The following is a 72,089-nucleotide window of genomic DNA, read 5'->3' on the forward strand; positions in this document are numbered from 1 at the left end:
AGAGGGCTGAAAATAGCCCGAAAACCGTCTCCAGCCGAGGGCTAGGTCAGAGGGCTCGTGGGCCCCACAGAATCTGAAAGGGCCAAAGGGCTGGCCATAAGCAGCTAGCCAGCCCGTCCGGGCTGGGCCAGAGGGCTGAGTTTTCCTGTCGATTATAGCTGACAGGAATGTATTTATATATTTAATATAAATGTATTCATGTCGGTTATAATCGACATGAATGCTTAAACAAAAATTTGAATCCAACGGCTAATCAATAAAAATCCAAACCAAAGAAACCTTTGTTTTGTCCTTTGATCAAAATAAGCATAAACGAAAGTTTGAAAGAATAAAAATATTTCTATTTATAGCTAGCTGACTAGCCGTTGTATTCAATTTTTTTTTTTTATTTGAGCCAATTTTTTTTTTTTTAAATTCTTAAAATTCAATTTTTTTTTCTTATAAATACCTAAACCATCCATTAAATTTAAGTTATAATGTTTTTGGTTTTTTGGGCCAATTACCGTTGTAGTTTTTAAAGTTAAATAATAAATTATGTTTGGCCCTCGGTTGAAGACGATTTTTTGTAACTAGGCTAAAACAAGCCATTTGGCCCTCGGTTGGAGACGGAGGTAAATATGACCATGTACTGTTCATTAAAATATTAATATCTTGGAGGGCCAGAGGGCTAAAACGAGCTCTCTGGCTAGCCCTTTGTTGGAGATGGCCTAACTGACCTAGACAAAGGGTCATATGGCTAAAAATAGCCCGTTTTGACACGAAAACCATTTCTAAAACCGAGGGCTAGGTCAAAGGGCTCGTGGGCCCCACCTGGCCAAAAATGGGAGAACTGGCCAAAGGGTTGGCCAAGAGCAGTCAGCCCACTAGCCTTAGCCATCTCGCCAGCCTTATAGCCAGCCTAAACACATGCTGACGTAAGGTTACTGCTTGACTTCCTTTTTTTTTTTTTTTGACGAAATTTAAAAAAAAAGTAGAATTTTTTTATTTTATTTTTTATTTTATAAATACCTAAGCCAATTCTACCCCATTTCTCACATCTTTTTCACCATTCTATACTATCTTACCTCATTTTATTTCAATTATTCACCAATTTTTCACATCCTTTTCATTCTATAAAGATAAGAAATCCGAAGGCTTATTAATTTAGCAACAAGTGACACTTTAAATATGTCCAAAAACCTTATTTTAATATGGTAGTTCAATTCAATTAACCATATAATTCAATTAAATTAATAAATTATGTTTGGCCTATGACCCTTTGGCCCCTTCGGTTGGAGAAGATTTTTTGTCAAAGGGCTATGTTTGCCCTATGGCTCTTTGGCCCCCTCGGTTGGAGATGATATAAAATATGGTCTAATACTGTTCATTAAAATACAATTTCTTACAAGGCTATAAGGCTAAACATGGCCTTTTGGCCCTCTTTCAGTTGGAGATGACCTGAGTCTTCCCGGCTCCTAGAAAAAGTGGATAACCGTGGCTTACCACCAGTTGTCCCCCCTCTTTTTGTTTTTTTTTTTTAAAAAAAACATTATTTTAAGGTATATTGAATAGCGAAATGAAAAAAAATTACGGTCACATTAGAGACAAAAGATAGATTACTTTAGAAGAGAAATTGTTCATTCCAATCTTTCTATTTGATCCTAAAAATTATAAAGCTTACATGACTGTGTAACTATCAACTAACTATGTCCTTCTTGTGAATGTGGGCGTACCAACTCGCAATTGAGCTCGGTGGTGGTGGTTTCGAATGCACAGCTGACTTCTGCGCTGAAGTGATTACGTCGAGGAAGGAACATGTCTCAGCATTAGGTTCTAGAACCTGAAGACAATGCTACTAGATGATTGCAAACTTCACTAATTGGTTCGGCTTTCATGGTGTCGAACGTGGAATAACTGAGGAACACCTCACTTCACTGAAGCTGATGAGATAACCTCTTGAGGCTGAAGAATAGAGAATTCTCCATCTGCCGAGACTTGGATATATAACCAACTAACCAGTTGCAGTATTGTTCACTAATCCGAATTGAAGGTGCTCCTAAATCGATTAGTTCTACGACTCCAATGTTGTTAACTTATCTGAACTGAAGGTATCGTTGTTGTGAAAATAGTGTTGTTCACTCGTCCAAACTCAAGATATGTTGACAAGAAGGTTAGGATAGTTAGTGCTTTTCTTAAAAATGTGATAAGGGTTGTTGAGCAAGGGTTTTCTCGGAGAGCGTTTTGAGTTGTTTGTTAAGTTGAAGGGGCTTCTTTCGTTGCAAAACCTTCTTTATTTATAAATAAATAGATAAAGCCCATGCGATAAATAGGCTTGCCAAGGCAGAGTATTGATAGGACTATACCCGACATCTTCTTAAATATTCCCCTTATCCTTTAGTGACCAGATTTCACCTCCAACCAGCCTCGACTTTTTTACTTCAATAGGGATTTTGAATTTGATCTCATTATGAGACTTATTCAACTTTATCCAATTACTTAGGCATTCTGATCATTGAGATAATTTATATTTATCCAAGGTTTTATCTCCTGGCAATTTCACGACTCGGTCAATCCATCTAACTAATCTCTTCAAAAGTCTTTTCTTCATGAGAACTTGGTCGCAACGACCCTATTCAGGGGCTGAAAGTCCATTGACCTGGAGAATATCCATTGAGTCAAGATTCACTATTCTTTGGTCGGCCCCTCCTTGGCCCAAATTGTCAATTTAGGCCCAAATACCTTCTCATGCCTAATCCTCTTCTAAATTCATTCAAAATGAAAATTTTACAATCACCTATAGGCCTCGTTTGTTATCAATTCAATTCAATCCTCAAACCAGGCCAAAAGGTAAGCAAAAACAAAATATTTTCTTCGCTTTCTTGGAACATTAGAGCCAAAATTTAATATGTTGAGTCATTTATAGATTATAACACACCTAAAGCCAATAATTTACTTTAGAAAAAAATAAAATAAAATTGGTTATGCACACTCTTTTCCACATATTGCATACATCATTTTAAAATTTGATTCTCTTTTGATTTGTTTGATTTAATAATTAAAAAAGAAAAGTGAATGAAGTGAAAAAAGACGTGCATAAATCATGTCCCACATCTTTAAACCCACCTAAGCACATATAAAATTAGCCAATCACTTTTATAGACGAAAAAAGTGCAATTCTACTTGTATTCCAAGTCACCAACTAGGCCAAAATTATCAAATTCTCTAAATTCTACAGCCCCAAAAGTTAATCAGAAGACCCATTTTCACTAGTGTTGCATACACAACAACAATAGGAAAAATTTACATGAAATAAGGACCAAGGGTGACCATGTCCAAACTTAACGCACCCTGCGACATGTTATAAATTTCACATGTCGAGTGGCACGATTGGTTTTGGACATCGCCAACTTGATGCCCCTATTTCATGTAAATCCTTTAACAGATCAAAATAGTAACAAATTATCTTGGATTTTCGTATTAGGTAAAGGTGATAAACAAATGTCACCACAAAGGCCACACTTTGTGCAAAACTAGAAAGACATAATGTTGTGATGCAACAGAATTTAATGAAACAGAACAGCTGCTCCATCTTCTGCTTAAAAGACCATTTATCCTATTTAGTCGAATAACGTTCGAAGCCGATCTATGCATGTAACACGAGAGTATATATCCCCTCTAAGAGTCCAGTAACTCACAATAACATCACAAGATACATAAAATACACGAACATCACGCAAATCGGCAGTACAATCAGGTCAGTACATGGCATTCTTCACCAACATCAGTTGAAAGATAAAATCCGTCACTCTTCCAAGCTATAATGCTTGTTCACAGCTTCAATGACATCCCAAGTGACCTTCATTCCTTTAGGGAACACAACAAAATCACCGGCCCCGATTGTGAACGATCCTTCTTTCCCATCAACTTCAACGTTCACTTTTCCCTCCAGCAGATACATGGTCTCTGTGGCACTGAATGACCACGGAAATTTGCTTGGACCACAACTCCACCTGTTCAACACCCAATGAACATACATATAAGATGCACAAAAATTAAACATGAAATGTGCAGGTATCAGATCTTATTTCTTTTCTGTCACAATGAACATAAAGTCCCGAGGTTCCACACTATTCTTCAAAAGAATGATTATTAAGCGGTTTTATTCAACAAAAGCTCAATATACCAGTCTAACTAAAACTAACAGTCGAATGAGAAAGCTTGTAAGTTGTCCTACAAATCTAGAACAATAGCAAGGACGCAATAAAAAAAGGTGTCATCCCGATGATAGCAAAATTCACATACTTGCGGCCAGATTTTTGGCACTATGTAGCTTCCTAGAAAAATTCAATATCATCCTATATTTTCTTTATTAATCTATGAACTTGTCGAGCATTGTCCATTACTTTAAGGAAGGATCTATAACCTCGATGTTATATATACCATACTTCTTCTCCACAATAACACAAAATTGAAGCATTAAGGATATCACAGTGACAGTGAGAAGGGGGTGTTCATTAAGGTCTGTGCTCAGTTATATCTCTTTACCTGCTAACGTTGACTTCATTACCTGTGATATCTCTTTCATCTATGAACTTGTCTTAATAGAACTTCATTTACAACAGGGAGGCAAAGTGTTCCCCAGAAGGACAAGATGAGGCCTAAAGAGAAAAACTGAATGAAGAAACAAACAGACCAACCATAGCTAAAACCGACAAGGACCGCTGGCAGAGGTGATTGAAGGAGGATGGGGGTTACATACCGTACGTCCACTGTAGCCAGCCGCTAAATGACAGGAGGGCATGGGAGCCCAATAGTCGATAACTTTAAGAAAGGAACTATCTGTTTCCTGGATGTAATATACCATGCTTCTTCTCCCATGACACAATTCCAATCCAGAGTATACTCCTATCCACCGATTTAATAAATAACTATTCGAAACGAAATAATCCTTCAAATAACACAAAATTGAAGCATCAACGAGATCGCATGGACCGCATGATTTTTAATCTATTTCAGTCCTAATCTCCATGCTTCTTATCAAATCGAATAATTTCGCAGGGTGGCAGGTTTCAAATATAACATTAAACTTTTTTCCCCAAGCTTCCAGCACTCATCTCTTGATCCAATCATATTCAAAGCCTACTTGTGACCCATGGCTTTACAAATTTTCAAGTTGGGTAAAAAATATTTTAGGGCTTTACCAACATTACGAAAAGGGATGCCAAATTAAAACATCAAAAAGTTGAAATCTTTCATCCAAACAATGAACTAGCAGTAACATAGAGAAACATAAAGGGGAAAAAAATCCTACCAAGTCTCTGAAATGGTCTGATTTCTCTAATCCATCCTCAAAAACCATAAAAAATTTCTCACAGTGAACCGAAACAAACGCATCACCCAATTTTCTCACTGGATCATATAAACACACAAATTATTTCTTTTTTCCAGCGCATATATTTTTGAAGCTTAAACACTTGGAAGGTAAAAGATAAGACAATGGAAGATGAAGAATTACGTACTTGGGCCAAGTCGCGACTCCTAGCTCAGTGAGCTTGGACTGAGTAGGATTCTTTTCAACTGTTACACCAAATTCGTTGGCGGCCATGGGAGATCCTTCTTCAGACCCAGATGGACTGATTGCTTTTGGTCTGGATTGTGTAAAATTGACGGAGAGATACAGAGAAACTGCAACTGCAAGTATTAGAGGAAGTATTATTAGCGACTGCTTTGATTTCAATTCAAACATCGACTCCCCAATCGGCATTTGCCTCTATTAATTAATTAAACAAAGTTTTGATCAAGTGCTGAGCGCATGTCTAATATAGTAATAAAACATATAGCGAAATTGCGGAAATACCCGTTGATTATTGGGGATATGCGCACTTTACGGGCACGGCACGAGTATGGGGTACTTCTGCCATTTTCTATTTTGGGGTGGGTTTTTATCACAAATGATTTTTGAAATTTACTCTTACCTTTCTGATATTGAAAATTAATTAATGTAGTTTTTGAAAATAGGTATCGCAAATCAATGTGATCATTTCGTCGCAATTCTGTTAAAAATTCCGTTTAAGTAGTCATGTGACACATAAATAGATCTCACAAGATTTACGAGTTTTTATCGCAAATAATCCTTGAAATTGACTCACACCATCAAGATAGTCCCAGAAATTGACCCACACTATCAAAATGGTCCCTAAAATTGATAATCAATGAATGTAGTCCTTGAAAATAGGTGTTGCAAATCAATATGATCATTCCATCACAATTCTGTAAAAAAAAATTGTTATGTTCTAATGTGGGTTTAATAATTAATTATTAGGGATATGCGCATTTGTCGGGCACGAATATGGGCCTACTATTGCCATTTTCTATTTTATTTTGGATTTTTATCATAAATGATTCATGAAATTTACCTTCATTCTCTTGAAATTGAAAATCAATTAATGTAGTCCATGAAAATAGGTGTCGCAAATCAATATCGTCATTTCGTCATAATTTTGTTAAGTACTGATGTGACACATAAATATGTCTCACAAGATTTACGGGTTTTTATCACAAATGGTCATTGAAATTGACTCACACCATCAGATGGTCCCTGAAATTGATCCACACTATCAAAGGTAAGGGTGTTGATTAAGGTCGTGAGGATGTTGATCCCCTAAATGTTAACGATGATGTCCCAGCAGTCGTTGTCAATCAGTCAAGCTGCCATCAAAGGTGATCTCGATCTAGGTTCAATTCGATGAAGGGTGTTGAAGTGTGTCTTGAGATTATTTTTAAGAATAGGCACTGAAGGAGGTAAAAGAATGTGAACTGAGATCAGAGGTGATTGCAGGACTAGATTTTTGGGTTCACAACTTTTTATTAACTTTTAAATTATTAAACCTATTTGTAATTTTTTGTAAAATTTAATTAGACTTGTGTGATCCATTTATGTGTCACATCAGCACATAACATAATTTTTGATAGAATTGTGATTGAATGACTACATTGATTTGGGACATTTACTTGTTGGACTACATTGATCGATTTTTAATATAATTGACCATTTTGATGTTGTAGGTCAATTTCAGGGACCATTTTGATGTTGCTGGTCAATTTCAATGATCATTTGTTGGAAAAAAGGACTTATGAGACTCATTTATGTGCCACATCAGCACTTAACAAATTTTTTAATATAATTGTGACGAAAGGACCACATTGATTTGTGACACCTATTTTTAGGGACTACATTGATTGATTTTCAATTTTAGAGACCATCTTGATGGTGAGAGTCAATTTCAGGGACCATTTATGATAAAAACCCTTTCGTTTTTCATTTGTCTTTTCTTTTTGCCTCCACTTTTCAATATTTCCACATAAAGCAAGTTTATATTACTATAAAACATTGAGCTTTTTTTATTATTTACAAACGTTTGACAACGTTAGTGGGTTAAATTGTTTGTAATTAAGAGAAGGGATCGATGGAGATTGAACCCACAAATGTGTGCATATGCGTGATTACTTTTTGCCAATGTAGTAAGACGTCATCAGCATATAAAACACTAAATTTGAATCACCCTAATGTGCACAAGTCAATTTGATACATCACCTATATACTTAGTAAAATCATCTATTAACAGTTATATGTTGTACTGACATCCAACAATTATATATGACTGTCAATAAATAATTGTATCGAGTACAAGAATGTATATCAACTAGTCCCCTTAGTCTTCTATCATATTGGCAAGATAGTATTCTCTAATTAGGATACCTCAAGTTATTGGCAACCTCTAAACCAAGAATCTCCCTTATGCAAACACCTCGAGAGGAAAACATGTCATGTAAATCATAATCTTAGAACGAAGGTACCTTTGACGGCCATAGAATATCACACTCAACACTAATGAGAATCTTACCCATGAAGAATGACAACAGTCCACAACAATCAAGCCCCCAAGGCCCAATGAGAGCTAGTGGCTCTGAGAAATGTGTTTGTGAAGTTCAAACCTTTGCTCATTTTCACTAGACCAACCCCTTAGAATTAAAAGTGATCTAGTTCTAAAACATAGATTAAAGTGATACTTTTGTATATTCATAGGACATTTTAGTAGTTAAGTCTTAAAATAAATTGGCACAAGGTTAAATCTTAAGAAAAATGCTACGCTTTTCCCATATTTGTACCATCATTTATATCATCTCTCAAATAGAAATGGAACCCACATGAGTCGGTGAGCCATATCTCTATTAGAGCGATGATACAAATGATGGTACAAATAAGTGGTAAGTGTTACTCAAATCTTAGAACCTTAGACCATCTCCAATGGACATAGTTAAAGGTCCAAAAGCCCAATAATGACTTGATTTGCCCAAAAACTTATTTTCAACCGATAGCTGGACTATAATTCTATGTAGCCCTTTTAGCCTTTTTTTTGGGGCACAACTTCTCAGTTGCAATAATTGATTCAAATTCAACGGCTAAATTTGAAAACATTCAAAAGTAGTTTAATTAAATTAACCAATAAATTTAAAGTATAAACTTAAAACTAATACATTATGGAGGGTCTGGGTTTAGTTGAAGATGATATATCAGTATGATCTGATACTTTTTTTTCAAAAATAATTTTTTATAAGATTATAATTTTAAATGAAATTATATTTAACCCATTCGATTAAAGATGAACTTCTGTCCAAGGGGTCCATCCAAATTCCGAACACTCCATCAAGACAACCGAACTTAGCCCAACAAGATACGCACAGTGCACCAAAAGCTTAACATAAACCCGGCCGCAGACGAATATCCCCCATTAGGGTTTTTAAGATTAGGTTTTGTCACTACTTATATTTCTCTGTGCCGCATTGTATAGGGTTTACAGTCGCCACAACATTCACCACCAAATTTTCTCTCCAACTGTCCTTGCTCCTAAACAGCAAGCTCTAAACCCTAAAACTCCCGTAAGCAATCTCGGATTCATGGATTCGAATAATCAGTGAAGGGTTTCGTGGTTGCTTTTCAAAGTCGGTGGAATTTTGTAGGGTATTGAATCGGCCTTTTCGGACCTGCAGAAATGGCAACCGCGAACCCTTTCGATCTCTTGGGCGATGACGACAACGAGGACCCAAGTCAACTTCTCGCTGCTCAGCAGCAGAAGCTGCCGGCGGCGCAGCCCAAGAAGCCCCAGCAGGCCCAGCCTGCTCAGCCTGCTAAGCTTCCTTCCAAGCCACTCCCCCCTGCACAATCTGGTCTGTTTTCTATTCATTTCTGTGCTTCCCAAGTTCTTTCCTGGGTTTTGTTTGCAGAAAACAATGTTGGGTTTGCTTGGAAATGGTAATTAAAGCTTTGGTTTTTATTCTATTTGTTATCTTATCCTTACTTGTTAGATTCCATTGACAAAATGCTTTCTTTATTTGTTATGTATTTTTTTGCTGAAGTTGAAAGTGGTTGTTTTGATAAGTTAATGGTAAATGGGGGATTCTTCATTGATGTTGTACATATCTGATGAGATGTGGAGTAAGTTTTCTCTGTGTGTGACAGTGGATGTTCATAGAGTTTGGTTTTTTAGGGTAATTAACAAAAGATTATTGGGTTTTTATTGTGGTAGATTCATGTCCAAATTGATTATTATCTTATTAAGAGGTACAGTCAGGGGATGCTAGTTAATGGAAAGTATTTTATTTGTATGTACACTGAGAAGGAAAACCCTTATTCTTATACTGTATGTGGCACAAAATTTAAATTTTTTTTGTTGAATTTATGTTGTTTTATTGAATTTATGTTGTTTTAGCAGAGTTATCATTAATCTTTTCATTACACATTAGTAATGAAGATTTTCTGCTCAATAACATGTGGTTTTGGTCAAGGTGCTCAAAATTTTTTTACGGTCTTCTTTTGCATCACATATGGAAGTACATTATACGTTTTATATTTTACGTATTTTGCATATCACATGACTGTTAAAACTTGTGCAGTGAGGGAGGGAAAGTATGAAGGTGGCCGTGGTGGTGGTGGTGGTGGTGGACGTGGGTTCAGTCGTGGCCGTGGTGGAGTTGGTGGTGGATTTAATAGAGATCCAATCAGCAATGAGAACACCAATGGTTTTTCTGGTGGCTACAGACCATCTGAAGAGGGAGATGGGAAAGCTTCTGAAAGACGCGGGGGCTATGGTGCGCCTCGTGGTTCCTTCCGTGGTGGGCGTCGTGGTGGTTACAACAATGGGGAGGATGGTGAGGGAGAACGCCCTCGGAGGGTATTTGATCGTCGCAGTGGTACAGGACGTGGGTTAGTATTCTTCAATCTGTTCTTTTTATATTTAACTTACTACATGTGTATCTTTACGCATTGTTTTGTGATTGATTATATTTGTAATATCAGGAGTGATTTCAAACGTGAAGGGTCTGGTCGGGGGAATTGGGGAACTCCCTCTGATGACATTGCTCCGTATGTATTTATGTTTTGATTCCTAGATGAGTTTCAAATTATAACTTGAGGAAACAAATTGTTTCATCTTTTTTCTGTTATATGCCTTACTTACATCACTATTTTGCTGTATTTAGGGAGACTGAGGAGCCTGGAACTGAAACTGAGAAGAATGTTAGCGCTGAGAAGCAGTCGGGAGAGAATGAGGCTGCTGATGCCAATAAGGAGGATGCTGTTAATGAGACAGAAGAGAAGGAGCCTGAGGAGAAGGTATACTTTTTAACATTGTTGATCTTACTTTTCTGGATACCATATACATAACGGCTGCAATTGGATTTTCTGGTCATATCCTTGTATTGAACTATTACATTATTCTGCATTGTAATAGGAAATGACTCTGGAAGAGTATCAGAAGGTGCTTGAAGAGAAGAGGAAGGCTCTGCTTGCATTGAAGACCGAGGAAAGAAAGGTTGATGTGGACAAAGACTTGAAGGCCATGCAGCTGCTTTCAAACAAGAAGGAAAATGATGAAATATTTATCAAGCTGGTAAGTTCCGGATACTTTAGATATTACTCTTTCATTCAATATGGCTATTATATTTACTTTGCTATTGTTTGCCAGGGTTCGGAGAAGGATAAGCGCAAAGAAGCTGCTGAGAAAGAAGAGAGAGCCAAGAAGGTTACCTTTTCTTTCTATATCTGATTGGACTTTCTATCTTTTTCTGTGGGTTTGTTATTTTTCTTAATGATTATTGCATTCATTGCTAATGGTGACTGAATTAAAAGTTTCGGGTATAGGACTAGGACATATTAGGTCTCCTATACCCGAAACTATATGTTCGTAATCACCATTGGTTATCAACTTGGGTACATCAGTTTATTGACTGTGGTCCATATTTGTTTGCAGTCTGTTAGCATTAATGAGTTTCTGAAGCCTGCTGAAGGCGAGAGGTACTATGGTGGTCGTGGTCGAGGCCGTGGCCGTGGGCCAAGAGGTGGATACAGTGGAGGACCTGGAGGTTACTCAAGCAATGCGGCAGCACCCTCCATTGGCGATCCCGGCCAGTTCCCATCCCTCGGCGGGAAATGAGGCTCCCGCTTCTTCCAGCTCTATGCTTTGAAGGCATTGGGGGGTTTATGTGATGCCATCAGAATGGCAAACCACCCCACAGGAGAATATTAAGAACTATTTCGATTATCTATGTGCTTTTTTGAGTGTAAATTTTTATGTCTTGGGACAGACCAGTCGTCATGCATCAGTTTTGAGTTGGAATAGGTTAAGAACCGAGTGTTTTTCCGAATCTACTCTTTTGCTTTACTTAATTAGTTATTAATCTTTCTTGCTTCGAAGGGTTGTGCTAATTAGTGTCTGTTTTCCAAAACCTCACTGATGTTAGCGGCTTGTTTAATCTAAAGGCTGTTTAGTCTGGTGAGGTGAAACCTTACATGAACCGGGTTATGAGAGGAGATGCGTATAACCGATCCGCAACCGGTAGAAATCTTAAAACTCCGTGTGTTAAAGTTTATTTTACTTTGTCAATCCCAAGTCTGGATAAAGAGGAGGGGAAGAGCATCAGGTAGTAGACAACTGACACTCTTATCTTACATCGAATCTTTATGATAATGAATCTTAAACGAAATTGAACTAAGGCTAGGTCATCACCCGTAAGTGGTGTGCTGTGTGGCTCGAGTACAGTGATAAGTGAGTAAGGGTCCCTGTATCTCCATTGGTGCCTGTATGCAGAGTGATAAGTGAGTAAAGGTCCCTGTATCTCCATTGGTGCTTGTATGCGGTGTTAAATGACTAAGGGGGCCATAGAAACTTCTTTTTGAACGACTCCACTCAAAGTTGTTTGGAAGCATTTGCTCCCATCAACTTTACATAGGACATGCAAAAGAAGTACTTTGACCTTATTAGACGGGTGAGGGTGAAGAAGCTAGGACATGAGGGTAGAGTTCAAGAGAGTAGAAAGCGTTTAGGAACGTGGAATATAGGAACCTTAACGGAAAATTTATGGAAGTAGTGGAAGTTATGGTGAGAAGGATAAGTATTATGTGGATACAAGAAACTAAGTGGGTTGGTCTTAAGGCAAAGGATCTCGAAAACTCAGGTTTTAAACTTTGGTATTCAGGCATAAATAGAACGAGAAATGGTGTTGACATCATCGTGGACAAGACCCTGACACAAGATGTTGTAGAATTATGGCAATCAAGATTGTAATAGGACAAGAACTCATCAATGTGATTAGTGCATACATACCTCAAATAGGGTTGGATATGAGTCTGAAGGAGAAATTTTGGGAAGACCTTGGAGACTTGGTGCAAGGAATCGCTCAGACGGAGAAGGTATTTATAGGAGGAGATTTAAATGGACATGTGGGTAAGGAGACAGACAACTATGGAGCTTTTCATGGTGGCCATGGTTTTCAGGAGAGCAATGAGGATGGGGAAGCCATCTTGGATTTTGCAATGGCATACAATCTCTTCTTAGCCAACACATTCTTTAAGAAGAGAGAAGAACATGTGATCACTACAAGAATGGGTATCCAAAAGCACAAATAGATTTTCTTCTAATGAGGAAGGGGGATCGTATAACTTGTAAGGATTGCAAAGTTATACTGGGAAAGAGCTTGGCTAATCAACATCGCTTGTTGGTGATGTATGTACATATCAAAAGAGAGAAAAAAAGAACAAGACCTTGAAGTGCCCAAGAACTAGATAGTGGAATCTAAAAGGAGAAAAACAATCCCTCTTCAAAGAGAAAGTAATCACCCAATGTGTTTGGGATAGAGAGGGTGAAGCTAGCCAAATATGGGATTCTATGGCTAGTTGTATCCGAAAAGTATCAAAAGGGGTATTAAAAGAGTCCAAGGGCTTTGTTCCACACCAAAAGGAATCTTGCTGGTGGAAGGACGATGCACAAACAAAGGTTAAGGTTAAGAATGAATGTTGTAAAGCCTTATACAAGGATAGGAACGATGAAAATGTATAGAATAGTGAAGAAGGAGATGAAGAAAGCTGTGAGAGAAGCTAAGCTAGCGGCTTTTGATGATATGTATAAACAACTAGATACCAAAGAAAAAGAGTTGGATATCTATAAACTAGATAGAGCAAGGGAAAAAAAGACAATGGACCTAAACCAAGTGAGGTGCATCAAGGATGAGAATGGAAAGGTTCTTGCTACAAAGAATGCAGTCAAAGATAGATGGAGAGGTTATTTTCATAATGTTTTCAATGAAGGACATGAAATGAGTACTTCTTTCAGGGAGTTGAGTAACTTAGAAAAATGTAGAAACTACTCATTTTACCGTCGAATTTGGAAGGAAGAAGTGGTTGTAGCTTTGAGAAAGATGAAGCATAGAAAAGCAGTGGGCCCAAATGATATACCGATCGAAGTGTGGAAGAGACGGGTATAGCATGGCTCACATACCTTTTCAATAGGATTTTGAAAACGAATAAGATGCCAAATGAGTGGCGAAAAAGCATTTTGGTGCCTATCTACAAAAATAAGGGCGATGTACAAAATTACATGAACTATATGGGTATTAAGTTAATGAGTCATACAATGAAGCTCTGGTAAAGAGTAATTGAGCATAGACTGAGGCAAGAGTCATAGGTCTCGGACAACCAATTCAGGTTCATGCCAGGGCGCTCAATTATGGAGACTATCTATCTTTTACGAAGATCGATGGAAAGATATAGAGATATGAAAAAAGATTTGCACATGGTCTTTACAAATTTGGAAAAAGCGTATGATAAGGTCCCAAGAGACATTCTTTGGAGGATTTTAGAGAAGAAATGAGTACGAGTAACATATATCCAAACTATAAAAGATATGTATGATGGAGTAAGGACTGCTGTAAGAACTCATGAAGGACAAATGAAAGCTTCCCCATAACTATAGGGTTACATCAAGGTTCATGTTTAAGTTCTTACCTTTTTGCATTAGTTGGATGAGTTAACGGGACATATTCAAGATGATATTCCTTGGTATATACTTTTTGTAAACGATATAGTGTTGATAGATGAAACTCAGGAATGAGTAAATGCGAAGCTTAACCTTTGAAGAGAAGTGTTGGAATCTAAAAGTCTTCGCCTAAGTCGGTTAAAGACAGAGTATATAGAGTGCAAGTTCATTGCAAACAGAGGCTCAAATGAGTTAGGGGTGATGATTGGAGATCAGGAAATACCAAAAAGCTACCGTTTTCGCTACCTTGGATCTATCTTGCAAAAGAACGGAGAGTTGGATGGAGATCTTAACCATAGAATACAAGCTGGATGGATGAAGTGGAAGAGTGCATCCGACGTGGTTGTATGACTGTCGTATGCCACTGAAGCTCAAGGGAAAATTTTATAAGACGGTAATACGACCATCAATGCTTTATGGCAGGGAATGTTGGGCGGTGAAGCATTAACACATACATAAAATAGGTGTTGTGGAGATGAGAATGCTTCGTTGGATGTGCGGGCACACGAGAAATGATAAGATTAGGAATGAAGATATCCGAGATAAAGTAGGAGTAGCCGAAATTGAAGAAAAGATGAGAGAAAATCGGTTACGGTAGTTTGGACATGTGAAATGAAGGCTTACTGACGCTCCAATTAGAACATGTGTTTATGAGACAGAGGTTCAGGGCCGAAAGGGGTAGATGAAGACCTATGAAGATTTTGGAAGAGACTCTAAGAAAAGACTCAGAGTACTTGGACTTAACAGAAGACGTGGGACAGAACCGAGCGCAATGATGTTCTAGGATTCATACAGCTGACCCTACTTAGCAGGAAAAGGCTTTGTTGTTGTTGTACACTGATTTGAGTCTTCTATCTTAAATGGCAGGGCTGGTTTTAGCTGGAAATGAGCACTTATTTTTAGAAAATCTACCTTTAATCTGGTAAGTTTCCTATCAACTGATTGATGAATGTTTAACTAAGAGGCCGTTTGATAATTATTTTGTTTTAGCTTTTTGTTTTACTTTCATTCTGCATTAAATAAAGGCTTATTAGTTGATTTGTCCTAAAACTGCCATTTAGTATCATTATACTCCCTAAAACTTCCATTGTCGTCTCATTTAGTTTTAGTTCACCCCCAATATCGTCCATTCCGTCAAATAGGCGTTAAATTAAAGGTTAGTATGGACATCCAATATTGAAACATAGACGAACGATTTGCGGGAATATAATAATACTTTTGTTTTTGGTTTTGGACTAGGCAAGTCATGGGTTAGGAGAGAAGCAAATAATAGGTTGTGTTTCAAAATCTAATTCAAGTCACTCATTGAATCCTGCTACGGCTACAACTCAAACCAATTGACACAAAAAGAAACAATTCACCAAAGAAACGGATGGTGGTTTGAATTAGAGTTGTAAAAAAGAAAATTGAGATTGTTCTAGCGGGCAAGTTGGAGACCAAAAATTATGTCAAAAATATAATGTCCATACTATCCTTTGATTCAATTCTATTCGACGGAATGGACAAAAGTGGGATGAACTAAATGAGACGACAATGGCTGTTGCAGGGATAGTGATAAAAACCAATTTTTGGGGGGTAAATTAAGCTATAAATAAGAGATGGAGTGTTTCATTGTCAACCACAAATCCGTTGTAGTCTAGTTGGTCAGGATATTCGGCTCTCACCCGAAAGACCCGGGTTCAAGTCCCGGCAACGGAAAGTCTTTTTACCATTTTTATTTTTGAATCTTCTTCTCCCGAAGTCTGAAGCATCACTGCATCTGCATCAACTCTCGGGATTTCACTCTTACGAGAGAGAACAAGAAATTCAACATCCTGCGCATGCGAAAATGCAGACTCTTGTTCGTATAATATTATGTTGGTTTGTTATTTGCACAATTTTGACGTTGATTCTGCTTTGGAGTTCTTTCATAAGATGCCTGTTAAGGACACGGCATCTTGGAATACTGTGATATCGGGGTTCTCAAAACGGTAAGATGAGGGAAGCTCGGGATTTGTTTTTGGTGATGCCAGAGAAGAATAGTGTCTCGTGGAGTGCAATGATTTCGGGGTATGTGAAATGTGGGGATTTGCCGAGAAATTGTTTAGGGAGATGCCAGTGAAAAACTCAGTATCTTAATTGGAATGCTGTGACATCGGGTTATGTTGAAAATCGAGCTGAAGAGGGTTGGAAGGTTTTTAGGTCAACGATCGGATATGGGGTTAGGCCAAACCCGTCAAGTTTGAGTAGTGTTCTGCTAGGTTGTAGTAACCTGTCTGCATTGCAACTGCGGGGACCTCTTTGGTTTGCATGTATTGTAAGTGTGGGAATTTGGAGGATGCTTGGAAGTTGTTTGTTGAGATGGAGGGGAAGGATATTGTTACTTGGAATGCAATGATTGCTGGTTATGCTCAGCACGGAGCAGGTCACAAACCTCTCGATTTGTTTGATCAGACGACGAATGAGGGAACAACGCTAGATTGGAATTGGCTAATGTTTGTTGCTGTGTTAATGGTTTGCAACCATGCAGGATTAGTAGATCTTGGGGTTCAGTATTTTGATTCAATGGGAAAGGATTATGTTCAAGCGAAGCCAGACCACTATACGTGTATGGTAGACCTTCTTGGTCGAGCAGGTAGGCTAGTTGAAGCTGGGGATCTGGTTAAGAAAATGCCATTTGAACCACATTCTGCTCGATCTTGATCCAACAAGCGCAGCTGATTATGTTCAACTTGCTAATGTTTATGCGGCAACAAACAGATGGGAACATGTTGCGAAGGTCAGGCAATCGATGAAAGAAAATCGGGTAGTGAAGACACCTGGGTATAGTTGGATTGAGGTGCAGAGTGCAGTGCATGAGTTCAGATCAGGTGGTAGGGCACGCCCAGAATTGTTATCTATACGCGAAAGACTGTTGGAGCTGGATCGGAAAATGAAGGTAGAAGGGTATGTTCCGGATCTTGAATTTGCATTACATGATATTGGGGAAGAGCACAAACAGCAGCTTCTGTTATGGCACAGCGAAAAACTAGCAATTGAAAAAAGGGAAATCATAGCTAGAGATACCACAAGGTTTCATCATTTCAAAAATGGGGTTTGTTCTTGCGGAGATTACTGGTGCATATGCAAAAGCACAGTAGCTCCAGTAGAAGTTTTTTTTTTTTTCCAGCAGCAGTCCATTCGACCGGCGATACTTGGAGTGCAAGCAAAGCGGTACTCCCATGGAAGTTGCAATTCATTACAAGACTTTTGCTCAATCAAATACTACACATACTTCTCGCATAACGCCACACGTCTAAAGTCTAACGTAATGTACGGACTTGCAACCTCTGCCCGGAGTCCTTTCCGACCCCGATGCCATAGATGACACCTTCTGAGCTTACACCGCCGTTTGAAGAGAAGCCTGTGAGACTCCCACAAGTTTTGGCAGGGATATTCTGAGAACTTGCAGACTCCATGCTAACCTTTGTACTCCTAGAGTGGAATAGCCGAAGTAAATTAACAAGATTATTCTCCCTTCGTTCTCCCTTTGTTTAATGAGGAAAGCGTTTGAAAGTTTTCCGGACTACTGAAGAGAGATGCCACTAGACCACAAATTAATTTGCATTCGATCCCACTAAAACAAGAACTAGTTAGTGTTTGGTCGTACATGAAAAGGAAAGATGTTTGGATCGTTTTAGTTGGCAGTGGTGAACGATTTATGTTGCTCATATTGGAAAAGAAAATCATGCATCTGACAAGTACTAGGGGAACAGAACAAGGCAAATACTGCTATTCACCAATATTCCTAATTTTGTAGAGTTTTCGAAAACAAATACATTGAAAAGAATGGAAGCTTTAACAGAGTGCTGACAACTGACAACAAAAGAAAATCACGACGGACAATCATTCTTCATATCAAATCGTTAAGATGTTTTACATGCCACCAAGAACACAGGATAATCATCATTCCCCCCACCCCACCAAATATTTCCCCCCCCTCTAAGATGAGCAGCAACCAGACTTTTGGTTCACAGGCTGTCCCCTAATCTGCACTGTTGGAGGCCTGGCGTTGTTCATTGGTTGGCTTGCCATCCTGCAGGTAAAATGTTTTAGAACAACGCAATCATAACTATAGCAGACTCAAAATTATAAGAAGAGGTGTTCCTGCCGAGCTATACACAGACGACAAATAAAACACGCGTAGAAGTACCTGTTCTTGATCTCAGCAGCCATAGCCATGAAGGCCTGCTCAACATTGGTGGAATTCTTCGCACTTGTTTCCATGAAAGGGATTCCAATTTCATCTGCAAATGCCTAGAGAAAGGAAACAGAATATAACATTATTGTACTTCGCATCTCTCAGACATGGGTAAAAGAACAATATACCATAAGTAAAACTTAAAACCTTTATGACAATATTTACCTTGGCTGTCTCATAGGACACAACTTTATTTGCTGTGAGATCGCACTTGTTTCCAACTAGAAGCTTGTTGACATTTTCACTTGCATATCGGTCGATTTCATTCAGCCACTGCTTAACATTATTGAAGCTCTCTTGGTCTGTGACATCATAAACCACCTGCGAAAAACCCAACACCTTAAGCCCATTGTCCATCTAACACTAGGCACACAGGGAAAATAACCAAAGAAGAGGGAACAACACACTTACAATGATACCATGAGCCCCACGGTAGTAGCTGCTAGTGATTGTCCTAAAACGTTCTTGACCAGCAGTATCCCACTGCATGCCGCAAAAGAACAAGCAATTAGCCATTGCAGATGGCAAAAGTAAGATGAGACAATGTTTACGTAACTTGTTGAAAAAACTAGATTCTCATTTGAACTTATCCAGAACAATTACCGACTTCGTCAAGATAAATAACTTAAACGGAACAAATCTCAATCTGTGCCATACACTACAATAACACAACAAAGACTTACAATTTGAAGTTTGATGGTCTTCCCATCCTGCTCGACAGTGCGAATTTTCTAAACGACACAACAAATAACACAGAGATTAGCGAGAGTTGAATCAAAGGAATCAGTAGTGTAAAACTGAAGAAATGCTTACAAAGTCAACTCCAATTGTGCTGATGTAGCTATCCAAGTACGAATCATCCTGGTTTGCGAAAACGAAATACATGAATCAGAAATCACAAATCTCAATCACCGTAAAACCAATCGCAACGACGGAAAGAAAATTAGGAAATTCGATGACTAATAGACTACAACTTACAGCAAACCGCAGAAGTAGACATGACTTGCCGACACCGGAATCTCCAATCAGCAAAAGCTTAAACAAATAATCACTGCGCACAATTCAAAACTCAATTTACTCCTCACAATCCCTAAACTGTATAAAACAATCAAAATTATGAAGAACAGCAACTCGATCCAACCACTTTGGTTATTCTTTCAAATTACGATCCCTAAAATTTCACATAATTTACGAATTTAACAGGAGAGTTCAACGGATCTGACCGTCAGTTGTCTGGATCTACACTCCGAAACCCTTAATTCGAACGAAAAATATCAACTATGCAGATTAAATTTCAGAAAATTAAATTAAACCAAATTTTCCAATAGAACTGCGGTTCTAAAACCATCGCATATAGGATCAAATTCGATCGGCAGCAAATAAATCAAACAAAAAATTAAAAAAAATTAGAAGAATCGTCGGATTGAACTCACTATTCGGGATTCATGGCTCGGAATTCGAACGAGTCGGGAGAAATTGGGGAGAAATTCTAATCCAGGCGAGCAGTTGCCGCTATGTGTGATATCTTCGCCGGAGAGACGGAGGGAGAAGGGAAGTGGAAGAGGAAGACGAAGATTGGGGAAGAAGGAGAAACCGAAGAGGGAGGGAATGAAAGCAGAGAAGAGAGGAGATGGTGATGGTGCTGTTTGGGTGAGTATCGTGTTTGTATTGTATTACAAAGGGCACCCTTTAATGTCGGAATTTTTCTGTATCGTGCCTGTGACGTAGAAACAGGGACCTGATTCCGCCACGTGTACTCTCGTTTATGAGTGAATTTACCAAAATGGTGCATGTGAGTAATGAAACTCTTTCACGCGAGATTTGAATTTAATATTGGTCAAAGAAATAACATTAAATTTATAGTTAATTGATAAAATTGTATGTTTGAATAACATCACGATTTAGTAAGTGGTTGAGCGATTTAGTTAGTGGCTGAGAGTTGAGAATAAGATAAACGGGAAAAGACTTTTTAGACCTACTCCAATTATTAAAGTAAAATTCAAATTTTAGATTCTAAATTATTCTAACTTATTTCAACCCTTAAGCTAAATATAAGTTAAAATTCAAAACTCATTTATGAGACAATTTTAGCCCAGGATTCCCCCTGGGTTAGTGGGGCTGACCCACCATATATGTATATATTTTTTGGTTTTATATTTATAACTTAATCGAATCTAACGGTTAAGATCTAATTTGATCAAATCTAACGGTAAAAACAAAAAATATCTAACGGTTCAAATTTAAATCCAACGGCTAAAGTAATTAAAAAATAATTATTTTATGTGCTTCATATTCTTTCATAGTGTTCCACGAATTTCATGATGTCGGTTTAGTGATTTTTCAATATTTATCAGAATCTTAAATATTTTTAATGTTTATAAAATTAAACTATGATAGTCTACATAATTTTTTTTTAAAGTTACTCTAAGAAAGAAAGTATTCTAAATTCATTCTTTAATAATTTCGGGCTAAATATTTAACCCATAAATGTTGGAGGAGAAAAACTGTTTCTGGGTTAAAACCTACATTTTCCGAGCAAAAAATTTTAGGTTTTAACCCAAGGGTTGGAGATGGTCTTAGCGTTGATCTTGTGTTTCTCTTTCTCTGTTATGAGAATATTTTTGCTCACCACCTTCAAATATGATGATGTGCATCATTTTATTTATTTTCATTTGATGAGTTTGAATTTCAAAATCTATGTAGAGATTATACACAAATCTTAAAATTTAAACTAATTCATTAATAATAAGAATGGTGTTAGCATTACCACCCCTTAAGAGTGATAAGAAAAAAATGCACGCCTTGTTTTTTTTTTTTTTTTTTTGAAAACTAAATGCACTCCTTTACCACGGGTAGATACCATCATCAAAGCGCAATTTTTGTCTAGGTAGCAACTCCGACCTTCCTTCCCTTCTGTTTACGAGCCTCGTGACAAATATCCTTCCCCAGTTGGTTTTCTAACTCCAACTTTATTTAGGTTGCTATGACAGTTTTATTATGATTAGGGAAGGATGGAAGTAGGGACTAAGGTGGTCCCAACATTTAGAGTTTGGAAAATAAATATATAAAGGTCTTCTGAGATTCTCCGAATGTTTGGTATGAGTCATTTTTGTGCCTACTAAATGTTTGATGTAATGTATATTAAGCATGTCTCGATAGGTTGATCCGACAACACTCGATAATTCTTGCTATATCACTAATTAGCTTGTTTCGGCATATGCCATTATCTGTTGACATGTGGGCAACATGATTTGACTATAGACTACAAGCCCGCCAAAAGTTTTTTTTTTCACGCTTCATGCTATGTTTTTATATCTAAAAAATAAACATCGGGACCCCTTTAAATTCAAATTCTAAATATGGTAGTATTATTTATCCCGATGGCGATATAATATACCCATCGTCAAATCTCCTTGTGGCAACAATTCTTTATGAGTTTTCTATGCGAAATTGTTGTCTCTCTTTTAAAATGTGAAATATATATATATATATATATATATATATATAAATTATTTAACAAGAGGAATCTCCATTTTTCTAAAAAAGTAGGAACACCCTCTTGACTGTTGGATTTGATTTTAATGAAATTGTGTGGTTGAGATTGTATCTTAATTACATAATTTCATTAAAGCCAATCCAATGGTCAAAAGGGTGGGCCTATTTTTTTAGAAAAATATGGATCCTTCTTGTTTAAGGGCCTATATATATATATTAGGACGTGTGTGTCTAGGGGAAATTAGTATGGTGTTAATTTTGTTTTACAAATATGTCGTTTTTATGAGGTGATTAGAGGGATACCTTATTGTCTCTACATGCTGCTGGTGCACCTTCACGTATTTGTATTTTCCTTGTGCTAAAGGCGAATTATCAACGCAATTGACAAAAGAAAAGAAGAGTATTCAAATTTTCGTTGTTGATTATAAACGTATTATTTTTTAAATATAAAAATTCATAAGGACCGATTCATGTTAACTTACACGTATTGAAATTCAACACTTGCATTGTGTTGAAGTGCAATTTCACATATGGGGCCCAAGTTAAAAAAAAATAAACTAGTTGATGGCTTCATTAAAGCACTGTAATTTTTTTGGAAATTGAAAAGATTTATATGTCAATCATCCTAAACATTATCGTGTAATTCATTAGAACAAGCGTTAAAAATCGAAGTTATGCAATATTAGGCTGGATCAACTCGTGGTTACAAAAGTTAAGAGTTTGAATATCATAAATATATGTGCCGTTCTTATTAGTTCAGGCTCAAGTTAAAAAGTTTTTTGTGGCGATCGCGTCAAGCTGCATTGTTGTCCTTTTTCATTGGATAATTTTTTTTCTCTTTCTTTGCATTTGCACCACTTCCTAGTCATCCTACTTTTTTTTCGATGAAATCCGAGCATTCCTCCTTAAATTTTAGTCGAATAGGAATTTTGATTCATAAGATAAAAATTTGTGAGTATTAATTTGTAAACTTGTCAAAATATGAAGCAATAGTTATTTTGGATACCGTTATTAAAATTTCTATCCCATTTTTTCCTCCTTAAACTATTTCTTTCGAACAGAAAAAATCATTGCTTCACATTATGACATGTTCATTGACTAGCATTCACAGATTTTTAAAATAAAAAACACGAATGCTCCATTTTTCTCTACTATTTTAATGAAGGCTACACAGTAGTGGGTTGAAAGTCTTAATCATTTTATTTAGTGTCCTAACTTCAAATAAAAAGAAAGTTGTTGCCTGGAAGAGAAGAGGAGACCAAGAGAAAATTTGCCTCTCGATATGACTGAGAAGAAGGTGTCGAGGCTAGAGATGGGGTACAAGCAATATACGTGGCCTTGGAGCGAGATAGATGACGATTCTCAGATTAACAGCTTATGTGTGTAACGATCGTTTATGAAGTCAATTCTATTTTGGACTTGGATCCACAATCTATGTCTAGTCCATAATACAACTACATCGCATCAAATAACGGGTTGAGTTTATGTCCATTTTAATTGTACATATATAATCTTGTCTAGAAAGCTATGAAATGTGCACATGAAATAATCAAAGAACAATATTTGGCTGCTGAAAATTCAATAGCCACTTTTGTTTTTATCCAATTAGATTTGTATACGTGTCTAAATAATTGAAATTATAAAGACAAGCTAGTCCTAGATATGCGTTCAAATCTAATTAAGTAAAAGCAGGAATGACTGTTGAAAATTCAACAGCCAAGTATTGTTTATAATTAAATACAAGAAAAAAAGAAATTAGGAGCAATAAGGGGTGTTCGAGTCATTTTGCGTTGGAAACAAAAGTGAGGTTCACACTGTGTGAACGTGCTATTGAGGTTTCATATGAAAAAAGCCAGTTGTTTACTTTATATAATATTGTTGAGTGCTGAGAGCCTGAAACAGTTGGTTTCTTGGTTGCTTCACAAAATTGATAAAAAAAAAGGAGGACAAAAATATAGAGTGCAGGGAAGACAAACCACAAATCTTAATTCCCAAGGACTAAATACGCTTAAAAGCATTTGGAGAAGCTTCCATACAAGTGAATGCGTGTATGTTGTGTGTTCATGTTTACATTACCCTCAACCAAAAGGAAAGACATAACGTGATGATGTTGTTACACTAACATGTAATATTAAATGTGACTTAGTATTATAATTTGTTAATATTTTTTTTTATTTGTACATGAGACGAAAAGTGTTTACGACACAAATATATTGTTGTATAGAACAAAAAGTAAATATTGATCTAATATTATGGGTTAAACTTGGATGGGATGAATACAAATCTATCCAAGTCTAATTTAACTTTTAACCTAATTGAGCATATTCTTTTTATATTTTTATTACAAGCAATATTCTTATTCTAGGCTACATTAAGGAGATAGGGGGACGGTTTGAAACTGGAACACAACAAGTTCAAGAGAAAATCCACCAAAACCCAACTCGCCATCAACTCAAGCATTTGATGGGTTGAGACCTTGGCCAAGCCAACCTAACTAGAATTCTAGGCAACTTAACCCTTCTGATAACGGTTGGCAGAAAAAGTTAACATTGTTTTCGAGTTTAAAAAGCGCTTGCATTTTCCTTACAAATTTTGAAACGGACCCCAATTAATGATTACATGGTAATGAGTAGATATCATCGTGTAATTATATGTGATCATGGGTATACATAAATATATCATGGCCAATGATCTATTGTATATGTTGGGTTAGGATTATATTGACCCTCTAACTCGTCCAAATTACATCCTTAGTTGTTATAATGTGATTGTTCTAATTCAACGTCTTATTTATTAAAAATGCTATAATATGACGATAAATTTCACCTAAAAATGTTATAACATGATGATAAATTTCATCCTAATTCAACGTCTTATTTATGAAAATTTAACAACTATTTTTCACCACAACAAATGAAATTTGAGTCGTTAAGTAATTTAATGAGTAATTTAATGAATAAATTGTAGTAATGGTTCTTTAACTTTAATGCAATTAGAGTAATGGTCTCTCAACTAAAAATTTATTACCATTGGTCCATCAACTTATCAAAACGTGTAGCTATAGTCCCTCAACTAAAAATTCATTACCCTTGGTCTCTCAACTTTAATCCAATTGGAGAAATGGTCCCTCAATTTTAACCTAATTGTACCAATGGTCATTCCAACATAACTCGTTTTGACAAAATTCTGACGAAGTTGACGAAAAGGAGCATAGCTACACATTTTGATATTGTGGGACCAATGGTTATGAATTTTTGGTTGAGTGACTATTGTTCCAATTTGATTAAAGTTAATGAACCATTACTATAATTTACTCTAATTTTATTGGGTAGTTCTGTTTTTAAGATTCAAGAAAGCCGTCTTCATTGTTGACCGAACCTGACTCCATCTTTACATCCCAATCACAAGGAAAGATTCAAAGTCGAAGATGCAGAGATCCAAAAGTGCTTCCAGAGTCTCCCCAGAGGACTTGCTTCTGGCCTCCTCCCCCCAATCTTCAACCTTCAAACCAACCACAAACGACGACTCAGATCACCACCAGCACGAGCATCTGCATCTCCCCACCTACGATCCCCGCTCTCATGTGGCAAAGAGAGAACTGCGTCGTGTCAGGTCCGCAGAGAACGCCATCCACTTGATACCTGTCCTGCTAGTCCTCTGCGCCATCATCCTCTGGTTCTTTTCCAATCGAGGTACAATATACAATCTGCCCACTTTGCCACTTGGCCCCATATATTGGTGACATCCTGTCTGCTTTTTTTCCTTCATTTATTCGAGTGCCAGTGTACTCTAAATTAATCTAAACTACGAGAGAGTTAAACTCGTAGAACGGAAGCACACTGCTCTAGTCAACTTAGCTAAGCCGAGTATTGAGTTTTGCTTTCGAATGCCGTGACATCAAAGGGAAGAATTAGCTGATTAGAAAGGACATGGATTAACTCTTTCTTAGTTCTAGGCGAAGTTTACAACTTTAGAATGGTCAAATGCCTTTGCTTGAACTGATTGTTTGGGTCCAAAAATTAATCTCTGCCTTTGCAATTTGAGAGAGTTAGAAACTGCAGTTTTGGATTTGATTGAAGCTAATTCGATTCCTTGGATCATATGATGTTTCTTGATGCATAATTTTGAACTTTCCCAAAAAGCGGAACAACTTGTGAAGGCTTCTTGTGTTGGTCATATCTTTGAAATATTAGTTCAAGGCTTGTCTTTGGGTAACATTTCTTGTTGTCTTTTCGCTTTGGTTTCATCGCAGCTTCTATTGCGAGTGAAGTGGACCGAACATATGCGTAGATATCCAAGTGATTTACTTTGTTTTTGTTGTCCAGAATGAAAGATACCAAGATTGAAGAGAAGATCGTTTGGAGGAGCAGCTTTCCATTAAACATGGAGGAGTTGAAGCTGAAGAAACGGTTTATGAATCACTTTCGGGGGCTCTCTTATTCGAGAAAAAGCTCTTCTCAGCAATTTAATGTGTATGTGAGATAACACCGGCATCGTTTGCTTTGGTTAGATGCCTTGATTGAAACATACATAAGTATATCAGAAAGGTGTTCATAAGCGGTATAATGTCATGTACAATTAGTATTGTGAGATCCTGTCAAAGAAAAATTTCTCACTCATGCTTGACTGATTTTGAACTTATTCCGGAGTTTGTAGAGGCTCACAGTCGAAATTCGTCTGCTCCAACAATGGTCCTAACCTAAGAAGTTGGGGAAGATGACATTGTTTCGAAACACACAACAGGGTCATCCCACTGCAAGAGTGACCCTACAAGATTTGCGCATGCAGCCAGCGGAAAGATGCGAAGCCATCTATCGCTTCCATACAAGCTGAGACCGGCTTCTACGGATGCTGGTCCTGACTTGATTGCACCCGCAAGCTTTCTTGCCAGAACTACTGCATCTTCCAAAGCACAAGCACCTTGGCCCAGATTCGGAGTTATTGGATGCCATGCATCTCCCACCAGCACAATTCTTCCTGCTGAAGCCTGGGGGCTGATGCTGTGCCACAGCCACGGTTTACATCTTTGGTTCAAATGGCTGCCCATCGGGATAAGATGCAAGACCACGAAAGGCACAATGGCTTTCATACTTAGCCTCAGGGAATCCCATCCACTTAGCCGTAGGAGATCGGCAGAAGATATTGAAAAATATTTGTGGTTTCAGTTTCACCCTTCATCAATCTGCTATGCAAAAAGCGATATATAACCTGGAAAAGACGTTTAAAACATTGTAAAAAGTGGTTATCATATCTGAAAGCACTTTTAGTCGTTCTAAAGCATTATCGGATGTGCAAGTTTAATAGGAAATTGAGGGAGTAGATTAAGGAAACCTTTTGAGATTTTTGATGTTGTCTGATTCTGATTAAAATTAGACTACCGACACGGAGCCACTCGAATGTATCAACGTTATATTAACATATGTTGACATATAGCAACATCCGCTAAATATGGACACTTCCACCGATGCTGACGACGACGAACAAGTTCTGGAAGTTCAAATTCTTTGCATTTCCTTCGATTTTTAAGAAAAAAACAAAGCATCGTGATCTCTGGTGAAGTATTTGATTCTGAAAGTTATCATTGAATTTTTGTGTTCTGGAGTAATGGGTTCGTTGGATTTGCGTGTATCTCACACAAAATCAAAGAGATTAATACATGAAGTTTGAGGAAGATATTAATGTCGACTTGCAAAGAAATCTCCAAATATTAGATGACTGAAGAGGACAACAAATCATAATGTTTTCAGAATTGGAAAAAAAAAAAAAAAAAAAAAAATTGATCTGTGGAGAGGAACCCACCACTAAGGTAGTATGAACCCGCCAATTTTCAAGTACGAAGGAAGTGAGGTCAAGTTATTAAGTGTCAAGGGATTGATAAAAATGCTCTTCATGAACGTTGCAAAAATGTCTGAGAGAGATTGGCAAAAGATTTTTCTCAGAATTTGCAAATCCATCTCACATTTAATAATACTCACATGCCGTACCTTGCTTCCGCAATTAATGCTGAATATGGCTATGCTTATGACCAACAAACACCTATATTATCCTTAACTTATTTCTTAACACTTATACAATATAACATGTGTAATGTTTTATCATAAAACGCCTTGTCGTTGCATATGGAACGATTCATCATAAGTTGACTTGAAATTATGATCTTTCATTTGCTTTTGGTAATAAACAGGGAATTATACCAAACGAGGTGAGTCCTAGTGATCCCCATCATCTCATCAAATAGGTGCAAGAATGACCGTTGGACTTAGACGCTATGAAATGTAGGTGCGGGAACGACCGTCGGACTTAGAGGTAAGAAAAAGTAAATTAATTAATCGTAATCCAAGTAAATGGGTATGATTATTTGAATTCTATATACATTGGGATGTGCCCTTGGCCCCTTGGTGTTGTATATAGTATTTTACAAGTAAGAATACCCGCACTTCGCTGCGGGTTTTACAAACGTTGAAGTTGATAAATGATTAGCTGGAAACATTGAGAATAGTGTTGTTCATTACTTAAATAGTAGAATATGTACATGGCATATTTGTATCTACTCCATAGTAAGAACCTAAGTACAACCAAAAAGACCTATACTCAATTTCACGGTTGAGTTTAAAATCCTAACACAGCAGTAGCAAAGAAAATGGACTGAAAACAAAAATTAACGGCCAAAAAAGTGTAGGCATTCCCCAGTAATCAGACTTGAAATTATAGGAAGACAAATAAAATTGGAAATGAAATTACTTCAAAAGATTAGACAATCCGCAAATTGCTACCACTCGATAATTTTGCAGAAGAAACAATTCTGTGTCAGTTATCTACACTAACCCAAACCCAAACCCACTTCTTCAATTCCTTCTTATTTGTTTATCCTAAACAAAAGGAACCTTATGATGTTTAAACCTTAATTATCAATTATATAAAGTACTTCGGAAATACATAAACAACAAAATTCCACTAACGAACTAAACAAATGGCTCTTCAATACATTGTTACATAATCACAACTTACCTTCCAAATTGGACAAAATGCAATAAGCAAGAATTGCAATATTCTGAGACTTCTTCGGGTAAAGCACACACCTAATTCAGAAAATTTCCAATAAAATTGGACCATGCAATAAGCAATAATTGAATATCAATACTTACCTTCCAAAAACGCTTCACATACTTCATCAATGGTAACATTAAGTCCCCTCAACAAAATTGACAAAAAAGAAAAAAAAAAAGAAAAAGATTGTTAATGTAAATCTTGACATTTAGTAAAGATGAACGAAGGGAAGTGTAGTTATTGAGGAGGGAGCAATGTTCTTAATTGCTAAAAAAAATCGAATACTTTCTCCAAATGTGTTTAATAAGATACGTTAAAAACAAACATATATTGATCTATGAATATAAGTGTACCATCAATGAAAATAAATTTTCAATTGCTCATGAATAATTAAAACCGACATACGTTAAGAGCAACGTATGAGAAGTAAGTAGACTTATTGAATTGCTCATCTCCCTAGTAACTCTTCTACCACAATTCTTAGCATGCAAGTATGAATAAAGGCTGACAGAAATATACACCTTCTGCTGTAGCATCCCACATCGTCCAGCGGAGTGAATCCTATAAGCCTTATATGTATATTCCCATCTCTACCTAGCACGAGGCCTTTTGGGAGCTCACTGGCTTCGGGTTCTGTATAAACTCCGAAGTTAAGCGAGTTCATGCGAGAGCAATCTCATGATAGGTGATCCCCTGGGAAGTTCTCGTGTGAGTTCTCAGAAACAAAACCGTGAGGGCGTGGTCAGGGCCTAAAGTGGACAATATCGTGCTACGGTGGAGTCGAGCCCAGGATGTGGTGGGGGCCCGGGCCGGGATGTGACAATTTGGTATTAGAGCCAATCCCTGACCGGAAGTGTGCCGACGAGGACGTCGGACCCCTAAGGGGGTGGATTGTAACATCCCACATCGCCTAAAGGAGTGGATCCTGTAAGTCTTATATGTATATTCCCATCTTTACCTAGCATGAGGCATTTTGGGAGCTCACTGGTTTCGGGTTCCGTAAGAACTCCAAATTTAAGTGAGTTCGCGTGAGAGCAATTCCAAGATGGGTGACCCCTTGAAAAGTTCTCGTATGAGTTCATAGAAACAAAACCGTGAGGGCGTGGTCGGGGTCCAAAGCGGATAATATTGTGCTACGGTGGAGTCGAGCCTGGGATGTGGTGGGGGTCCGGGCCGGGATGTGACATCTGCCGAATTGTAAACTGGGAGAAACATTAAGCATAAATATAGGAAAAGATTTATAAGATCTTCGAAAATTGTAGAGAAATGAGTACGTATGCATGTATAGCATATTTTCTTGAAATGGTTGAAAAACCATTTCAATCAAAATAGAAAGTTATATGCAATTTCTAACACCCCAGCCACCATTATCACTTTTATCCCAAATGTTCACATAGTGTTTCTTTCTTTCTTTCTATTTCGTTTAATTTGCTCTAAGGGAACTTCTATATCTTTGTGCAGTTATAAATCTATAGTTCCCATATCTTGCTCGCTTCATTTGTGTGTGTTTATGTCATCGAACAATCATCTGAATAAGTGAAATTTTCATGTCTACATTAATTTTCTGGACTTACATACTCCTACAATAGGCTTATCATGTCTAAAGAGTTATGTGAGATCCATTTATTTTAATTTCCAACCAACCATTTTCCTAAGAATGCTGTGTTATTTCCCCATTTTGCTGGAGTCTTGAAGAACCAAACTTGCTTTAATCCTACATTTATAATTTGTAATGTTTGCATAACTTAAAAACGCATATTCATATCTAAATTCACACAATGACAAAGCAACAAAATAGTAAAAAGATAGAGGACAAAGACCAATTACATACCTTTGTTTGTTTTGATCATTAGGCATCCAATATTTATTCAACCATGTTATAAACTGGATCACACTTACAAATAAGTAAATTCCTAGCATGTTGCTCCCTAAGCAACACCAAGTCCATCAGTTTGCACAAATCCTCCTGCAGAAAACACAACACAATTGAACCATTACGTATGATAAATTAGTAAGGATTTAAAGTAGAGAAGTAAGGACTATTCCCTACCTGTGCACTCGAAAGAGATTTTTTGTTAATCACCTGCAACAGAACTAAACACCATCAAATTCCAAAATAAGTACAGAATAACAGAGCTAAAACTTATTTAAAAGAACTGCCCACCAACAAAATCATATGAAATATTGAAACTATGATATTTGCAAACCTAATGGATAAACACAATCACACAAACAACACAACATTGAGCAATTTCCTAACCAAATAACGCAAATAGCTTAATCCCCAACTTTTGCTATGTAATATATTCTACATGAACCTATCTTTTGTTCCTTATTGAGATAACTCTGTCATCTAAAAAATCACGTTCTTTATCAAATTCAACAACTGGGTAATTAACATAGATTGAAAAAACGAACTCACATAGAGATGGAAATCATTCAGAAGCTGCGCAAAGTAGTCATCTGTAAGATCAAAGCTGTCCTGCACAGGAAATAACAAAACTGAAAAAAATCAAACTTTAAATTACAAGTACATTAAGCAATGACAATAACTAAAGGTTCAAAACTTGACCTAAAGGATCAAAATTCGAAATGGGAAATGAATGCTCACAGCTAATTCTTGGAGTAAAGATTGAAAAATGGGACCGTTGGGTTGGAAGGATTTGGGGGAATCTGATTCTGCAAGGGAGGGTTTTGGGGAAATTGGAGAGTTTTAGGGAAGAAGAAGAAGAAGAAGAAGAAGACGAAGAAGAAATAGAACCAGAGTTGGGTTGATGTACGGATAGGAAAGAGAGCTGAGGCGTGGGAGGGTAGCGGTGGTTGAAACTTGAAAGGTGGACGAAGCGGTGAGCGACGGAAAAAGGTGGAGGAAGCTGGGAGTCCCACGTGTCATAGAATTCATCCCAATTTGACAGCAAGACAAAGGGCCAAACTTCGAATACCATAAAATAATCGGGTGTAAAATCAAAAATCAACTGTAATCAAAGAGCTTGACCTGAAATCCAATGCCAAGTCTTCAATTGCAATGAAACAAAGGGTTTATTAGCCATTTGGAAGCTCTTTAATTGCAATGAAACAAAGTCCAAATGCTTCCTTAAAAACACATATAAGTGCTTCTTGAAGCATCTGACACTAAAAGACCACAAATTGACAGATGCTATCCACTATCGAATCTTTTACTTATTTATGCAGACGAAACTCTCTTCTGGCTTGGTGCTTGAAATTCAACATAACAATTAACAATTAACAATTAACACCCTAGAGCAATGAAATGTATCTCATTCTCTAGAAGTTACGCTGGCAAATGCTAGCCTCTTCTTTCTGACGTCATTTTTTACTGTAAACAAAATTAAGTCGGCGACGACTCACGCGTCACTATATTCTTCTCATAGCAAAGCAAAACCGGCAATGTTGAAATAACAAAAAAAGAACCAGGGGCAAAAATGGAATAACACTGTGCTTATGAATAGTGTTTCAATTCATTTTCTCTTTTAGTGTCTATATAATTTAGAAGTAAATGTCCACAGAAAAATACATAATTTATTTGCCGCCTTTAATCTTTACTTGTTTCAGTCTCATACATTAGTGCCTGTTCAAAACTCTGTAGATTTCTTTCTCATAAGTAGCTAAACTGCAACTTATGGAGGAAAAAAATGAAGATTTTGATGCCAATTTTGCATCCTTCGCAGGTGACCACAATTGATGTTAACCAGCTGCGCCAAGACTCCCATACAAGGCCTCTAATGCTCCCAACTATTCATGATGCTTGCCAAAACATGGGGTTTTTTTAGGTACTCCATTTTGCTACAGTTGAGTGATCAGATCCTTCTTAAATATTAGAAAAATTCTAAACCATCAAGACGTCTAATCACAGATTCACTGTGAAGAAAATAGACGGCTACACTGTTCTTCTTTATTGATGTATATGATTGCTGTTCCAGGTTATGAATCATGGAATAAGTCAAAGAGTCATTGACGATGCTCCTAGTTCATTGTCAAAATTCTTCGAATCGCCAATGGAGAAGAAGAATATATTCTTGTCTGATGATGTAAAGAAGCCAATGAGATTTGGGACCAGTCGAAGCAATGGTGACGCCGGTAAGGTGTCAAGGGACTTCATCAAGCTCTATGCCAACCCTACAGAATATTGGATTGGTTTATGGCCTCATGATCCCACAGACTTTAGGTAGATTGTGTTTCCATCTTGATCGTTTATCTTTTGGTTGAATCTAAACTACAAGAAAAAGTGACAATAGCCATTGGCAATAGTTGTACAAAATCAGGTGAGTAGAAGATGTATTAATGGTTTTTTTTTTCTTAGAGAAAATGTGGGGAAGTATGCATTGGAGGTAAGGAGACTTGGCATTGACATAATGGGAGCCATAACAGAGAGCTTATGCCTAAGTCCAACCTACTTGAGAAACAGTCTTGAGCAAGGAATGCACATCCTAGTAGCTAACAATTACCCGCAGTGCTCTTCAACAAGCAACAATCTTGGATTACCACCTCATACAGACCACAGCATCATCACCTTCCTTCTCGAAAGCACGCCAGGCCTTGAGATCATGGATTTCACAGACAGTAGTGCATGAAAGTCCATCCCGGCAGTGAAGGGTACGCTTAAGGTCATTGTTGGGAACCATCTTGAAGTGCTCAGCAATGGAATGTACAAGAGTGTGTTCCACCGGGCGACTCCAAGCCCTCGATTGAGTAGGGTTTCTATAGCTAGCTTCCTTAGCTTAAGAATAGGAGAGATAGTGGAGCATGCTATAGAGCTGGTTGAAGAAGAGCACCCCCAAAGATATAGGGCAACTACCCTCGATGAATTTTTCAACCATCTATCCTCTAACGAAGAAATACCATACATAGACTGCCTTAAGATTTGAATCATAAAATCTTTATGTTTCCTCACCCTTTATCATGTTATTTACTAAGCAGTAACAATATGGAAAATGATGAACACATTGTTTTTAACTTCTCACACACTTATATTTAACCTTGTCCACTGTTTCATTTGAGAAATCAAAAAGTCTGAAGATCGCCTTATCTTATACCATACATTATTTGGCTAAGCATGTTAGGATATAGACATGTGTAACAAGTGTATTGGAGGATCATAGAGTTAGTTATATGTGTGTCGTATTTATAAGTAGAAGTGGGTCACAATTGAAAATAATGAGAAACAAATAATTTCCCTCATCTCTCTCTCTTTCTAAGTTTGTTCTCTCTCTCTCTCTCTCTCTCTCTCTCTCTCTTTCTCTCTTTGATACTTTTCCCTCTATTGTTTCTTACATACATTAGTTTCATTATCATGGTATCATCGCCGACAATGGCTGACGCTGTCTTCTGTCGATCTTGGTGACCGGTGACTGGTGCTTCCGCTTTTCTTTGTTCCAGTGGCGTTTGGGTGTTTACTCGAAGTCGGTTATTAAAACCCTAGATTTTGGGGATTTTTGGGTCAAGTTGCAGCTCGTCGTGTTGGTTGATGGTATTGTTTACGCTATTTGCTCTCTTGCTTATGGTTGTTCGTATTCTTGTGAATTTTGTTGTGAATTGAAGTGTTGATCGGTTCTTGCAACTTGTCGATTGTTGCTTTCTTGCGACATCTTAGTGTATATGTTGATTACTTATGGTTGGTTAAAGATTGTTGATTGTTCACGATTGTTGATTTCTTCGATATGGTGACTGCTACTCAATTAGCTCTCACTCAATTGCCTATCTCTTCCTTGATACCAAGTGATGGTAATACTGTGACAGGAAAGTTAGATGATGCTAACTACGTTACTTGGAACTTTCAAATTGAATTACTCCTCGAGGGCAATGGTATTATGGGGTTTCTGAATGATTCTATACCTTGTATGCAAAATATACAACAATTGAAACTGCTGATGGTACTGTAGTTGACAATTCTTCTGTTACTGATGCATACAAAGTTTGGAAAATTCATGATAAAGCCTTAATGACTCTTCTCATTGCAACTTTGTCTTCTGTTGCGTTATCTTCTGTCATTGGGTGTCAAAGTTCCAAGGAAATGTAGAATAATTTGAAAGAAAGATTTTCTAGTAAGACCAAAACAAACATTGTTCAGATGAAAATTGATTTATAGAATATTAAGAAAGGGGTAGAATATGTTGACCTTTACTTACAAAGGATCAAAGATTGTAGAGATCAGTTAGCTGCTGTGGGTGTAGTCATTTCTGATGAAGACATTGTTATTGTTGCTCTTCAAGGTTTACCACCTGAATATAATACTATTAAGGCTGTTATTCAAGGAAGGGAAATCTGGTCTCCTTGAAGGAACTCAGGTCTTAGTTAAAGGCTAAAGAAGCAACACTTGAGGAAGTGTTTAAACTGCCACTGATGACTGCAATGTATGCTAATAGTTTTGGCTCTATGAATGAGTTAGGAGGACACTCTGGTGCTAAATCTTATTCCGAAGTCTTTCCTCCTGGTTCATCATCCTATCAGCTTTCTCTAGGTCTTCAAATGGTGCAAGGTGTTCAGATGCCTAATTTAGCTCATATGTCTCATACAACACAAATGGGTCCAGTGCCTTAGTATACACAGTTTCAGCAAGTACCTTTATCTTCCCCAACTGGACCATATGCCTTTGTTTCTCAAACAGGATTTGGTACATACAACAATTTCAGGGGGAATAATTTCAAGTATAAAGGAAAGGGGAAGAAATTTCATTTTGGCTTCCAAGGGCCTCATTCTCAGTCTCAGTCTCAGACCCATTTTCGGAACTTCAATCCTCAAATGTCACCAATGCTGCCTTATAACCCTATGCTTCTTTGTCAGATTTGTGACAAAAAGGGTCACTTTGCACTACATTGTTTTCAACGGGGATGTCATATCTATAATCGCGTTGGCCACACTACAACAACATGTTTTGATAGGGGTAATTCTAATGCTTCCATGTCTATGTACTCCCCACAGCCGATGTACTCACCACAGTTTTAGGCTTCTGGTTTACAGGTTCAACATCCTGGTCCAACTATGTCTTCACAGTATATCTCTACTCCCTCTGTGGTCCAACAACCTCCTTCTCTTGTGGCTTTTCCTAGAAGGACTAATCCCTTACCTTCTGCCCCACAACAAGAGTTCTGGCTGCTTGACTCTGGTGCCACCAATTATATGACCTCTGATTTCTCGAACTTGCAAACTGCTACACCATATTCATCCAATGAAACTGTTACTGGACCTAATGGTGAAGGTTTATTCATCTCTTATATCGGACAGTTTTGTCTTACAACTCCTTCTACTAGGCTTCAGTTAAACAAAGTGTTATATGTTCCCCAACTATCTCAACATCTACTTTCTATGTATCAGTTATGTAAAGACAATAATTGTTGATGCATTGTTGATGAGTTTTCTGTGTGTATATTTATCTCAAAAAACCTCTCAATAACTATAATGAATAGTTTTACAGTGTCTGATGTGTGATATGGTTGACAATTTGATAATATTAGTGAAAAATGGTGGGTTTAATTGTTAAATTTACATGGACATTCCAAGAACATTGTGTGTACTACTCTTGGTTTTGGGAGTACTTTTCCTTCCAAGTAAGATAATCCCGAATTCTGAGCCTCATTTGCGTTTAAGTGGCAAATGACAAAGACAAACCCACCGAGTATATGCAATGCCACCACGTTACAGTTTTGTGACAAGCAAAATACAAATGAAATACACACATGACACATATTCATATGATAGATGTAGCTGACGTACGTATACATAACATGATTAAGAATTGACGGTGGAATGTAAAAAATGGTGCGCAGAAATTGTTCCTCTGTTAGCATTTATGTTAGTCATGTACAATAATATGCAACCTCGTCTGCAATGTTTGGAATTTTGTAAGCAAAGGTTCGAGAGAATTCTATGCTTTTTATGTAACCAATTTCGTGTGTTGCATAATAAGTATCAAAACACTTTTGGAATTAGTGTAGATCCAAACGATCATTCCACGCTTGGTAGAGTTGAAGCTTATCGACTGCGTAGCATGTCAGCAGTGGATAAAGCTTCATATATACATGCTAACAGTTTAACCTTTCACAAAAAATGTGCGGTTGTATAAGTTTAGTGCGGTTTACTGATCAAAGGGCAAGCTGTAGGCAGTATTTTGGAAATCGTAGGCTACCTTAGTGCACTCGGTAGCAACTTTAGGGTTCCAGGGCAACTGTCCATAGGACGTACATCATGTGCCTCCTCTGTCTCTGAGGCCGGGTTCCCCACGAATTAGCCTAGAGACCCAAAATCCTTCAATTAGCTAAGCCTTGAAAAAACCATTGTGGCTACTTCTAGGAATCCCGGCGCAAGCCATCGTGCATCTAGTTACACTAGGGTAGCCTAACTCATCCACATCTGGATATTCAGAGTATAGTTTGTCCTCCCGCATCGGAGAGCAAATCCATGTGGGTGTTAGGGAATTGGTTTACCCTATCGCACTAGAAAGCATGGTTGGTCCCTTAGGGGGTGCAATTCTTGCGATAAGTCCCTAAGAAGGATGCGGTCTTCTTTTGAAGTGCAGGAATGATCAATTTTTGTAAGTATGCAACCAAGCCAAGTTGTAAATTACTTTTGAATTCCTCGTTGAAAAACGAGTGGAACGAACGAAAACTTAGTTGTAAGGTAGGAACTGCATAACAACTGGATAGTCATTGGCTTGTGAGGTGGTGGCCATCGATCTGCTTGAGTCTTCGGGCTTTAATGTAGTGGGAGGTCACGCATGATACTTCTTCAGATTGTAGGTGTTCCACTGTTTTTCGATCTCTTTGTCGTTCATGGGGGCGAGGGTGTTTTTCGATCCCTTCTGATCTTGTACGGACCTTCCCAGATGGGATCCATCTTTTTGGAGCCTTTTTTGCGGGCAGTGATGAAGGTTTTTCTTAAGATTAGATCTGTAAGTTGGAATTGCAGGATCTTGGCCTTTTTGTTGTAGATGGAAAGGAGCTGATGCAGGTGATGATCTTCTTGCGTTCCTCCTCTGCCAGATCTAGATTTGTGGCCATCTTCTTTCCGTTTTGCTAGATACTTGGCAGTAGAGTGCTAAAAGAAATGAGTCTCACCGGTTGCTTGTCGTTTGGTTGTGCTATACACCATAGACAACTGGGAGTTCGTTTGGCCATTTACCCTTCTTGTCGGAGAGGGATTTCTTGAGGCAGCCGAGAATCATCTTGTTGGATGCTTTAGCTCACCCATTGCCTTGAGGATACCTTGGATTTGACATGTGCTGCTTGATGTCATATTTCTAGAAGAACTTCGCCAAATCTTTGCCTACGAATTGGGGGCCGTTGTCTGTGACGATAGATTGAGGGATGCTAAATCGAAAAATAATGTTCCATTATACGAAGTGCTCTATGTCCGTCTAAGTTATGCTTGTCATGGGCTCTGCTTCCACCCATTTGGTAAAGTAGTCAGTTGCCACGATCATCATACCTCTGCCCTCAGTTATAGGTGACGTTGGCCTTACCAAGCCGATTGCCCACTGTATGAACGACCAAGGACTTGTATGCGGATGTAGTTCGCTGGCAGACAGTGCGGTCGTTCTGCATTAAGAACCTTCTATGCTAAGGATCGGCTTCTGGAGTGATTTCCAGAAAAGCCTTTGTGGATTGAACTTAGAACCTTTAGGTCATCGAGAGGCACTAGGTAACAGAGATGTGGTCCAATGTAGGATCTTCGAATGAGAATGTCGTTCCATATATAGTAACGTGCTGCCTTTGTTTGGAGCTTTATATACTTTAATATTTCCATGGAGAGTGTGCTATTGACTAGGTAGTCTATAATGGAATATTGCCAGTTTGGAGTTGTACTAACCTGTGATAGTTTGGAGTTGTCTAGATATTCCACCAAAATAGAGCATTTGAGTTGATGGTCGAAGACGAAGCTTAAGCCGGCTAGCCCATCCGTGTGGGAGTTGTCTGTCTGCAAACTTGAGTAAGGGTGTAAGTTTGAAACACCTTAAGTTACTTTCATACCTTCTCTAGGTATTGCACCATCTTTAGATGTTTTGCCGTGTACTCCCCAGTAGTTTGGCTGGTGATTAGCTAGGAATTAGAATGAATTGCAAGCTATTCCATCGCCAAGTCTTTTGCCATTCGAAGGCCTGCTAGTAGGGCTTCATACTCTGCTTTGTTGTTGGATGTTTTGAAGCCTAGAGTGATTGCCTGCTCGAGCATCAAACCGTCTGGGGTGACAATGACCACGCCTTTTCCCGAGCCTTTGTAGTTGGATACGCCGTCAATGTGAAAATGTCAAAAGTCTCAATTAGGTGAAGTAGGCGTGGTTAGGGCATGCTTGGTTGCCTCCAGGGTGTCATTGGGCTACTTTGTTACGTCGCCTAGGCTAGGCATGAATTTTTCTATGAAGTCTACCAAGGCTTGGGCTTTTATTGCCGTGCGGGGTCAGAAAACTAAGCCGTATTGGTCAAGTTCTAAAGCTTATTTAATTACTCGTTGAGAAGCATATGGACCATGTAGGATTGATCGTAGAGGACTGAGTCATGACAATGATTGTATAAGCTTGAGTCGAATTGGCGATGGGCCACAAAGTAAAACTCCTCACGGTAGGGAGTCGTGATGCAAGATAGACGCGGTAGGGAACATTGGAGCTAGGGTTGTGTTACACGCAGCATGAGATGCTCAACTGCTGGTATTGGGCCACTCTAGAGCTAAATTATGGAGCAAGGGTCGGCTAGGGCTGTGTGACGAGCAACAGGAGGTGGTGTCAACTGTTGGTACATGTTGCTCTTATGTAAACTCTTTTTGGGCGACAAGACAAAAGTCGCTTCCAAGTGTGTTCTTCTAGTGTTCGTCTGCCCTTGGAGAACCTTTTGGGCTGAGTTATTCAGAAAACTTTACATCTGCCAGTGTCTGCGCCTTTATCGTCGCACGTCTGCATTAGGCGGAATAGTGCATTATGAGGATGACTGTGTGCATCTTAAGGTATAACTTAAGCTTCCGAGTTGCAACAATTGTCACCAAAGTTAGCTTTTGAATTTCTGGTAGCTGGTTTTCGCATTAAGAAGAGCTTTTGAATTGTGGAATAAGATATGTAGTCGGGCTCACAGCTCTTTTCGTATGAGGGTAGAGCTTATTGCTACTTCAGATACCGTCAAACATGTGAATAGGTCATCCGCTGCTTTCGATTTGGATAATAAGGAGGTGATGTCAGGTACTTCTTCAAGTCCTTAAATGTGCATCAGTGAGCCTCGTTCCAAAATGCATGCTTCTTTGTCAGAGCGAAAGAGTTTGCCAGAGTCAAATCTTTTTTCATGATCAATTATTCGAACAGTAGGTGGAGTTCTTTTTGGAAGATTGCACTAGCTATTGAGTCGTTGCATCCTACTATCTTTACCTTCTATACTTTAAACTTCTTCACATAGTCGCGAAGTGACTCATTTGGGTTCTTCTTAACGTTGAACAAATGGTCGGACTTCTTCTTGATCAAGCGATTGGTGAAAACAAAAAAAAGTTCATCGAAACTCTAGATGTCTCTTCGAGTCTCCATCCTCTTTGAAGTATGTAAAATGTGGCATGCTAAACTTGCGTGGAGCCTCTGCCTGCTCGATCTCATTCATGAAGGGTGACCTGTTTATGTTGGTCATGTCCTATTGTAATACCTCGGCTGCCCCTGGTCATGACCTATTAGTCTAGGCTGCTTTTCCATGTGTTCGACTCGTCTATGCTGCGACTATGGTGCATGTGGTACGTTCCTAGCAGGCGAACAAGTTCTTCGCAAGTTACCGATTGAACTTGAGCCAGATTGAGTGACTACTTCTCCCAGTCTGTCGTGCTGCTTACTCCGATGTGAGGTGGATGCTGCTTTTTGCAGGCCTAGCCGCAAATGAACAATTCCCCTGGAAGGTTGCTCATAGGGGTGGTTCCCATACCGAAACTAGTATCCCGAATCCCAAACCAAAATTTTTTGGGATGGAAATTTGAAGACCAATCCCAAACCAAATTTTTGGGAATCCCAAATTTCGGGAATCCTGAAATATTTTCGGGATTTTGGGACAAATCGGGAATCCCAAATTGAAATATGAAATTATGAATTGTTCTTCAAATATATAATTCAAGAACACATTCATGAACTAGGAATTTCATTTCATTCACACTACCATTTAATTGAACACTGGCATGTCTGACTGTTTTTATCATAGTCAAAATTCAAATTAATTAAACCCTTTTTGCAATCTGTTAGGAGACAAAAGAATCAAGTCTTCTGAAATCATCAGCCATGGCAGCAGCAATAATAAAATCCACATGAATATCAAACAGAACATGAAAAATATGCAAGGTGTAGGGCATTCCAGGTTGCAGAGTATGAATTAGAAACCACTAGCATCAATTATAAAAGAATAATATATATATGTATAAATATATATATAATAATTAATATTATATATTTTCGGTTCGGTATGGGATTCCCGAAATATTGAGAAGCCAATCCCGAATCCCATACCGAAATTTTGGGATCGGTTTAGGATAGCATCCTGAAAATTTCGGGAATTTTGGTTTGGGAAATTTTTGGTTTGGGATTGGGATTTTTTCGGTTCGGTTCGGGATTTTTGGGAATTTTTTCCACCCCTAGTTGCTCATGTTGATTATCAGAATGTGGCCCCAACTATGAATATATGCTCGTTCGTGGGCCTAATCGAGTGTGCATCTTCATCCGCTTGCTAAAATGGTAGTATACTCTAGCTTGGGTGCCTAGTCGGAAGTGTACACTGCCAGAACGCTCGGTTCGTGACTGGTTGAGTGGTTGTTTACCGGGATTGATAAGAGCATATTTAAGTGATTTAGTTAGCTTGTTTTCTTACATTTATGTTGTTAGTTCTTAGTTATTTTAGTATTTTAAGCTATTTTCGTATGGTTGTAGGTCCAAATGGTTAAAGTGGCAAGAAAGTGTATTTTTGTGCATTTTGGAGCAGTTTTGGGCATTAAATGGATTGCACATGCTTGGAGCAATGTTGATGGACGAAATTGAAGTCCAAAGGAGTCTAGAAATCTGCTAAGAAGATGGAAGAAATTAATTCAAGACTTGGAAGAAAAGGAATCAACTACAAAGAAGGAAACATGAGTCAAACTTCCTTATTTTGACTTAACTTTCCTAATCTCTTCCTACCTAAGTTCCAGCAACTTTGAAGGGTTCCTAATTAATTTAGGACACTTAAATATATGTCTAGAAAACTTAGTCATACTTCCTAATCCATGCCGCACCTATCTTTTCTAGATTTCCCTTTTTATTGCAGCAAATCACATTCCTATTCTCTAAAACATTATTGCCGCAGCTTTCCCTTTCCCTTTTTCCCAATTCCTTGCTGCATATTTTGTTTCCCCTTTTCCTCTTAGAATTCTGATTTATTACCCTTTTTCCTTGAGGATTTGGAGCTAAAAACCTTCCCAAATTGATTACTTATTGCCCTAACCTTTCTTCCTCTATATATACATAATCTGCTGCACTTATGGGAGATTCTAGACAGCCATACACATCCATACGAATTTTCTCTCATTCTCTCCATTCATTCAGCCATCATCGACCCTCTACCACCATCCAACCTATCCATCCATCACCATAATTCATACCCAAACACCCTTGTGCCGCAACAAAGAAAGAGAAAGATGAGAGGAGAAGCCTTGGATGTTTTGGCCATTCAAGCTTGGATTGTTGGAGCGTTTCTAGGTGTATTCAATCTTTGTTTTCAATGTTTAGTTTATATTCTCTTTGTTTTGTTGTAAACATGAGGAACTAAGCCTTTTGGCTAGGGGCTATTCAATACCATGATCATGCTTGCAAGATGAATTGATTACATCCAATTGTTATTTCATAAGTTGTGAATTCAATTTGCTTAACTGTTTGATTGATAACTCATTCTTGTGTGTTGATTAAGGTGGCCACTTAGTTTTTCATGTAGGGATTTGAAGCTAAAATATAAGGGAATTTCACCTAATAGTTATAACCTTATATTTGCTAGTAGTGGAGGTCGTTTATCGACGATCGCGTTAAGTGAATTCTTGGCAAAAATTTTATGCTTTTCATGAAACTAATAGTCTTTGATTGTAACAATTGCTAGTAGTGGAGGTCGTTTATCGACGATCGCGTTAAGTAACAATTGCCTCGTCAATACTTATAGTTTTCATGAAACTAATGATCTTTGATTGTACCTTTATTGTGCTTTTCATGTAAGGGACTTATAGAGAATGTTTTGAGTTGTTGTATGCGCATTCCCATCCAATTCAATAACTTAAGGAAAACTTGAAAGTTAAAAAAGTGCTGTTCACGGTTAACTTGGGGTATTGAGTTTCATGATTTATTGAAAGAAGCAATTGGAAATCAATTTGAATGCAAGTGTGTCATGTGTGGAGAAGAACCCTCTAGTTAGCCCATCATTCATCAATTCACCTAATTTAGTCTAAAGAATCTGTTTTCTTTGTCCTTGTCTTAATTTACTTAATTTTCGTCAAAACCAATTCCCCCATTAATTTAAAGTGTTAGATTAGTTAGAAATCAATTTAGTTGATGTTTTTAAGTGTTTTGAGTCAAGTGATAACTTAATTTCGTCCAGATTTGAGTATAGTGTTCAAAACTGCCCAGAAAGTGTTTTTAAGGCAGTTTTGAGTGTTTGTTTGCTGTTTTGAGTCTTTTGGTTTGTTTTGGTGTTTTATAGTTTAGTTTTGCATTCTTTGAGTCTAGTCTAGTGTTTAAACTTTGTTTTTACGATTTTGAGTCAGTTTAGAGTGTTTAGCAATCTCTCATAATCCCCAGTTTAAGAACGATCCCTACTTACATATCTACTACAATTATCAACAAGAGGGTTTAATTTGTGTGTTAAGTAATTTTCGCATCAGGGATGTTGTCGGAAAGGTTTGTCAGCTGCCCTTGTCCTACTTCGGGACACCTCGTTTGGAGCACGTTGCATCTTGGTACGCTGTAAGAGCTGATTCACTAAGGCCGTCTGCTGCGCAAGGGTGTTTATCAACTCTATAACTTGCCGAGACAAGTGTTATTCGCCATTTGGGTTAGAAGATCTTAGACAGTAGTGTCTCCTTGAGTAGTGGAAGTGTAACGAACTCCGGGCGCGATATTTGAGTTGGGATATGTCAAATCTGCGGAGAAATGGGGAGAAAATACCTCCGATTCAATTGTTGGTCCATAAATCTAAAGCTGGGACAGTTGAACCGGTCTTAGACCATTTTGGATTACTTGGAGAGCCAGGTACGTATGCTGCTCTGCATGCGGCGCGCGTGGGCAAGGTGTAACTTGGACTGCTTGGCCTTGGGCCGAGGGTGAATTGGGTTTGTGCTGGGCTTGGAGTGCATTGGGCTCGCGTTGAGTCGCGGCTCTGACTGCTTATTGCGTGGCTCAAGCCGATTTGCCTGGGCATGTGCCCATGTGGGCTGGAGTGGCGCTGAGTGCTATTACCTTAGGCTTGCAGCCACCTGGTTTTGGGCCTGCATCTTTTGGGCTTGCTGGGGTGCAGTATTGTGGACTGCTTCATGCTGGGCTTACGACCTTGTGGCGTGGGCCTGGGTCTGGGTCTGCTGCTGCGAGGTGGCACAGGCCTGGGCTCGTTACTACATGGCTGCCTGCTTACCGTAGGCAGATGGTCGCTAAGGGTTGCCATGGTGGTTACTGTCGTGATGGCTACCAGGGTGGTGCCCCATATGGGTGGTGTCGCTCCACTAGCCAATCTTATTAAGCCTCGTGGATCGTCGTGGTGGGGCTACGCCTCGATCTCCATCGCTTGGTCCAGATCCTTGAACATAGGAAGTTCCGTTCGTTGTGATTTCTAATCATTGTACTTTTTTTTTTTTTTTTTTTATGTTTATTCAAAAAACTTTATAAAAAATTCTAGGAATAAGAATGTACAAAAAATCTACAAATGAACAAGAAATGAGAAACTTTGAATGTGAGAGTCTTCTTCGAGCGTGTGAATCAAGCTCTCAATGAAAACACCAATTTGTGGATGCAAATTTCCGCCATCTTCTCCTTTGACGAAAATGCACCTGCAAAATAATAACATAACACCTAAGATTAAGGCCAAAAGTCTCGAATGGGGGGATTTTGCCGAAGAACAATGCCAAAGTAAAATTTGAGAAAGAAAATGTTTAGGAATTTTTTGGGGAGAGAATGGTTTAGCATTTTAGTAGGAGAATATGGTTATTTATAGGGGAGTGGCCGACCTTAGTTAGAGAATAGGGACTGGCCATATATGGTGGAATTATGAGTGTAATTGCAAGATATTATGTGAATAATCTTGCAATTAACTTGGCAATTAATCCTAAATTGAATAGGAAAATTGGGAGTTACCTTTTGAGTGAGGAATCGATGAGGAGTGATGAGAGAGATTTGAATAAATACCATTTTGATCACCTTTGACTCTTCCTCCTTGATTGAGCCATTATTATTTGTTGCATACGCATGGGAATCACGGCGTGCCTCGAGGGTAATATTGTCCTTTTAACCCAAAAGTCCACATGTCACCTTCACAATTTTCTTGATTATTTTTGGCTCCATAGGGATGATATTGAAATGAATATTAAGCAATTGAACGTGGGATGCGAGTATTTTCCTTTGATAATAGGTTTAAGTATCAACTAGCCTTGATGCACGCGCACGACGCGATTTACATGTTTTAAATGTATTTATTAATGTAGATGGAAATGAATAATAAATACATTTAATAAAAGTGGTCTTCTAACTAATCAAAGCAGCTAAATCCATATTAATAAAATCGGTCTTTCAATTTTCATCTATATTTTATTGAATTTACATTAATATTAGAAAAAACATTATTTAATAAACAATTGATTGCTAGCCCATTGTGAGGTTAAGTCCACTCCATCCCCTTAGTATAGATAACATCGTTTATTCAAAAAAAAAGAAAAAAGATCATATGACAACTAATTGAATCACATTATTATGCGTGTGCGAGAGATTTTTTTATAACTGGCACTACGCACCTCTTTAGTGTTTAAAAATTGAGAAATAATATTTAATAAACAACCTGTGCAAAATGCATTTTTTGAATCACATCGCACTACGCACGATGTGATAGCTTGTCCCGAATTATTTGTACCGTAGGTGCGAAATGATGATTTTGCCCTTGGTGGGTATTTGTCATTTTAGGGTGTTGTTTAACTGTTTTTGGGGGGTTGACTTTACAGGACACACACACACACACACACCCATCCTTTTTCTTTCCCCCGTGACTCTCTCTCTCTCTCTCTCCTTCTCACTTGTTCGGACGGGACTTAAAACCCTTGCAAACGTGACGGATCGAAGTGGAAAATGGTACCTTTGTGTTCGTGAGGACCATACGAGTTCAATCATACCAAATTCAGGTAAGGAATCCTTCGATTTCACGTCGAATGATGAACCTCGGATTTTTTCAGTGTTCATGCACACATGAAATATTGATTTTTAGGGAATTTAAAGCTTACATGAAGCTTAGTGAGGTCCTCAGGAAGCTCGGTGTGGTTCGTTAGGTGAAAATGGACGTCGGGAAAGCTAGTTTTGAAGTTGGCCAGTTTTTCTCGAATTTCTCCGGCGAGATCCCGTGATCTTTAAGGTTTCAAATAGGTATAACATTGTTCTACTCATCTCCAACTTTCCATTGGTGCTAATTTCATAGAAAATGGTGAAGAAACGAGTGAGAAATAAAGATTTTAAAGATTTTCCAATTTCCGGCGACCGGCGACTCGCCGGAGACGAAGATGGAATATTCTATTAGTTTGGACGAAATATGCTGACGGCGTCAGTCAGTTTTAATAGAATCCGTTAGGGTTTAACAGAATATTCCTAACGGCGTTAACTGACGTCGTCAGTGTGACTATCATATGGCCGCGTGGGGGGCGCCTAGGTCCGTGCACTCGCCAGCCAGTTGGGTCTCGAAAAATTATTTAAAAATATGGGGATGTTTGTGAGGTTGAGTAGATCACGTTGGTATATCCAAACTCCCCATTTGAGCATTGTATGATAAGTTATTACGTAGTTTTGGCTATGTGCTTTAAATTGACGTTTTTATAGTTGTTTCGCATTTAGGTGAGACCGATCCTGAGGAAGAACGCAGTCACTCAAGGCTCGGGGCTTACGACCCTTCCACATATCGATGAGTAGGCTTTTGGTTTTCCCTATATACCTATATACTTGAGAATTTTACCAGAAAATGAAATTGAATGTTTATATGTTTTAAATGCCATGCATAGTCTTTGCCTATTTTAATTATGCATTATTAGTTGCATATATTTGTGTTTGGTGCTACGGACACAAAGGTAAGTGCCAGGTAAATTATAGTTTATGGTTGTGAATTAGTGTTTATGTGAGATGCATAGAGAGCTCATAAACCTGCACCCCGGTGTTAGTGCTCCCGCCCAGAGTAGGGCACAGTCCTTCACGTGATGTTCACCTCCTGCACCACAAGCTCATCTTGGATCCAAGTTAGGTGCACAGTCCTGTAATACATGCCACTTTAGGTGGTTCTTACTCGTAGGTGACCCACGATTATTCACACAGTCTTCCACATGATCGTAGCACTTGAGCGTACTTATTTACACCCAGTCCTGTCGTACAAACCACTTTAGGTGGTTCTGACTCGTGTGCAGGTGTAGTGATTGAGTTGTGGATTTTAGCTCTAGATTCAGCCGTACAGGTCATGTTAAGTGACTCCGACTAACATATATTCTGCATTGATTGACATTACCTGGGTTACGTACACCATATGCTGAGTTAGTTGACATGGCTTACATACATATATATTTGTGAATGTTGCTACTCGGAGCATGGTTGTGATATATTTATATATTCTATTTTCTGGGAAATTATACGGGTTTTACGGAGAGGGGTTAGAACTTTTGAGATTGAAATGATTTTGAAAAGCTTTGTTTTTGCCCACTCACACTTTCTGTTTTGCTCCTCTCCAAGTTCGAGTTAGAAGCGCTTTGGTGGTTCACGAGGACTTGACGGTGGTTCTGACAAAACATCACAAATGTAGGATCACCTTTGGGTGTTGTGTAATTAGTATTCGTTCTTCTGGACTGCACTTAGGCTTTTTGTGCTCTGATTTTGTTTATCACACTTAGTCTCACACTAGTGTGTTACTTTAACTAGCTTATTTAGTAGTTTGGTTTTATTTATTCGTACTTTTATTATTATTATTATTGCTTCCACACTGTGCACATAGCTACGTCACCCTCACGTGACAGCCAGCACACTTTGATTTCGATCAAGGTGTGTCACACGACTTAGACATTTTAAATGTATTTATATGCGTGAATTGCTTCAATATTTTTTTATTTTGTTATTTTCGTTTTTTCATCACCGGTACTACGCGCTTCTTAAGATGTTTTGAACACAACATTCATGATTTTTCTTATTTTTTCTTCCCCATCACGTGGGCACCATCAACTTTGTCATTTGTTTATTCTTTTCTCTCTTCCTTTTCATTTTTTTATTCTCTTCTCTCTCCCCATTTATATTTATATTATATTTTATGATGATCAAATTACCAACTTACCCTTGCATGATTTGATATATTATTTTGGGCAGGTTTTGAATTTTTTTGGTTGAGGGGCAGTTTGGTTCAATTTTTTTATCGAAGCTGGTTACACCAAATTGAGCCTATGGCTTTATATATAGATGCATTTGTTTTTCATAAAAAAATGAAAAAGATAATACTTGTGTTTCCCAGGAGAATGAACATATCACACTCTTTCTGAATAATGTATCAATGTTGTATAAATTTTTTTATAATCGAAACTGTTCATATTGTTAATTTTTATTGGAAGATTATCCTTCCATTGAAAGAAGAATAAACAAAACTTGAATATTCCTTCATAAGCCTCTAATGGGAAAATAAAAAGGTTTAATACTACTCATGCCAATTACACAAGAAAAATGTTTTCCTACTCAAAGATATGTAGGGATTCCTACTCAAAATTTCTTAAACTAACTTTTCGTTAGTTTTCCTTTAAAACTAAGGTCGTTTAGTTATCAAACTGCTTAAAAACAAATGAACGGTATTGGTAAAAGCATTATGAACAGTCTATATATCTACTTCAATATATTAACTAAACGATCTTAGTTTTAATTTATTTTTTACAGAGATGATCGTCACTAGTGTGATTCATAATATGAACGGTTCTGATTATAAGCACAAAGCTCTATGATTAAAACACTAAGAGTTTTGAGTACGAATTTCTACTCATCTTCAAGTAATAAATATTGTTTATGACAGAAATGGAAACCTAGTCAGTTCAGCAAACAGAAACGAAACGAAAATAAGGACAATGGGCTTTCTAACCCAATGGGCTGACCTAAAGAGCTGGGAACCCAAAAGGATAATAGCAAAGATCCAATTACCTGAAATTGATATGGGTTTGTAGCAGAAACTAGGGTTATACATCATACTTGCATTCCAAACATGAGCAAACTTACAAGATCTATATTTTTTTTTTTTTGGATTTTTTTCTAATAAAATTAAAAATATCACGGGCCTATGGTGATGATATGAAAAAAAATAAAAAATAAAAAATAACATAACCAAGTGACCAGCTGATATATGAGAAAGAGTAGGTTGATTTGATTAATTTGAAGATTAATCTTCCAACCAAACAACAAGAAAGTCTTATTTCACTAAGTAGAATTAGCTGTATTAATTTCCTCACCATGGGAAATTTTTATCCAGCCACAAAGAAGGGAGATTAGATAACAGTGATAGAAGAAAAACGCGAAGAGAAGGCATGCACAAATTGATGGCAACAGTTAATTGTCAGTTTGGAAATTCAAATTTTTAAACATAAAACTTGATTGTAGTTGATGTGTCATGTCTTGCATTGTTGGATTTTTATTATTGTTAAGATGTAGCGAAATGCGAGTAAATGCATAAAACCTAAATATAGAAATGAGGAGATCTAATAAAATACAATATACGACCAAAATATACACACACAACCAAGAATAAAAATACAAATGATAAACATCTGCATAAACTTTTTCCAGATCTGTCTGCTTAGACCATCTCTAAAAGAGATGTCAAATATGTTAAAAAGGATTAAAAGACATTCAAGTGCTCTCCAATGGATATGCCATATATGATGTGCCATGTGAGTCATTTGATTCCTTGCTTTCTAGCTGCCTTTTTTGACAGCAAACAAAGAAGGAGTCTGTTGTAAGCATAATTTACTGAACGATTATGGAGGCCATAAAGAGAGAGAAAGGTCTAGCAATAATAGAGAGAAGAGTGAGATGTGTAATTGTGAGGTGCGTTCTATTGTACCCTATTGTGCCTTTATTTATAGTAGTAAGGAAGATTAATTCCTTACCCTTTTAGGATTACAACTCTTAATAGGAATATAATAGATATTCCCAGATATACTAGAATTTACACAATCACATTCCTAATCTAATAGGACTGCAACACTCCCCCTTGAGTGTGTAAACACTCAAGTAAATGGCGCATCAGGTCTTCAGCGATGAAGTAAGTACAATTGATGAAGTCGTCGGCACAATGAGCGATTTCGAGTCTCAAATCAAAGGAAGAATGCATAAAAAGTAAAACTCACAAAACCTCGTTGTGGTAAAACCCAAGGTAGGAGAAAAACCCATGGTTTAAGGAGAAAAGTGAGAAGTTGCATTAAGTCAAAACTATACATCTTTTGGACGCAAGTAGAATAGTTCATATGGGTATGATCAGCTCAGGATGGGTGCCTCGTTAAAACCTAGTTAGGTAGCAAAAACCCAGTAGGAAAAATGCTCCTAATCGTATGGAAAAAGAATACATTAAGATCAAGTGAGTATACTCTGGATACTCCCCCTGAGTTTGATATAACTTCCAAATGAGAACTACAACATTGCATACGAATAGTTAGGCATACCAATTCCTCGGACAAGCTTTTGGAAGGTTGACTTTGGCAGTGACATCGTGTAGAAGTCAGCAAGGTTGTATGGGATCGGCTTGCATGACTTCAATCTCCTATTGCTTTGCTGATGTAGATATAGACGCAATATGTCTTGCGTTGACTTCGTTGATGTAAAATGGCTTGGTCGGGTTGATACATGCGGCATAGTCTTCATGGATCGTCGTTGGGACTCAAATATGCTCAACAAGAACTCTTAACCATGTCTCACTTGTGGCGTAGTGAAGTAAGGTGAATCTTGGAACGATTCAAAGATTTCGCAACTAAGGTCATATCGTGAACTTCCAAGATATTGCGATAACCCTAAAGGTAAAGACATAACCATTTAGGGATTTTGCCTTGTGCTGGTTTGATAAGTAACCAGCGTCAGCATAATGAACAAGGCAAACATCATTTTGAGGATCAAGACGGTTAGATCTGTTCGAGATGCATTGGGATTTGCCTTCGTAGTACCTTCAAGGTACGTCTTTAATACCAATTCAGTGGATGCATATAGGCATGGTGCTGCATCTTTACCAAGATCAACAACGAAGGAGATGTCTTGTCTAAATACAATGAGCTAAGTACAACGAAGCGCAAAGTTGAACTTAAATATGGAATTTCAGATTCCATAACCTCTTCAAGGGTTTCATTTTCATATAACGTATGGACGATCAAAGGTATACACAAAAGTAACACATTCGGTGTGTAGTTCGATTGGTAGATGAAAATACCATCAGAATAATGCTTCAACTTCAGGACAAGGCATAAACGAGTTTTCCTAAGATCCTTCATCTCAAATTCCATCTTTAGGTCCGAGGCAGTTTTCTCAAGCTTTTCTGGAGTCTTAGTGAGATTCGTGTCAATAACATAAACTGTAACTCTAGCAATTCAGACTAAGACTTCATAGTTTAACACGCAAGGGCATAATTCACATCCCTGACTGATCAAATAATCACTTAGACAGGTATACCACATTTGTCGGATTATAAGTGAACGCTTCAAACAAGTTAAGAGGGTGTTCCGTGGTTTTGGAACTATTTGAACCGGTCCATGTAAATCTTCGGGAACTTACAAGTAAATCTCTGTATGTATATCCCAATGGAGAAAACACTAACGACATTTCATAATGCTGCTATCAATCACATGACGCTTGAGAGAAACCTTGAGCTGCAAGGCGTGCATCATATTGCATTATTTCATTCATCTCGTAACGCTTCCTTTCCCACTTGTAACACAACAGGGTTACCCTGGGCAATGTAGGAACGACAGGTCCAATACACACTTTGGTAAGGAATTTGATCTTGATTGTAATTTCGGTTGTCCAATCAGTTCTACGTTGTCACTTAATCAACGGAACACGGTTCGATATTGTCGTTTTTCATTTATGTCGGTAGCTACCATATAAGTGAAAACATCATTGATGGTAATCTCATTTTAATTCCATTTTAGCTCATCCAAACTAGTATACTGGACTAAGAACTTCAAGTCTCAGGAGTAATCCAGATTAATCTCATGAGATGGAAATGATTTGAGGCAACGATCAAGTTTAGATTCATTGTTATGCCGTGTCTTCCTCTTGTAGGGAAGTGAATCCTATGAACTAAATGATTTGTCGTGCTCCAAGCCAAGATAGATTGATTAGCTATCAACCGATGTACCGGACCATCCAACAGGGGTGTCTAAAATGTTCAACAGGGGCGACACACCCTTCAGGGATGTTGACTCAATGTCTGTTAAGTACATCTATTCTTGCAAGCATGTTTGCAGCTAGTATATGATTTCGTCACTTAAACTAGATCAAAGGAATGGGTCTAGAGCAACATACTGAAAGCTATAATTCATCGCACTTTCTTATCACATTTGTGCGGTATGGGGATTGAGATGAGACATAATGGGCAACGTCCAAGAAACTTCAAGCCTTTCTCCAGGAACATTGACGTTCTTATCTCCCCCTAACAACGGGAAGGTTATCTCATTAAAGTGATAACCCGCAAATGAACGGTAAAGAGATCGTATGCAAGGGCTCGAAGAGAGCTAGTGTGAAGGAGAATCATAATCGACAAAGATTCACATCCTTCTTTGAGGACCCTGGTTAGTACGTTGCGGTGGCGCAACTTGGCACATGGAATGCTCACCCAAATGCGTAAATATGAAAATCGTAAGGTTTGTACCCAGTAACCAACTGTAACGTCATATAGGTTGGGTGGCAATGGGCCTCAGGGCAGACCAACATAACTACGTACAAGATTTCATAGCCCTAGGCAGAAACCAAAAACTTGGTATGTTCACCAAAATTCGAGCGATCATTTAAATTGCGTCTTATAATCGCTAGGCGAGGCTATTTAATGTTCAATTATAAACCCAAAATACATGTAATACTTTATCAAAAACCTTCGATATAAACTCTCTAGCATTATCCAGTCTCCCGGACCTTAAGGGATAAGTAGGGTGGTGAGCCCTTAATCGGCCAGGAGGTTTAACAACAATGTGTGTGGATAAACATGTGACTAGTTTGTCGATTCATCAATCAAAACCATAAGTATTTATATGGTCCGCATTTTGGTTGGATTAGTCCACATATATTCCCTTGAATCCACTATGAAAAAAGGTGATTTCGTATCTTTGTGAGAAATGGTATAGAAAATCAATTTTCCTAATGAGTAGGCTTGGCAAAGTGTGCTTGTAGGCACAAGATCTTTACTTCAGGTAAGGAGATGCATTGTAGCATCATTATTTGACCTAAGTATCCCAAATAGTCGTGCCAAAACAAGTAAACTGCTTAATCACCAAGCTCCAGGCCGGCCACATGCGGTGTGTTCGTAGTTGGGGGACAACTCATTGGCCCCAAATCAAAGCTTCATGCTCATTTTTGGAGGTGGTGCAAAGATATTTCATTCTATTTTCTTCAATGGTTCATTTATGATCATTATTCTCTTGAATATCCTTAAAAACTCAACGATAAGGAGAATTTAAGGTCCCTTAAATGGTGATGCAGTACCATTCATACAACGAGGAGTGTGCCAATGCTCTTAATTAAGTTGGATAGACCCAAAGTCATTGTTAGAGATGTGATTTAGGTGTAAAGTTAGTGTGCGTAGTATCACTTTCATTCAAACAACTAACTTTCCCACCTTCCTACCTAATCACGTGTTTAATTGAATCGATCACATGTATTAAGAAACATGATTCAATTAACTCATATTCGAGGACAATATCAATACGATTATCCATAAGCAAAACATACACCAAACTTGAATCCAAGAACACAGAAAAATGTTCGCAAAGTAAATGATTTACTAAGGGGATTCGGCCAACAAGGCCATCCATGTCAAAATTCTGCTCTTCCAACGATGTTTGGTGGAGCAAAATCAATCTCACATATTGACTACTAGAATGGTATTCCTTAACAACATTGGTAGGGGTACGAACAGGTGCATAACCAATGATCTATTCCATCAAGACATAAGTATATTCTGCAGGGTTAAGGTTCAGGAATATTATCCCTTATTCTTGAAGTTTTAGGTCTTAGGTGCCAAGGATCACGCTTTGGGCATGATGCCACACCTTGGTAGGCCCTGATTCTACCATATGTTTGTAGTAATAATCAGATCCGAGAATTTGGTAAACTTTCGCTTTCTACACTACTGCTTCGGGACGAGTTAGAAGCATGGAAGGATGAGAAAAGCATTCTTCAGTAAAAATTCGATCGAATTTATAAACTTCAGAATTGTACTCAATCATGGACGTAATCATGGTTTCCTTCAGGCAATGTCTTTCATGATTAAACAGTCCGTAGGAGCAAGCCAAAGAGTCATGGAATCCTCGTTTGGGAGGTACTTCCGTTTGTAATGCTTCGGGCATAAGTCTTCGAATGAAGATCATGGCGGAGATTTATTCAGCTCTTTCATGCCATTGTTGGCGTCAATGGTTTCTTAGCTTTTTGATAGTCAAGTGGAGATTCATGTCTTGTACCCCACATAAAGTGGTTTCTCTTAGAAACGTCCAAATCAGGAAAATCAAACTTGTTACAGTACGACAATCCACTGAATTGAGGGAACAAAATTGTGATTAGTGCTATAGGAATGAATCATCCATAAGCATCAAAGTTAGAACATTCAAGTTCTAAGACATGGTTTTCATGAAAAATGTCGGGTTTTCATGGGTGTATTGTTTTATGAAAACTTCGGGTTTCAAAGGCACTAAATTTGAAACTACAAGTTCAATTTAGTTTATGAACATTTAGTTCATAAAAGAAAGGTTCATGCAAGAACACAAAATGTAATATGTTGATTTAAGTGTAGTGGATTTAAGGTTCTTCATGAACTCAAGTGTGAGAGCTTTGGGACCATGAAACTATGTTAACGGTTCAAAGTATAAAAATAAATTATTGAATCGTTAATGTCCAAAAGTGATATTCAGGTCAATAATTTTGGATTCATTATCAGATTAATGGATTGCATGTCACTTTTAATTAATTCAATAGATTGAGACCAAACAGGGTCGATCGTAGAAGCAAAAATAATATTAAAATAATATCATGGGTCAAAAATATCATAGCCCAAAAGAGGGCTGGGTGTCGTGAGAAAAAGAAGGGGCTTGGGTAGGGTATGGCTACAAAAGCAGCCTACATATTGGTCTTCAGGCCACAGGCCAATTTTTGAAACCCAGCAGCAAGTGCTGGTGTAATTGGGGCCAATTGGTGTGGGTAGGGGGGCCGGTGGGGCGCACTAGCATAGGCTGGCGACTTGCAATGTGAGTTGGCACTAACACAAAGCTCAGCAAGCATGACAGCTTGCTAGCATGGGCCGCAGGGACCAAGCCCAATCGTGTGGGCTGGCATCGAAGTGAGCAGGCTTTAGGCCTGGGTGCACGCAGGTCAAAAGCCCAGCAAACAAGGCTTGCTGGTTATGGGTTAATGGATGCGGGCCAAGGTGTAGTCAGGGTTAGGGCTTCAAGGCCATCAAAATTTACCCCAGGCCGAGGCCTTGTTGTGATGTGCATAGTGATGGTGTGGTGGGTGTGCCGCATCATGTCCGGTTTCCCTTTCTTTTTTCTTTTTTGTCAAAATCCCTTAAGGTTTAGGAAACCCTAAATATGCTTCTAATTTATTTTATATACATTGACTCACAAATTCCACATAGCATAATTGCGTATTGCATGAACAAATACATATATTGACAAAATATATGAAACATATACAATACATATATATATATATATATATATATATATCGGAAGGAAAATAAAAACATAAGGGGGGTTCATGCATCATGGGGAATGTTTTCATGCTTCAATGTCGTTTCAAATATCTTACTTTATTTTAAGTGTACCTGATTGGCAGAAAACGACAAAAGCCTTTGAATTTGTAGAAGATCATTCTCAGAAAGCCGAAATTGCATCTCTAATGCGTTATATCACGTTCAACAAAGAAAAATTAAATTGAATCAATAGCATGTAGATCAATTCAAAATAATAAATTAATCATAAAAAGAATGATTCAAACATAATACTCCCCTGATTGAAGAATAAATTCTCTTGTTAGCATAGCGTCAAGAGTGTGCTGATAATGTGTTGTAGGCATAATTTACTAAACGATTATGGAGGACATAGAGAGAGAGAGAGAGAGAGAGAGAGAGAGAGAGAAAGGTGTGGCAATAGTAGAGAAGAGAGAGATGTATAATTGTGAGGTGTGTTCTATTCTACCCCGTTGTGCCTTTATTTATAGTAGTAGAGAAGATTAATTCCTTACCCTTTTAGGATTACAACTCTTAATAGGTAATCAACTGCTAATAGGAATAAAAGAGATATTCCAAGATATATTAGGATTTACACAATCACATTCCTAATCTAATAGGACTGCAATAGAGTCAAATATATTTAATTTAATTTTTTAATGCAAGAATCCCATTAACAACCAATAGAATACAAACAAAAACTAACTTTGATTATTTTTTAATAGTTAATATAACTCTAGGCCCAATAAAATAATAAAATAAATATTTGACACATTCATTGGAAAAGAAGAAGATTTAGCATTTATATTCAATTTGTCACATCAGCTATTAAATAAAATTTTGACATACTATATTTGACATATCATTTGAAGATGCGCTTAGGACTATATATCACCAAATTATGCGCGTTTCTGTTGGGATTGACAGTTTGCTAACTCAATATCGATTACGTGGGTGATAGGTCACACCTCTCACTTGTTTCTCTCTTTACGAAGCTGTACAGAATGAAGCAGCAAGCTTCTGGGAAAATACACACTTGAAAATACTAACGATACATTTCTCTCTTATAGAGATTTTACAAGATATCCTAATACATAGCCTTAAGTGCTATCTACGTAAAAGTCAAGCATAGCTGCTGCTGTAGAAAAACAAGGTAGCTGGCAGAAAGATTAAAAACATGCTAGCCGTAAAAGATAGTTGTGCAGCCAACAATTTCAACCATTGGCCTTCATTTTGCTTTGGACTTCCAACAGTTTCATTGCTTTCTCGTGATTTTCTTGGAGCAGGTGCTTGAAATGATCTAGCAATTGCCCCAAGCATGGCATGGATTGTGGCCGGTGGGTGGTGTTGCATCTCTAAGCTGTCGAAAAAACGCCATCTTTGGACCAAAATTCTTCGGCGTCATCGTGCTGCCCAGAGGTCGAGCAGCCGCTGCTACATGATCAGACGGAAATTTGGCTGTGAAAATGATCAAGAGAATAAGCATCACTAGCTTCCTAGTGTGCATGGTTTTATATATATGGTGACTGAAAAATGTTGTCGAAACAGCTTTAACTATATGGAAAGATGGAAGATAAGATGTGTGGAATACAGTGGAATATGAATTTTCCCAGAAATTTCAGGTTCGAAACTCCTAGGAAAAGAGGGGCTGAGCTGCACGAAAGTTCCACAAGAACAATACCGTATATATTACTACCTACTAGGATTATGTTTTATTGGAGTACAGATATGAGATATGAAATCAGGCACATTTTGTCAACAAAGCATGGCACATTTTGTCAACAAAGGATGGCACCTTTTGTCAACAAGTCATGGTACATTTTGCCAACTTCTCGCTAGATTATTAAGACAATGATGAGTTATCAGCATTATAAGTTGCAAACTGAAATATCAATGGCTTAATTGTTAGGTTCATTAAGCAAGTGGGTAAGACGGCTCATCTACGGCAACACTTACTAGTTAGCTATGGTTCAGACTTATTCTCGAAGTTCATCACACAACGAATGTTTGTTGAGACCCATTTTCATTTTGAGTTTTGATTTTTCGTACAAATATTTTCTTACTACATTATTTTATTTAGATGGTATTTCAGCCATTACAAGTTTTGGGTGAGTTATTTTCACTCTTGGTTTTAAATTCAATACAAGTATTTAAATCGTACGTTTTTATATATATGTATCGATTCTTGATATTTTTTTATATGTATATATTTTTCTTATGTTATTACTTAATAATTGGTGTTTTCAACTTTACAGTTTATACGGGAATTCTACTACTATATTATCGAGGAAGGAAGAAGGGATGAGCTTGGAGGCATGAAAGAGGAATAATTACAATCCGATTCCGCGATGAAAGGGCATTCTCTTTTATGCAGCCGCTCTAACTCGATTTCTCCCTTGTGTATGTATTTATATACATATTTTCTCCCTATTTCCAAGTATTTTACATTTAGCAAGTTATTTTAAATTTCGGGGATGAAATTTTCTTAAAAGGGGTATATTGTAATAGTCCGTTCCTAAAAATTATGATTCTTATAATCTTAATAAGTGAAGTTATGAAAATGCGGTTCGAGGCAAAGTGTTGACTGCCATGTCATGTTACATAAGGTTCGTTTTCTTGGCATATTCTTGTAGTACTCATCACTATGGACGAGTGCAAACAGGGCGTGATTTGGAGTTATAACGGAAGAGTTATTAACGTTTAAAGTTAGAGATATTTTGGTAATTTTATTTAACTTGGAAGGCTCCAGATTTCTAGAGCAAAGATCTGTGAGGCCACGTGTGTGGCTAGGATGGAAGGAAAGAAAGAAATCGACGGCTGGGATAAGAAGGAGAGAAGAGAAATGAGGAAATGAGGGAGGAAGGTAACCAATCAGAAAGAGGAGCAAGGAGGGGAAATGAGAGAAGAAAAGAAGGGGGGGGGGGAGAGACATGGGTTGGCCCGTGTAACCCGTCGGGCACCACCTACACTGCCACCTTCTCGACATTTTTCTTTCAGTTTTCTGGCGATCTAACCCTTACCACCACGCAAAAACTAATCTTTATCTTCCCCTCTTCCATTTCTAACTAAATTTTATTGGGTTTGAGCTTGAATTCGAGTAGAACGAAACTCGTGGGTTCTGTGGGTGCCATGGCGAAATCCGACAATCGTGAAGTTAACCCAGCATATTACCACCACCACTAGGCTCCCTTTAACCCCAGGAACAAAGCCCAAGCAATGTTTAAGGCATTGGAGTGAATTTGGAGGTTGAATCGAACACACCCAAGTTTAGGGTTCCGTATGATTCGAGCTAAATTGGGGCTTTTTCAGGTCAAATTGACCTTAGTCACAAATATGAAAATTGCTCCACTCATTGAGATCTTTATTCCTGTAAAATTTGAGAATTTTTAGAAATAGTTGAATTTTCTGGCGAGTCAGGGAGGCCGACCGCCATCGGCGGAGGTGCGTGGCCAGTGGATCATGGATGCTATTTTATGTTAAATCGATACGATCTTAGATTTGATATCCATATGATGTGATTTGATTATTGTGAATCTAGTTTGATTAAGGTATGTTACTTGGTAAAAAAATAAATCGATGATCTGACTGTTGGATTGTCACCAAAATTTAATATGTTATAGTACGTAATATTTGAGGATCAGAGGAACTTACGGATCAGGAATCCGATGCGCGGATCTTCCCAAATTGGATTTGTAAGTTCGTAAAATAAAACGTTAACCGCCACTTGAATTTGAAATTGGCGGAGATCCAACTGTTGGATCGTAGTGAAATTTTAGGATGATGTTTTAGAAACATAATGTGGATCTTTGGAAGTTACTGATCAAAAATCTGAGTTGCGGATCTTTCAGATTGAGTTACGTAGGGTTGTGGACCCTACCGTCGATCTTTGACTGACGGTTGACTTTTGGTCAATAGGTCATACATAGCCTACAAGAAAGCGAACCACATACACTACTCAACAGAACCGGAGCCCGAATGCGCCCCAGATCCTTCTTCAGATCCTCCTTATGATCCAAAAACCCTCGCCATGTTAACATCTAATGGAGCACCTGCAAGCATTCCAGAAAACCCTCAAATTGGAATATCATGGGAAATCCCATTAGGAAAAGGCATTTTGGGTCGATATACAGGCATTTGATATGGTGGTTCCTGCATGTATGACATGGGTGGCTGCTGCATGTATGTCATGGGATGTGTCGGATACATCGAATATGAAGGAGGTTGTTGATTATAACCTATAAACGGATATGCAAATGCAGCAGGAGGCTGACTTTGGGCTGACTGTTGGATTACTTGTGGGCATGGAAATGGAGGAGGAGGTCGACTCTGGCCTGACTGTTGGGCTCCCGGGCTATACGGTGGTGGCGGGTGTAATTTTTGCAATAAGAACGTCAACAACTGATTCTGTTGCTGCTGCTGGTTGCATGTTTGTTCAAGCTTAACCTCTAGGTTCGCCATCCATTTAGCATTAGCTTCATCCTTCCTTCTCAATTCATTGTTCTTAGTCATCAACACTGCCACTGAACTTCTGGATGATCTTCTAGATGAATTAGAAGTCGAAGTTGAATAAGATGCATACAACACCATATCTGAAGTCACCCCATGTCCATATCATCGTACTCTATTATGACACTCAGGATCCATCGTCTCGACATAAACTGGGGTCCTAAGCTTATGACCATCTTCTTGCCTAGACTCAATCATAGATTGAATATTGCCCTCCATAGTTGCCTTGCAATAAAAATTTTTAAAATAAAAATTCAACTATAGATAATAAAAATTAATAACAATGATATACTAACACAAAAAATCAATTACCCCAATGCGCTCAGATGTTTCATCAATCCAAGTGCTATCTTTCCGAGTATGACAATGATGAAAGAACGAAACAGGATTCGCCTCCTTCCCATGCTTTTTTCGCTATAATTATAAGTCAATGAAAAAACAAACAATTTTCAGCAGGCATCAAATTAAAAATAAATTTCTACCAATAAATCATGCAATCATTTGGACATGCATCAATTTTTGCATACATCAGACCCAAGTCATTTATAAGTTTTTTTGCCTTATAACAGGATTCAGGCAAACAATCCCCTTCAGGCAACATTCTTTTAATTAACTCCAATAACGTGGTGAAGATCTCGTTTGGCATTCCCGCTAAACACTTGATCTGATACAGTCTTACAACTACTTCCAATTTCTTAAACTCCTTACAACCTGGTCACAAATCTTGATATGCTTCTTCAAGCAACCTAAAAAAAGTCTCCACCCTTTATGGACGCCCTTCCCCAATAGGGGGTTTAGTAGACGGCCCAACACCTTCTTCTGTTAATGGTTGGACAAATATATCATTAAGAAAATTGCATACCAGTCACCTCATCTCCTATTTCTTCTTCTCCAATTGCCACATTTTGCTCTCCAATGTTTTGCTCACCATGATGTCGCCACCAAGTATTTTTATAATCTTTATCCATATCATACAATATGAGATGTTCAACAATAGTGTTCCTAACAAAAGTATATCGATTACAATATCTTTTGCAAGGACATCTAAACTTATCAGGATCAACACCATTTGCAACTGTTTAATACAAAACAAATTAATTCCATCTGTATATGCTTCAAAATTTCGGGGTATTGTCAACCAACTCTTGTCCATGTTTTACCACTTTACGAGGGCAAAATATTACGTTGACACTAAGATCCCTACAATCTTTCAATCCCTATCATGTAGGCATAACTATTAGAATTTTCAATTTCTATCTTTCAACCCTCGAACTCTATCACGATTGCAATCTTTTAATTTTCAACACCTATTATAGTGAAAACAAATTAAAATAACAACAAAAAGTTATCAAAATTATGCTCATCTAATCTATTCTAGTAAATAACAACCAAAAGTTATTAAAATCACAACAAAAACAAATTAAAATAACAATTGGAGTGCAAAACAAATTAAATTAACATAATATATTCTTATATTACTAAATATTATACGTTTATGTTATATTTAATATTGTTAATTTAATATAAATGCTTATAAATATTATTCATTTCCATTTTCTCATAACAATTCAAGTGACAAAATTAATTAATTCGACTAAATTTTTATTAATTTAACAAAACTAGTAGAAATTTATCTAAGTACTTAAATTAGAATTTTTAAATAAATAAACTTGTGTGTTATACAATTTGAAAATTAAAGAATTTAGTGATAGAAACTTGAATTATGGAAGAATTCCGTTGTCGATCAATTGTTTATGTACTCAACCAGCTCAAATAAATTCCCTTAAAAAATAAATTGCAAATAAAAAATAAACATAAGAGGAGAAAATAAAAATATTAGAAGCAAGAAAAACTTACTGTCGTGAAGAAGGAACAAAAGAAGTTGGAAGAACAAATAAGAAAGATGCGAGAGAGAAAACACAGGGGAGGCTTTGTAAATTGGAAGAACGCTTAAGAACGATGCAAGAGAGGAAGAAGAATACACGGGGAAGAGTATATAAAGACCATCAATCTGTCGCTCACAACCGACACTGGGTTTCAAAATATTAAAAAAACTAAAATCTGTGTCGCTCAGAACCGACATAGGCTTTAAAATATTTAAAAACAATAACTAGTGTCGGCTAGAAGCGACACTCATATTTTATGTCGCTTAAAAGCAACATTGTTTTATTTAAAGCGACACCAGTATTTAAAAATTATTAAAATTTATGTCGGTTATAAGCGACATTAAATGTTTACGTCAATTAAAAGCGACATAGACAGTTTATGACGCTTACAAGCGACAGTAAATCCGATGTCATGTTCAGTAAGTGTCACAAATATCTTATCTGCCACTATATTATATTAAACCGACATCACTGATGCGAGATTTATACGCACACAAATTAAACCCTCTTTTCGTCAAATTGTAGTATATGTATAAGTAGGGATCGTTCTAGACCGGGGATTAGGAGGGATTGTTAACCACTTGGGTTTGACTCAAAAACGTAAAATAACAATATGAAACACTATACTAGACTCAAAGAATGCAAAACTAAACTTTAAAACACTAAAACAAACGAAAAGACTCAAACATCACCCAAAACACTCAAAACTGCCTTAAAAACACAATCTGGGCAGTTTTGAGCACTTTGACTACTTTGGACGAAATTGGTTAATAAATTGATTCAAAACACTTAGAAACACAAACTAAGACACTTTCTAACTAAATTGGACACTAAAGTAAAGGGGGATTGAGGTTTATACGAAATTAAATTAAATGAACAAATTGCAATTAAAACAGAATGTAAAGATGAATATGATGAAATGGAATGAATGGATGATAGAATAGCTATGGGGTTCATCTCCATGCATGTTACACTTGCATAATAAAACGATTTCCAATTGCATTTCAATAAACCATGAATTCTCAATGCCCCAAGTTAATTAGGTCCGCTTAAATTAACTTTCAGATTTCCCTAGATTCATTGGATTGAATGGAATACGCATTACAACCAAATTATTCCTAATCAAAGTCCCTAACTATGGAATACGCATGATAGAGACATTCAACAAAGATCATTAAGTTCAACGGAAATCATAAACATCGACGAGGCATTCGTTACTATGGAATACGCATGAAACTTATGCCAAGAATTCGTTTAACGCGATTGTTTATAAGTAACCTCCACTACTTGTGAATATAAGTTCATAACGATTAGGTGAAACTCACTTATATTCTAGCGTCATATTCATGCATGAAAATTAAGCACGCATTCTCAATAAACATACATAAATAAGTTATCAATCAAACGGTTAAACAAATTGAATCCACAACTTATGAAACGCAATTAGAAGTAATCAAATTAAAAAAAATATATTTCGAATCCCCCCTAGCTAAGGGGGGTTTAGTTCCTCATAACTTTGAAATCAAAGAAACACCTAAACATTCCAACAACTCAAACTTGAATTGTATGAACGTTTAGGCACTCTTCTCTTCCATTCCTCATACGTACAAAACAAAGATAATTGAATTTAAACATTGAAATCAAAGAAACACCTAAACATTCCAACAACTCAAACTTGAATTGTATGAACGTTTAGGCACTCTTCTCTTCCTCGTTGTTGTATCACAAGGTCTAAGGTGAGTTTTGGTGGTGTGAATGGTTTGGGGAGTGGTTGGAGTGGCTGCAATGGAGGAGAAAAGTGTTTTGGTGGCTGCTGCAAGGGTGTGGAGAGGTTTTGACGAATTTCTGGAATATGGAAGAGTGAATGGAAGAATCTATTGTGTTGTGAATGGAATGATTATGTTTGTTTGAATGCATGTGACTTGTTTGTGGTGAGTGAATGCATGTGTTGATTACAGGGGGAATGCAAAGGAAAAGCTGGAAATGGGATGGGACTCACGGCATTGAGTGATGTTTGTTTGAATGTTTGCAATGATGAAATGGATGGGAGTGGTTTGATGAATGAGTGGATGGAATGATGAAAGAATAAAAGGGTGCATGTGGGTGAAGGTGTTTGCATGTGCACGGTTTTAGGGAGAGAGATGGATGAATGTGCATGTGAATTAGGTTGTGAAAACATGTGAATGCATGTGTTGATGAATGATAAGTGGTGAATGATATGATAAGTGGTGAATGATAAGTGATATGATATGTGATGATGATAAGTGATAAGTGTATGGTTATGATAAGTGATAAGTGGTTATGATAAGTGATATGTGGTGATGATAAGTAATGGGAGCATGTGAGGGAATGAATAATGAATGCATGTGTATGGTTTTGGGAGAAAGGTGGAGATGCACGGCATAAGGGAATTGGAAAGGTTTAAGTGTCCTAAAACTAAAGGGAACAAGGTTCCAACACTTTGGTCTTCAATTAGGTCTTCAATTTCGTCCAACACTTTGGCGCCAAGCATAAGCTATCCATCCTTTGCCCAAAAGTGCTCCAAAAGTCTCCAAAATGCATCTTTTTGCTCCTTTAGCCCTTTGGACCTACAAACACACGAAAATAGCTTAAAGGACTAAAATAACTAAAGAAACATAACGTAAATGCACGAGAACAAGCCATTTAAGTCGCATGAATATGCTCCTATCAATCACCCACGGACACTATAAGGTCCTTTTGTAGTAGTGTGAGAAGCAATGAGAAAAAATGAAAAACAAAGGGCAATATATCAAAACTCAGTACACATTGATATTTATCTCGTTTCTAAACTTTGAGTTTCCGAAGATACAAGGAAAGCATTTAGGAGAAAAGAAATAAAGTTGACTTGAAATATTTTTAGGTTTTAAATAGCTTTCATTTTATACACCATCTACATTTCTCACACTATAAAAATTAAAAATAAAAACAAAATGTATTTCTTTCTCGGGTTTACCAAAGTCAATACACGTGGAATATATGTGTGCACGCTGAAATCCTTTGCAATGAGGTGTCGACACTAGCAGAGCCAAGGTGGGTGCAATGGGAGTCCTTAACCCCAATAATTTTGTGGCCAAATTGTAGGCTCTTTTCGACCAACAGTAAAAGGCGAAGAAAAATTGAAAGGCTAGGAGCCTTTCTTGGTATTTTCAAAGGCAGAGAGAATAAGGGTGAGCTTCGGTGATAACACCATTCTTTGGTGTGAAAAAGGTGTGGCCTTTTGTTGTTCAGAGAAGCAGAGAGAGCTGCTCAAAGCCCCAAACAAGTAGTTGCTGCTCCATCTGTTAGCTATCACTCCATCAAAGTTGTAGTTATTGTACTAGCTTTGATTTATATTGACTATAGAGGAATCTCGTTCAAATTGTGATATCATTTTTAATTTGTTTTTGCATTTCATTTGGTATATTTCCCATGGCTGTGTTTGAGTTGGTTTTCAATTGGTTTTGGTGCTATTCTTAGCACAACAAAATCATCATCCATCTCCCCGTACATCACCGGCAGCTCTCAGAAAATATCATTTTGCTGACAAATTTTAAGCCAACAAAACAAAAATTTGTCAGTACAAGAGTCATGTCCCGACGAAATATTCAAATTATGGGCTAGAAACTAATAGATTTGAGCCGACAAATAATTTGTCATAAAAAGTAGGTTTACATGAAGAAACATTTAGTAGTCGAGAATATCATCGGTACATTTTATTAAAAAAGGCAGGATGCTTCCCTCTCTTAAAAGTTTTTTTTTTTTTTTTTTTTTTCTACCGGGAAAACGAAAAAAATATAAAACTATTGGTTTTTAGAGCTTATCAGCTATGGCACCCTAATTGAAAAAAAAAAATTAATCTAAACAAGGAAAAATAAAACTGTTGCCGCACCCTAGATTTGGATCCCATTGCTATCTCCCTTATCAGTTGCTCTTCTTGGATTGACCATCCCAGCAGCAATTCTCGTCTACCACCATGTCAGCTACTCTCCGTTGCTAGTGTAGTTTCGCTATCAGTTATTTATACGATTCTCTCTCCTATCAGAAACCTAGATCCAAACCCAGTTACCGACATCCAGATCGTTGTAAGTCTATAACCTTTCTCTTGTTTGAAATTTCAATTTTCGAGGTTCGATCCATCTATATTCGCTTAATCTGTCATTTGGAGTTTATTTCTTCTTTTTTTATTTTCGGGTCAATAGATGCTTTCAGGGGAACCCCAGCAAAGGAAATGCTCTTCCTTTTCTCCCTCTCTATAATCTCTAAGTATTCTCTCAATTCCTCTCTCAATTGATGCTATAGTATTTGAAATTGTTAGATTTTGGGGTTTGGTATATCGATTTTAGAGATTTTGGTTGTGGTTTGGGCTCTTATTTTGTTTTACATATATGGGGCTTGACTATGGTTTAAGTTTTGTTTGATATATTCCTTGCACATTGCAAAATTCTGGTACTATTTTGGGGGTTTTGGTGTGCAAGTCCATTGTTTGGCTTGTATGTCGTTTTATTAAACTAAAATAGGTGCAAGTCTAGTGTTCTTCTTTCAAAAGATTTCTAATAGCTTGGTTCGAAAGATTTATACAAAAAAAAAAATTTGAATCTAAATCACTCAGTCATTAAATAAATTAACGGTTCATCGTAAATATTATTTGGTACTTACACCGTTGATTTGTTTTATACATTTTGATCACTGAACAATCTCTAACTCAAATAATTTTTCTGTAAAGATAATCTTCAAATGAAGGTTAAAAATATAAGCGGCTTTAATTATAAAGTTTATACAATAAAAATACGCTATTTGAGGGGAAAAAAAAAAAGAGAGAGAGATAATGTTCACTCCCTCACAGGGGAACGCTAGTATTATACAAAAATTAAAGGGTACAATCGTTGATATTTTACTAAAAATATAAACCCTACTCATAAAACGTGTTATAATGTGTCATTTAATATTACACTCTAGTAGTATTCTTATTCACTTGTAAGTATTGTCTTAGGTTTGATTTTCGCCAAAAGCGAATTTGAACCACATTATTACTAGTTCATTGTGAGGCTAAGCTCATTCATCTTCCTTAGTGTAAATAATATTGTTTGTTAAAAAAAAAATGTGTTATAATGTGGGTGGAGTCATCGCAACCCCACATCGATTTGTTCGTCATTACAACATAGGGACCTTCCAACTAGGCTTGGCAATTCTTGACACGACCCGATAACTTGACACGACACGACACGAAATTAACAGGTGTTCGAGTCGACACGATAACGAATCGGGTCGTTATCGGGTAACTCGATAAGCACATGTTAAGATAACGGGTTAGTTCGGGTATACAAGTGGGTAACACGATACACGTTAAGCAAAATATTAATTTTATAATTTTATAACCCTAAAAAAATATTATAATAATTATATATATTTATTTAACAATTTTATAGCCCTAAAAACTATAATTATATATATATATATATATTAAATTAAATATTAAAAATTGGTGACCACTGGATCGGCTTAAATATACATACCATTCAATTTTTTAAATGTTATACGTACAAAACAAATAAAATCTACTTAATAAATAAATACACACACACACATACACACACCATTGAATATGATGGGATACAAATTCTACAAAACTAATTTGAACGATTCAACCGTCAAATTTGTTTGTATATGCATCGAGATCACATCAGCAAAAAATCACAAAAAACAAACATTCAGAGATCAAGTAATAGGACAAAACTTTTCGACAATTATTAACGAAAAATCACGACTTAACGGTTATTTTAACTCCGATTTTGATGATTTTTTACAGCTACACTCCTTGACCCTATACGAATACAATGAATGAACCTGATCTTCAATTTAAAATATTTACACTAGTGGATACCACAAAATCTTATGTTATACTTAATGAAAGTATGAATAAATTCTTAAGTGTTAGTGAATCTATTATTTTGATGGGATACGCATTCTACGAAATTAGTTTCAATTATTCAACCGTCAAACTTGTTTGTATATACTTTGAGATCGCATACAACAAAAATAGAAAAAAAAAAACAAACATTCAAATGTCAAGTAACGGGACAAAACTTTTCGGCGGTTATCAACGAAAAATTACGATTTAACGGTTATTTTAACTCCGATTTTGATGATTTTTTGTAGCTATACTCCTTGACCCTATATGAATACAATGAATGAACTCGATCTTCAATTTAAAATATTTACACTAATGGATACCACAAAATCTTATGTTATATTTAATGAAAGTATGAATAAACTCTTTAAGTGTTGGTGAATCTATTGTTTTGGTGGGATACACATTCTACGAAACTAATTTCAATGATCTAACCGTCAAAATTGTTTGTATATGCTTCGAGATCGCATACGCTAAAAATCACAAAAAACAAACATTCAAAGATCAAGTAACGGGAACGGTTATCAACAAAAAATCACGATTTAACGGTTATTTTAACTTCGATTTTGATGATTTTTTACAGTTACACTCCTTGACTCTATATGAATACAATGAATGAACTCGATCTTCAATTTAAAATATTTACACTAGTGGATACCACCAAATCTTATGTTATTCTTAATGAAAGTATAAACAAACTCTTAAGTGTTAGTGAATATATTATTTTGATGGGATACGCATTCTACGAAACTAATTTCAACGATCCAACCGTCAAACTTGTTTATATATGCTTCGAGATCTCATACGCTAAAAAAAAAAAAAAACAAACATTCAAAGATCAAGTAACGAGAACGGTTATCAACAAAAAATCACGATTTAACGGTTATTTTAACTCCGATTTTAATGATTTTTTACAGTTACACTCCTTGACCCTATATGAATACAATGAATGAACTCGATCTTCAATTTAAAATATTTACACTAATGGATACAACCAAATCTTATGTTATTCTTAATGAAAGTATAAACAAACTCTTAAGTGTTAGTGAATCTATTGTTTTGATGGGATACGCATTTTACGAAACTACTTTCAACGATCCAACCATCAAACATGTTTGTATGTACTTCGAGATCGCATATGCAAAAAATTGCAAAAAAAAAACATTCAGAGATCAAGTAACAAGAGAAAACTTTTCGACGGTTATCAATGAAAAATCACGATTTAACAGTTATTTTAACTCTAATTTTGATATTTTTTACAGATACACTCATTGATCCTATATGAATACATTGAATTAACTCAATCTTCAATTTAAAATATTTACACTAGTGGATACCACAAAATTTTATGTTATACCTAATGAAAGTATGAATAAACTCTTAAGTGTTAGTGAATCTATTGTTGTGATAGGATACTCATTCTACGAAACTAGTTTCAACGATCCAATCATCAAACATGTTTGTATATACTTTGAGATCGCATATGCCAAAAATTACAAAAAAAAAAAAAAACATTTAGATATCAAGTAATAAGACAAAATTTTTCGACGATTATCAACGAAAAATCATGATTTAACGGTTATTTTAATTCCGATTTTGATAATTTTTTACAGCTACATTCCTTGACCCTATGTGAATACAATGAATAAACTCAATCTTCAATTTAAAATATTTACACTCCTACAAAATCTTATCTTATACTTAATGAAAGCATAAATAAACTCTTAAAGTGTCAGTGAATCTATTGTTTTGATGGGATACGCATTCTACGAAATTAATTTCAACGATCCTATCATCAAACATGTTTGTATATGCTTCGAGATTGCATACGCTAAAAATTGCAAAAAACAAATATTCAGAGATCAAGTAACGGGAGAAAAGTTTTCAACGGTTATCATTGAAAAATCACGATTTAATGTTTATTTTAACTCCGATTTTGATGATTTTTTACAACCACACTCCTTGATCCTATGTGAATACAATGAATGAACTCGATCTTCAATTTAAAATATTTACACTAGTGGATACTACAAAATCTTATGTTATACTTAATGAAAGTATGAATAAACTTTTAAGTGTTAGTGAATCTATCATTTTGATGGGATACACATTCTACAAACTTAATTTCAACAATCCAACCGTCAAATTTGTTTGTATATGCTTCGAGATTGCATACGCTAAAAATCGCAAAAAACAAACATTCAGAGGTCAAGTAAAGGGACAAAACTTTTCGACAGTTATCAATGAAAAATCACGATTTGTCGGTTATTTTAACTCCAATTTTGATGATTTTTTTTACAGCTACACTCCTTGATCCTATATGAATACAATGAATGAACTCGATCTTCAATTTAAAATATTTACGCTAGTGGATACCACAAAATCTTATGTTATACTTAATGAAAGTATGAATAAACTCTTAAGTGTTAGTGAATCTATTGTTTTGATGGGATACACATTCTACGAAACTAGTTTCAATGATTCAACCGTCAAATATGTTTGTATATACTTCGAGATCGTATATGCCAAAAATTGCAAAAAACAAACATTCAGAGATCAAGTAATGGGACAAAACTTTACAACGGTTATCAAGGAAAAATCACGATTTAATGGTTATTTTAACTTCGATTTTGATGATTTTTTACAGTTACACACCTTGATCCCATATGAATACAATGAATGAATTTGATCTTCAATTTAAAATATTTACCCTAGTGGATACCACAAAATCTTATGCTATACTTAATGAAAGTATAAATAAACTCTTAAGTGTTAGTGAATCTATCGTTTTAATAGGATATGCATTCTACGAAAATAATTTCAATGAACCAACGGTCAAACTTGTTTGTATATGCTTCAAGATCAAATATGCCAAAAATTGTAAAAAACAAACATTCAGAGATCAAGTAATGAGACAAAACTTTTCAGCGGTTATCAACAAAAAATCATGATTTAACGGTTATTTTAACCCCAATTTTGATGATTTTTTACAGCTACACTCATTCACCCTATATGAATACAATGAATGAATTCGATCTTCAATTTAAAATATTTACCCTAGTGGATACCACAAAATCTTATGGCATGATGATCGATGAAAATTGAAGATTTTGTAAAAGGAATAACATGTAAGTTTTGAGTTCCATTGGCAAGGTTTAAACTTTTGAAAAAGGCTTCACAACCTTGAAAACAAAAACTCTTTCATTTTGAATATCCTTGCACATTTAATATTTTGTAATAGATTAGTAGTGTATGGATGTTTGTTTATTAGGCTCTTATTTTCAAGTGTAGATGTAGTACTTAAACGACAAATGTGTTTTAATGTTTTGAAGTAATATTTATGTAACAATGTGTGATATGTGAAAATTTAAGAAAAAAATACATTTTTCTTAACAGATCATAGCGGGTCATAACGGGTCGACCTGTTAAGAACCCGTTAAGATAACGGATGTGACACAATACGACTCGTTAAGATAACAAATGTTACACGAAAATGACACGAACACGACAAACATGACTTGTTTGCCAGGCCTACCTCCTA

At 37.0% G+C, this 72,089-nt stretch overlaps 4 protein-coding genes, 3 long non-coding RNA genes, 1 other non-coding gene and 3 pseudogenes across 9 annotated transcripts; 7 read left to right on the plus strand and 4 right to left on the minus strand.

The window, feature by feature from the left end:
- Positions 1-3,428: 3,428 nt before the first annotated feature.
- LOC137722785 (uncharacterized) lies at positions 3,429-5,797 on the minus strand. The gene is made up of 2 exons (XM_068461872.2): positions 5,499-5,797; positions 3,429-3,989 (listed from the first exon to the last, which is right to left on the minus strand). Exons 1-2 carry the CDS (start codon positions 5,741-5,743, stop codon positions 3,782-3,784), a joined length of 453 nt encoding a protein of 150 aa, XP_068317973.2. The 5' UTR covers positions 5,744-5,797; the 3' UTR covers positions 3,429-3,781.
- LOC148697320 (uncharacterized) lies at positions 4,573-5,492 on the minus strand. Its single transcript, XR_015961458.1, has 2 exons — positions 5,291-5,492; positions 4,573-4,884 (listed from the first exon to the last, which is right to left on the minus strand). It is a non-coding gene; the product is annotated as an uncharacterized LOC148697320 (long non-coding RNA).
- A 2,930-nt stretch (positions 5,798-8,727) lies between the features above and the next one.
- LOC137723610 (RGG repeats nuclear RNA binding protein A) lies at positions 8,728-11,682 on the plus strand. Of its 2 annotated transcripts, none has more exons than XM_068462809.2 (7): positions 8,728-9,207; positions 9,934-10,243; positions 10,337-10,402; positions 10,519-10,651; positions 10,770-10,928; positions 11,004-11,060; positions 11,289-11,682. In XM_068462809.2, the coding sequence occupies exons 1-7, from the start codon at positions 9,033-9,035 to the stop codon at positions 11,469-11,471; spliced, it is 1,083 nt and encodes a 360-aa protein (XP_068318910.2). In that variant the 5' UTR covers positions 8,728-9,032; the 3' UTR covers positions 11,472-11,682. The 2 variants fall into 2 exon arrangements, 1 of the variants encoding a protein (XP_068318910.2); XR_015961459.1 differs by having other exon boundaries at positions 8,808-9,207; positions 11,004-11,151; positions 11,196-11,682.
- Positions 11,683-12,270: 588 nt separating this feature from the next.
- Positions 12,271-13,373, plus strand: LOC148697321 (uncharacterized; annotated as a pseudogene).
- A 16-nt stretch (positions 13,374-13,389) lies between these two features.
- Positions 13,390-17,694, plus strand: LOC137723263 (pentatricopeptide repeat-containing protein At4g16835, mitochondrial-like; annotated as a pseudogene).
- Positions 15,974-16,046, plus strand: TRNAE-CUC (transfer RNA glutamic acid (anticodon CUC)). Its single transcript has one exon. It is a non-coding gene; the product is annotated as a tRNA-Glu (tRNA).
- A 381-nt stretch (positions 17,695-18,075) lies between the features above and the next one.
- Positions 18,076-20,244, minus strand: LOC137722787 (ras-related protein RABD2c). The gene is made up of 8 exons (XM_068461875.2): positions 20,001-20,244; positions 19,546-19,618; positions 19,381-19,428; positions 19,251-19,298; positions 18,979-19,050; positions 18,733-18,888; positions 18,520-18,623; positions 18,076-18,402 (listed from the first exon to the last, which is right to left on the minus strand). Exons 1-8 carry the CDS (start codon positions 20,012-20,014, stop codon positions 18,309-18,311), a joined length of 609 nt encoding a protein of 202 aa, XP_068317976.1. The 5' UTR covers positions 20,015-20,244; the 3' UTR covers positions 18,076-18,308.
- A 5,195-nt stretch (positions 20,245-25,439) lies between these two features.
- Positions 25,440-26,526, plus strand: LOC137723742 (uncharacterized). Its single transcript, XM_068462934.2, has 2 exons — positions 25,440-25,754; positions 26,388-26,526. Exons 1-2 carry the CDS (start codon positions 25,490-25,492, stop codon positions 26,390-26,392), a joined length of 270 nt encoding a protein of 89 aa, XP_068319035.2. The 5' UTR covers positions 25,440-25,489; the 3' UTR covers positions 26,393-26,526.
- Positions 26,527-30,939: 4,413 nt separating this feature from the next.
- On the minus strand, positions 30,940-31,799 carry LOC137721825 (uncharacterized). Its single transcript, XR_015961460.1, has 3 exons — positions 31,682-31,799; positions 31,532-31,591; positions 30,940-31,075 (listed from the first exon to the last, which is right to left on the minus strand). It is a non-coding gene; the product is annotated as an uncharacterized LOC137721825 (long non-coding RNA).
- A 963-nt stretch (positions 31,800-32,762) lies between these two features.
- LOC137722460 (2-oxoglutarate-dependent dioxygenase 21, chloroplastic pseudogene) lies at positions 32,763-33,701 on the plus strand (annotated as a pseudogene).
- A 32,784-nt stretch (positions 33,702-66,485) lies between these two features.
- On the plus strand, positions 66,486-67,455 carry LOC148697322 (uncharacterized). Its single transcript, XR_015961203.1, has 2 exons — positions 66,486-66,722; positions 66,840-67,455. It is a non-coding gene; the product is annotated as an uncharacterized LOC148697322 (long non-coding RNA).
- Positions 67,456-72,089: the final 4,634 nt, after the last annotated feature.

Source organism: Pyrus communis, chromosome 4, assembly GCF_041283825.1.
Source record: "Pyrus communis isolate YQ-2024b chromosome 4, ASM4128382v1, whole genome shotgun sequence".
In the NCBI taxonomy this organism is placed as follows: domain Eukaryota; kingdom Viridiplantae; phylum Streptophyta; class Magnoliopsida; order Rosales; family Rosaceae; genus Pyrus; species Pyrus communis.

Excerpts from the sequence above, each read along its gene's own strand:
- LOC137722787 (XM_068461875.2), bottom strand. Across the intron at positions 18,889-18,978 it reads GTGGGGCTCATGGTATCATT|GTGGTTTATGATGTCACAGA; the intron begins GTAAGTGTGTTG and ends GGTTTTTCGCAG. Across the intron at positions 18,403-18,519 it reads GCTGCTGAGATCAAGAACAG|GATGGCAAGCCAACCAATGA; the intron begins GTACTTCTACGC and ends TTTTACCTGCAG.
- LOC137723742 (XM_068462934.2), top strand. The coding sequence starts at position 25,490 with ATGCAGAGATCCAAAAGTGCTTCCAGAGTCTCCCCAGAGGACTTGCTT.
- LOC137722785 (XM_068461872.2), bottom strand. The coding sequence starts at position 5,743 with ATGCCGATTGGGGAGTCGATGTTTGAATTGAAATCAAAGCAGTCGCTA. Across the intron at positions 3,990-5,498 it reads GGAGTCGCGACTTGGCCCAA|GTGGAGTTGTGGTCCAAGCA; the intron begins GTACGTAATTCT and ends GGTGTTGAACAG.
- LOC137723610 (XM_068462809.2), top strand. The coding sequence starts at position 9,033 with ATGGCAACCGCGAACCCTTTCGATCTCTTGGGCGATGACGACAACGAG. Across the intron at positions 9,208-9,933 it reads ACTCCCCCCTGCACAATCTG|TGAGGGAGGGAAAGTATGAA; the intron begins GTCTGTTTTCTA and ends AAACTTGTGCAG. Across the intron at positions 10,929-11,003 it reads ATGAAATATTTATCAAGCTG|GGTTCGGAGAAGGATAAGCG; the intron begins GTAAGTTCCGGA and ends ATTGTTTGCCAG.